The 72,089-nt window shown below is 44.3% G+C and overlaps 1 protein-coding gene across 3 annotated transcripts; it reads left to right on the top strand.

Annotated features, from left to right (window-relative positions):
• The first annotated feature begins 18,004 nt into the window (after positions 1-18,004).
• MIER2 (MIER family member 2) lies at positions 18,005-47,274 on the top strand. Of its 3 annotated transcripts, none has more exons than XM_088478440.1 (12): positions 18,005-18,109; positions 19,256-19,341; positions 19,422-19,553; positions 19,667-19,751; positions 21,002-21,042; positions 28,810-28,873; positions 31,475-31,623; positions 31,814-31,895; positions 32,098-32,192; positions 32,588-32,712; positions 32,939-33,015; positions 46,929-47,274. In XM_088478440.1, the coding sequence occupies exons 4-12, from the start codon at positions 19,694-19,696 to the stop codon at positions 47,213-47,215; spliced, it is 978 nt and encodes a 325-aa protein (XP_088334566.1). In that variant the 5' UTR covers positions 18,005-18,109; positions 19,256-19,341; positions 19,422-19,553; positions 19,667-19,693; the 3' UTR covers positions 47,216-47,274. The 3 variants fall into 3 exon arrangements, with proteins under 3 accessions (XP_088334566.1, XP_088334564.1, XP_088334565.1); XM_088478438.1 differs by lacking the exon at positions 18,005-18,109 and adding an exon at positions 18,174-18,225; XM_088478439.1 differs by lacking the exon at positions 18,005-18,109 and adding an exon at positions 18,606-18,624.
• Positions 47,275-72,089: the final 24,815 nt, after the last annotated feature.

A 72,089-nucleotide genomic window follows, 5' to 3' on the forward strand; every position in this document is an offset into this window, starting at 1 on the left:
TAACTAGCCCACAGGGGTACAGGGGAAATTCCCAGTGAGCACCACTGCCAAGCAAAACATATTGATAAAAACATGGGTGAAAGTATATGTGACACATGCCTGGTGTAATCCAGACACATACGCTATTGGTGCCGACCTGCATACATATTGTGATGCTTACGACTCAGTACATTGGCGTAAATATGCTATTTTTATGTTTTCTAATTATGCCCAACCCTTCATCAGACCCACGATGTCTAACATGCACCACAGCAATTCAGGAGAGGTGGAAATTAAGGAACATGCACAAAGCCCATTCAAGACACCATCTGCTATTTTAAAACTAACATCACCCCTATGTAAGAATCACCCTCAAATACAATATCACAACCCAAAAACACTACATCATAACTCTTACACACCAAGTTTACTTTTATTTCCAGAAATCAACCTTTTTTTTTTTTACTATAAATGTATACAGTACATTACAGCATTCAGAAGTAAATCTATAGACGTCTATATCAAAATAACAAAACCATAATCCTGTTCTGCCAATTTTGTGTCCTGTAATAGTCATTCCCAATATGGGTAACTGTGATGAGTGATTGGAGTTTACTGATGTTATTTTATAGATACCTGTTTGGAACAATTTAAAGTATAATCCCATTAATAAGCTCCACTTTAAATAAGCCCCCATACACTGATCAGCCATAACATTAAACCACCTGCGTAATAATGTGTAGATCCCCCTCGTCCTGAAAAACAGCTCTGACCCATTGAGGTATGGACTCCACAAGACGTCTGGAGGTGTCCTGTGGAATCTGGCACCAAGACTTTAGCAGCAGATCCTTTAAGTCTTGTAAGTTGTGAGGTGGGGCCTCCATGGCTCAGACTTGTGTTTCCAGCACATCCCTCAGACGCTTGATTAGTGTCACGACTGGCTCAGAAGGATCTCCTACTCTACTGAGGAGCTGAAAGCTGAGGTCCCGGGTTGTGGAAGGAATCAGAGGCGACGGGCCTGAATGTATGTCCTCCTCATCCACATGTATCTGATATTGGCGAGACCTGACCAAAGGTGCGGAGTCTAACCTGCTGGGAGGTGTTCACCAGTGACCCCTCCAAGCGGGATATGGGTTTAAGCTGCACCCAGCAAGCAGGTCGTGGCCCTTTGATCAGGTATCCAATACAGGTGGGAAATGGAGGGAGATAACACCGATGAGGCCCAGGAGAGTGTACTTCTGAAAGAAGCACTAGCGAGGATTCTGTACTTGGATATTGTACTGAGTGTGCGGGCAAGGTATCAGACGCACCGCTGGCACAGGAGTGGCACTGTAGTTGTACTCGGATGTTGTACTGAGTACGCGGGCAAAGTATCAGACGCACCGCTGGCACAGGAGAGTGGTACTGTAGTTGTTCTCGGATGTTGTACTGAGTACGTGGGCAAAGTATCAGACGCACCGCTGGCACAGGAGAGTGACACTGTAGTTGTACTCAGAGGATGTACAGAGTACGCGGGAAGGGTATCCAGAGGCACCGCTGGCATAGAAGAGTGAGACACTGTCGTAGTACTCGAAGGAAGTACAGAATACGCAGGCAAGGTATCCAGACGCACTGCTGGCACAGGAGAGTAACTAGAAATGACTCGAGAGCAAAATAGCAAGGGTACCTGGAACAAACTGACGGCAAGCAAACACTAGTAGAAACAACGTTCTACAGGCAACTTCCTGTTGTCCAGAGCCCGGTAATATACCCCAAGGTAGCAGTCCATTGGAGGACAGCGTCAGCTGACAACAACCATGCTACCATTGGATGAAGGGTCAGTCAGGTGATGAAGACTGTCATGGCTGCGCCCATGACGGCAACCTCGGTAACCAAGTATCGGAGCAGCACATGGATGTCCAAGTGCACCAAAGGCATAATCCTCAGTGCATCACTCAGTGCATCACCTGATGTCTGACCGCAGAATAACGGCAAATCCTAGGCCGAAACCTGGCAGTACCCCCCCCTATCAGGGTGGACTCCGGACACCCACAAGGCTTATCAGGAAATCTTTTGTGAAAAGCTCTAACAAGTTGACGAGCATGGACATCAGAGGCCTTAAATCATGCTTGTTCTTCAGGTCCGTATCCTTTCCAGTCAATAAGATACTGAAGGCAATTAGATCAATGTCGAGAATCAAGGATTCTATTAATCTCAAATTCGACACCCTGGTAAGTTTGCACTTGAAGCATTTTAGGTGAAGAATGTCGAAATTGATTAAGAATCAAGGGATGTAACAGAGAGATATGGAAGGTATTGGAGATCTTCAGCTGGGGTGAAAGTTCTAGTTTATACACCACAGGATTTATTACCTTGAGAATGCGGTATGGTCCAATGAAGCGTGGGACAAACTTCATGCTTGGCAATTTTAAACGAATGTTCTTAGATGATAACCATACCCTATCTCTGACTCTCAGAAGGGGAACCGCAAGATGTTTTTTACCAGCAAAGTGTCACAACTCCCGGATGGTTATGGATGCGGCCCATATTAGAGTTGGCTAGACCTAAGCCTGAGGCATGGAGCCTAATGTGCCAGCGGTATTCACCAGGGACCCTCGCAAGAAGGTATGGGCTTGGCCGCGTCCGACACACAGGTCGCGGCCCTCAGGATAGGTTTCCTTATACAGGTGCTGGTAAACTCCGGATGAAGCGGAGAAGACGTATAGCTTATTTAACAGGCCGAGTCAGAACCAAACGGACTTAGACGGTACCAGTGAGCAGGTGTAAACAGGTCACACGGAATAGCCCAAGTCAAAACCAGATATCAGATGCAGTACCAGGGGTCAAGCGAAATCAGGGTCACAAATGAAGCCAAGGTCAGGAAAAGGTAACGGAATATCACAGGAACACAGGAGTCTGCTAAATGAGCCTGATAGCAGTGGTGGTTTTCTGCACAAAGGAGCCACAGGTTAGAACTGAACTCTAGGAAGCAACACTTTGCTAAGGCACCAGTGGGATTTCTCACAGGGGATATGACTCTGCTGCAAGTCCCTGATAGGCTGCTGAGGTCAGCTGAGGCAGTAGCACTCTCACTGGAAGAATGCTATCAGCTGACATAGTGCATGATGGTGATGTCACTGCATGGTTCCCGAACAAGGTTAGGCAGATGTCCTGACCTGCAGCAAATGGTAAGGTAAGTCACACAATTTGTGCAGAGTGTGACATTACCCCCCTCCTAATGAGTGGCCTCCGGACTCCCCTATGACTTGAGAAAAAAAAACTTGAAAAGATCAACAACACTCTTCATTGGAGAAGCAGAACCCATGGTGGCAATTAATGCTTTCGACGAATCGTCTTGCCCTTTCGAGAACGTCTTGATCCACTCAGAAGAGACAAAATCTCTGGTTCAACAAAAACTTATTTTCTAAACATAGGACCTCCAGGGAAAGGTGCTTCATCCGCTACAGGATCATAATCAGAATCCAAGTCTGGAGTCAAAAAATGTTTTCCCTTGGAAACAGCACCAGAAGTGGATGATGGATCCAAAGAACCAGGATACCCAGAGGAGCCTTCATGGAGAGGGGCCAAGGAAGTGACCCCAATGCTCAATACCGCAGGCTGTGGACCTTTTGCTGATCTTGAGGCTTTTGGAGTAAACTTTTGCAGTACCGCAGGATGTGGACCTTGTGTTGATCTAGATGCTTTTGGAGCAAACTTTTGCAGTACCACTTCAGTGAAAGCTGAGAGATCTTCTAAAATGAGATCCTTGATCTCTATGAGTGGATTAGCCCAGTACAAAGCTTTGCCCCTAAAGGCCAAAAGAAAATATTTGACCACATTGGCAGGAGTAAGTGAAGGCAACCACATCGGTAAGATATTGACGTGCTACGGCATAAAACTGATCTAACTCTCCATCGAAATAAACAGATGGTCGATCATCCACCGAACTTCTTAGCAGAGAATCAGGTGAATGGCCCATTGCAGCAGGAATTAAATTGATCTGTGAGAACTCTAAGCCCTTTTTGGAACCAGGAGATGGAGGGCTCTCACTTGGCTGAATAGGCAAAACCAGATTGGGATTGGAGACACTTAAACTGGCAGGAACTGTACAGGTCAAAACTGGATTAAGACCGGACACACTGGAACTGGAAGGAACAGGAAGTTTAAATGACCCTTTCTGGGTCTGGACCGTACTAGAAGTCCACATGGTGATGTTCTCGGGAAATGGCAAACAGGAATCCATATCTAATGTTCAAAAAATTATTGAAAATTGGCGCTGCTTGTGTGTAGTACTTTTTTGGACAAATGAAAAGAATTATACTTACCCATATAAATGTAGTTATGGACATCAGTTCTAATGTTCTCTCTTTGTCTTTACCAGAGGTCTCGCAGACATGGGGAAAAAGGATTATATATATGACGTCAGTGTGAGATGTTTTTTAAAGGTAGTGATAAACATTATTTCTTCAAAACTAAGGCCCTCATTCAGAGCCGCTCGCTATTTGCGGTCGTTCGTTTTCTAAAAAGGGGTGGCTATTCAAATGAACCGTTCGCACTTTACAGTCTGTTCACGCCTCTAAGTCTGAACGAGCGAGCAAAACATGCGAACGTAAATTTTTAAAATACGCCCCCTGGCCGCTCGCACCATACGTCATGTCCGCTATTTATTAGATTAATCGAGTACATCGAACAGCGTCTGAACTGCTCGCTATTCTTGTGGTTGGTTTTTTCAACCACTATTTTGCGAGCAGTTCTGAGTTAAAAAAAACCAAGTGACGTGGTCATTGACGCTGCTGGATTAATTATGCACTCCCTTAAAACGCCCGTTTTGACCTTTAAGCACGCCTGCGATCGGATTTCCACTCCCCGTTTTCAAGCACCTTCCCCTGTTACCACCCACATACGCCTCATTCTGTCACTCAAATTAGCAGGCATTCGCTATTTTGCGAGCACATGAATTTCGGCCGCACTGACTGGTTCGCGCATGCGTATAACGATCCATACGCATGCGCAGTTGGGCAAACATCGCTCGGAGCGAACGAGCTGCCGCTTACGAGTGGCTCTGAATCAGGCCCTAAGTTCGAAGAGGAAAGAAGATGAGGTGTACCCCAACTCACTGATTATAGAGATGGGGACACTCCTATCATGGTATCTTTATTATTCCACAAGATATAAGCACACACCTAGAACTTACAGTCCTATCGAGCGGTGCACAACGTATAAAGGTATCTTTAGTGTTATATGAAATATTTGAGAGCAGAGAAGCGTACCAGTACTCACAAGACTGTAAGTTGTCTTCTACTTATAAAGGTATCTTTTCATTCCTCCATAGTCAGCAATAAGTGTTTGTGAAATTTTCACAAAATGAGGGATGTAAACCGCAGCTGAGGTACAAATAAGGGGCCTGATTCAGACCCACTCGCGAGCGGCTGTCCGCTCGCAAGTGGGTCGATGTTGTGCACTGCGCATGCGCACGACGGCGGGAGCTCCGTCGTGCGCATGCGCCAGACGCGACGAGCGAAGGACTTTCCTTCGCTCGTTGTGTCTGATCAAAGGGGGCGTGCTGTCGATTGACAGCACGCCCCCTTTGGTGGGCGTGCCTCCCTGACGGGGGCGTTCCCAAGGGAACGCCTACCGTCAGAAGCCGGCCCACTGACATCACTAGTGATGTCAGTGGGAGTGATTTTGGCTGATAGAGCCAAAATCACTCCGGGCCTTGCGGTTGAAAACCTCAACCGCAGGCTCCGGCTCGCAGTGGCGATGGTCGCGATGGTCAAGACCATCGCGGCCATCAAACTGCACGCTCGTATAGGCTGTGGGTGGTGACCCACAGCTATACGAGCGTCCAGGAGGACGCTCCATAATTATGGAGGGCGGCCTTCATTCAGAGCGTGCGCTCTGCTCAGAGCATACGGCTCAGAATGAGGGCCAAGGTGTGGAGGTGATGAGGGTCCGGATCCCCAACAAATGTCCAAATAAATAAACACCTCTCCGCACCTACCTCCAGTATGTTCGCAGTAGCAGTAGTCCAAGTGAGAATGTCCCCTTCTGGCCAACGCGTTTCGAGACTGAGTCTCTTTATCAAGGCATGAAGGTAAATGCTGAGTTCCCCGTTTTTATACCACTCCTCAAGGCATGAAGGTAAATGCTGAGTTCCCCGTTTTTATACCACTCCTCAAGGCATGAAGGTAAATGCTGAATTCCACATTTTTATACCAGTCTCAAAATGCGTTGGCCAGAAGGGGACATTCTCACTTGGACTACTGCAAACATACTGGAGGTAGGTGCGGAGAGGTGTTTATTTATTTATTTGGACATTTGTTGGGGGTCCGGACCCTCATCACCTCCACACCTTATTTCTACCTCAGCTGTTCACAGTGCAGTTTACATCCCTCTGAGAATGCTCTAAATGTTTTAATGATTTTTGTCATAATAAATTACATTTTGTGAAAATTTCACAAATACTTATTGCTGACTATGGAGGAATGAAAAGATACCTTTATAAGTAGAAGACAACTTACAGTCTTGTGAGTACTGGTACGCTTCTCTGCTCTCAAGTATTTCATATAACACTAAAGATACCTTTATACGTTGTGCACCGCTCGATAGGACTGTAAGTTCTAGGTGTGTGCATATATCTTGTGGAATAATAAAGATACCATGATAGGAGTGTCCCCATCTCTATAATCAGTGAGTTGGGGTACACCTCATCTTCTTTCCTCTTCGAACTTAGTTTTGAAGAAATAATGTTTATCACTACCTTTAAAAAACATCTCACACTGACGTCATATATATATAATCCTTTTTCCCCATGTCTGCGAGACCTCTGGTAAAGACAAAGGCCCTGATTCAGAGCCGGACGCTCTGACCAGAGCGCTCGCTTTGAATCAGGGCCCTCCTCCATTAATATGGAGCGTCCTCCTGGACGCTCGTATAGCTGTGGGTCACCACCCACAGCATATACGAGCGTGCAGGATGATGGTCACGATGGTCTTGACCATCGCGACCATCGAAACTGCGAGCAACAGCCTGCGGTTGAGTTTTTCAACCGCAAGGCCAGGAGTGATTTTGGCTCTATCAGAGCCAAAATCACTCCCACTGACATCACTAGTGATGTCAGTGGGGCCGGCTTCAGACGGTAGGCGTTCCCTTGGGAGTGCCTGTCTGGCAGGCATGCCCCCGGCACGCCCACCAAAGGGAGCGTGCTGTCAGTCAACATCGACAGCACGCCCCCTTTGATGAGACACTCCGAGCAAAGGAAAGTCCTTCGCTCGGCGCGTCTCACGCATGCGCACGACGAGCTCCCTCCGTCGTGCGCATGCGCAGTGCGGACCATCGACCCACTTGCGAGCGGACAGCCGCTCGCGAGTGGGTCTGAATGAGGGCCAAAGAGAGAACATTAGAACTGATGTCCATAACTACATTTATACGGATAAGTATAATTATTCTTTTCATTTGTCCAAAAAAGTACTACACACAAGCAGCGCCAATTTTCAATAATTTTTTGAACATTAAATACCTTGTTAGATCTTTGGGGAAAGATCTTAATTGAAAAGGCTGCAGCTTAGTATTGAAGCGCCCAAGATCTTTCCTATCCTCTTTTTGCATCTACTTAGGAATCCATATCTGTATCCATGGCACTGTGAATCCCTCCTGGGATCTTGGCACTGGAAATCTCTCCTGGGGCTGAGGCACTAGAGACCCCTCCTGGGGTCAAGGCACTGGAGACCCCTCCTGGGGCTGAGGCACTGGACACCCCTCCTGGGGCTGAGGCCCTGGACACCCCTCCTGGGGCTGAGGCCCTGGACGCCCCTCCTGGGGCTGAGGCACTGGACGCCCCTCCTGGGGCTGAGGCACTGGACGCCCCTCCTGGGGCTGAGGCACTGGACGCCCCTCCTGGGGCTGAGGCACTGGACGCCCCTCCTGGGGCTGAGGCACTGGACGCACCTCCTGGGGCTGAGGCACTGGAGACCCCTCCTGGGGCTGGCAACTCAGACACCTTCTCTGGGGTTGGCAACTCAGACACCTTCTCTGGGGTTGGCAACTCAGACACCTTCTCTGGGGTTGTAAAATCAGCCAACCCTCTTGGGGTTACAAAGTCAGATGCCCTTCCTAGGGCTACAGAATCAGATACCCCTCTGGAGCTAGAAAGTTTGATGCCCCCTCTGGGGCTGGAAAGTCTGATGTCCTCACTGGGGCTGAGAAGTCAGATACCCCTTCCGAGGCTGGCACATCGATCACTGCTTTTGAGGATGAAATATTGGCTGCCCCTACTGGGGTTAGAACAATGGCTACTCCTCCTGGTGTTGAACAGTCTAACACATCTCTTGAGAGTGAAACGTTGGATATATCTCTTGAGGCCGAAACAAAGGATTCCCTTGCTGGAACCGAACCATTGGATACCCCTGCTTGTACTGAAACATTGGATACCCTTGTTGGAGAAACATCGGATACCCCTGCTGGGGCTTGCAAATCGAATCCCTCTCTTGCAGCTGGAACATTGGATACCCCCATTGGGGTTGGAATATTTGACACCCTGCTTACAAATAGAACATCGGATACCCATGCTGGGATCTGAATATCGAATACTCCTTCTGGAGTCCGAGCATCGGATACCCTTGTTGGAATTGAATTATCGGATACCCCCACTGGAACTGAAGCATCGAATATCTCTGCTTGGACTGAAGCATCGGATACTCCTGTCGGAGTTTGAATATCGGATACTCCTCCTAAGACTTCTCACTGACTTTGGGAGATTTTAACACTCTCTTTTGATTTCCAGAGCTGGAATTGGGTGCTCTTGTCACAGGACCCCAATCTTGAACTGAAGTTCCTTTTTGGGCAACTTCCTCAGCACTCCTATTTGGAGTAGTGGAAACTGGAACTGAAGGTGACCATCTAGGTTGTTGGCATTCACGCTGTGACACTGAGACTTGTCACCCTTCCTTGATTTACAGAGAGAACAGTCTTTTATAAAATGATCAAGACCCCCACAGTAAAAACACAGTTGAAATTCCTTGCGCCGCTGACGTTCAGCTTCTGACAGCTTGGGCCATGGAAAATTCTGATATTTCTCCCCTTTTCGGTACAGAGGGGGAGGACACAGGACCTCATTCAGAGTCGGTTGTTAGCGGCCGCTCGGTCGTACGCATCCGATGTTTCCAAACCACGCATGCATACGGTTAGTTGTGCGCATGTGCGTACGAGACCATGCAATCCAAAATGCTGTCGATCGTACGGCTTACGAGCAGGAAGTGGCTTCCGAGAGTTGATTGACATGAAAGGCCATTTGTGGGTGTTGAGGTGGGTGGTGGTCTAAAAACGCAGGCGTTCCTCACCATTTTCAGGGCGTTTTAGATTAGATTTAAATTACCTGCTACGACCAACATAGAAGGCCGGAAGTAGTAAAACATCACTCTGCAAGCAGGTTAGAGTCCTGGCTGATCGTACGGCTTGAGGTTGGGTATGTGCTCTCTCAAGCCCCAGAGTACAATTGATACTATCGAATATTACTGATGTTAGGAGTGATGTTTCTATTTTGAGCCACACAATGCAAGCAGCTAATAATAGTTTGTTGTAGCTAATAACACTGCTAATTGGCATGTAATTGATTCAGATGCATTTGCATTAGCGAATAATAAATATATTTCATGGGGATGGCTTATTCTATGCGGTTTTTTGTAAATTTTTGGTGTAATTTTCACACAACACAAGCGGCCGCAACCATCAGAAGAAAATTAACATACAGCGACTGACAACGATTGACTCGATCGCTAGCTGCTATCACTCGTTAGCTAGAGGAGGTGCTTTGTTCATGTATGGGCGTCACTTTGGTTGCGATCGCCCGGCCATGCGATTGTTTTTTTTTCTGATTCTCGATCGTTAGGCGTACGACCGAGCGGCCTCTTACGACCGACTCTGAATGAGGTCCACAGTCTTTAAGGCTCCCAAATCAACAAACTCCTTGGCTTTATTATGCTGAGTTGGGGTTTTGTCAATCAGAAGAAATTAATTCTGGTAGAATCAGCATATTGTTGGTTAAAAGCTTTTGCAGCTGCTCTAGCATTTGCTGAAATATTCCAAGTTGTGCAGGATTCAATTTACTTGATGACTGGGAGGTCTGTGAGCAATTGTGATAAGTGGTCCCTTTAACTGAATTATGTAGTTGTAAGTTACCAGCAAAATCTTCAGCAGTGAGTGGAGGTATGCAGGGGTTAACTGTGTCTGAAAAAATTCTCTGAGACTGAGAACCCAAGGTAAAACAATCAGCCAAATATTGTAGTATACCTGCTTGTGTCATCTCAAATTTTATCACCACATTCATAAGACCCAAACTGGGGTCTGCCACTTGAGTCTGACCAGCAGCATCTATATTTTGTGGGCCTGAGCAATCGGTCACAACTCCCGGATGGTTATGGATGCGGCCCATATTAGGGAGTTAGCTATACCTAAGCCTGAGGCGCGGAGTCTAATGTGCCGGCGGTATTCTCCAGGGACTCTCGCAAGAAGGTATGGGCTTGGCCACGTCCGACACACAGGTTGCGGCCCTCAGAATAGGTTCCCTTATTTAGGTGCTGGTAAACTCCGGATGAAGCAGAGAAGACGTATAGCTTAGTTGACAGGCCGGGTCAGAACCAAACGGACTTAGACTGTACCAGGGAGCAGGCGTAAACAGGTCACAGGGAATAGCCGAAGTCCAGACCAGATGCAGTACCAGGGGTCAGGAGAAATCAGGGTCACAAACGAAACCAAGGCCAGGAACAGGTAACGGAATATAACAGGAACGCTGGAGTCTGGTAAATGAGCCTGATAGCAGTGGTGGTTTTCTGCACAAAGGAGCCACAGGTTAGAACTGAACTCTAGGAAGCAACACTTTGCACGGGCACCAGTGGGAGTTCTCACAGGGGATATGACCCTGCTGCAAGTCCCTGATAGGCTGCTGAGGTCAGCTGAGGCAGGAGCACTCTCACTGGAAGAATGCTATCAGCTGACATAGTGCATGATGGTATTGTCACTGCATGGTTCCTGAACAAGGTCAGACAGAAATCCTGACCTGCAGCAAATGGCAAGGTAAGTCACACAATTTGTGCAGAGTGTGACACAAAGTTTTTGTATCTACTTGAGGCTTATTTTTCCCGTAAGTCCGCAAATGAGCCTACCAAGTTAGTTACGGCTGGAACTACTATGGACGGTAATCCTTGAAAATCATCTCATGGATGCCTACCATAGACTAAATGGAGTGGAATCAGAACATTGATACCTGAAGTTATGCGAAAACTCTGCCCAAGGTAAAAGATCGAGCCAGTCATCCTATGAAGATACAAAAAGTCTGATGTTTCCAGCTCTTGATTCACCCTCTCTGTTTAACCATTTGTTTGTGGGTGATAGGCAGAAGAGAACTTTAACTTAATTCCGCAGGATGCACACAGTGCTCTCCAAAACTTGGCTACGAATTGTACCACTTGATTGATACTATCTCTTTGTGCAAACCATGTAGCCTGAAGATGTCTCGGATGAATATCTTTGCCAATTGTGGGAGCAGAAGGAAGACCGACTAGGGGAATAAAATGGGTCCTCTTTGAGAATCGATCCACAACCACCCAAATGGTGTTCTGTCCCTTGGACGGTGGTAATTCTGAAATAATATTCATAGAGAAGTGTGTCTATGGAGCAACTGGAACGGGCAAAGGACATAATGGTCCGACTTTACTGCGAGTGACTGTATGCTGAGCACACTTGACACAGGACATGATGAACTCTCGATCCGTCTTTCTTCATGGTATGCCACCAGTAAGATCGCTGCAAAATTTTAGTCTTAAGAATGCCTGAATGCCCAGAAAAAAAGGGAGGTATGGGCCCATGTCAGTAAGCTTTTACGCAGTTGTGGAGCAAGATTTTGCCTGGTTTGGGAGACAGGAGTTGAGTGGGAGCAAAGACAAGAGGGTCCAGGATTGGGCGAACTTGAGGTTGAACCTCTTCCTCTTGTGCAGATAGAAAAGACTGAGACTGGGCATCAGCTTTCTTCTTCAGGACTCCAGGGCAGAAGTGAAGCTTGAAGTCAACCTAGAGAAGAAAGTCAAACCTAGAGAAGAAGAGGGACCAACGAGCTTCTCTGGCATTTAAATCGATGAACTGTTCGGAGGTAAACCAAATTTTTATGATCTGTAATGATGGTGACAGGGAATCTTGTACCCTCCAGAAGGTGTCGCCACTCTTCCAATGACAAGCGCATAGCTAGTAATTCCTGGTCACCAATGGCATAATTTTTCTCAGTCTGAGAAAATTTTCGCAAGAGGAATGGGTGAGTCTTCCCATCCTCAGCAGTTTGAGTGAGCAGAGCTCCCACCCCCACCGAAGAGACATCAACTTCCAGAATGAAAGGCTTTCCAAGTTGTGCTTGGCGAAGGATTGGTGCCATGGAGAATACTCTTTTAGATTTTGAAACGCCATTACTGCCGAAGGGGGCCAACAGGAAGGATTGGCTCCCTTCTTAGGGAGAGCTGTGATTGGAGCAACCAGAGTGTTTAGAAATAAATCATCTATAATAATTAGAAAACCCTAAAAATTGCTGGGTAGCTTTCAGGAAGTTAGGTTGAGGCCAGTCCTGGATGGCACTCAGTTTGTCTGGATCCATCTGTAGAGAATCTCCAGAGGTGATGTGCCCCAGGAATGGCATGCAGGATTGCTCAAAGAGACATTTGGAAATCTTTCCATACAGATAGTGGTCACAAAGACGGGATAAAATCTCTCGTAGATGAAATCGGTGTAACTGCAGATCCTTGGAAAAATTTAAATGTCGTCTAGATAGACCACAACGAACTTGTAAAGGACGTCCCTGAAAATTTCATTCACATAACCTTGGAACTCTGCTGGTGCATTACATAACCCAAAAGGCATTACTAAGTATTCAAAGTGGCCATCTCGTGTGTTGAATGCGGTTTTCCACTCATCCCCCGCCTTGATGCGCATCAAGTTGTGGACCCCATGAATATCCAATTTTGTAAAAAAGTGAGCTCCACGAACCTTGTCAAAAGTTCCAAGATGAGTGGCAGCGGGTATCGGTTCTTGATAGTAATTAGATTGAGTCCGTGGTAATCTATGCAGGGTCTGAGTCCCCCGTCCTTCTTCTCAACAAAGAAGAATCCAGCCCCAGCAGAAGAGGATGGTCTGATAAACCCTTTGGATAGGTTTTCTTTAATGTAGTCGGACATGGCAGCTGTTTCCGGAACCGAAAGAGGGTAAATTCGGCCACGAGGTGGCATTTTCCCAGGAATGAAATCAATGCCACAGTCCCAAGAACGATGAGGAGGTAATTTGTCGGCAGCCTGTTCATTAAAAGTGTCAGAAAAATCCTGATATGGATCCGGCAGACGGGAATCTGTAAGGACTTTTAATTGATCAGGAGTAGGAGGCTTAAAAGCAGGTCCGGTAGAAACTTGATAGATACGTACAGGAAGCACACGAGACAGACATTGATGAAAACAGCCTGGATCCCAAGCCAGGATTTGCATATTAGACCAATTCTGTGTAGGGTTATGTCTTTTAAGCAAAGGCAGACCTAAAACTAGTTCGTAGGAGGTTCTAGGTAGGACTAAGAATTTTAAAATTTCTTGATGAAGGCATCCTACTCGGAGGGACACCGGGTGGGTAACAGAAGAAATGGAATCTCCCAGAATGACGTTGCCATCTAACCCCAATAGGGTCAGCTTTCTGGGTAGAGAGACTGGTATACCCAGGGCACGTACCAAGGATTCTGAAATTAACTTTTCGGCGGCTCTGGAATCCACCAAGGCTTTCAACTCTTAGGTCCTTGACTGGTAGGAAAGGGACACAGATAACAGACTATCCATTAAATGGGACGGCTTGATCACTACCTCCAACTGGACGCTCCCAGAACAGCTAGGGTCTCGCGTTTCCCCGCAAGAGGACAATTCTTGAGAACATGGTACGGAGCTGCACAGTAGAGGCAGAGCTTATTCTGGAACAGACAGGTTCGCTCAGCCGTGGTTAGCCTGAATTTATTAACCTGCAAAGATTCTTCCTTACTCATTGCTGGACAAGAGGAATGTGCATCCAATAACAACCGATCTCGAAAACTATCCTCTCGTCCTCTAATAGCCAATCTTTCTCTATGACGTAAGTCAATCTTAATACAGAGAGATTACTTCGGAGAAGGACTCTGGAAGATACCGAGAGGCTAACTCATCTTTCATCTTTTCTGAGAGACCATGTAAAAAGGCAGCCTTGAGGGCCTCTTCGTTCCATTTTAATTCTGAAGAAATGGTTTGAAATTAGACCACATACTGTCCCACGGTATAGGTCCCTTGTCGGACTCGAAGGAGATCAGAAGAAGCCAAGGCAGTGTGGCCCGGCTCGTCAAAGATTCCCTTGAAAGAGGAAATAAAGATCTCATAGCTCGTTCCCATAATGGGGAGACCCAATCCAAAGCACTCCAGTCAGCAGGAAATAATATAAGCCACTTTTGACCTAGACGTCGGGAAATTCTGTGGCAGGCATTCAAACTGAATCTCACATTGGTTGATGAAACCGCGGCAACGTCTTGGGTTTCCATCAAAGCATTCAGGGATGCCAACTGAAGACGAGACTTCTGTGTCACTGGAACTGGCCTGGAGGATTTGAAGGTGCAGACACGGTGGGAGGAAATAACATGGCCAAGGTTGATTGGATGGAAAGTAGTTGCCCGGAGAGCTCTAGTAAATATTGAGCCACTTGATGTTGCGCTGCCTCCTGATTATCCATGCGAGATCTTGCAATGCCCCTGCACCCTGGGATCCTGAAGCTTCCATTAAGCCTGTACAAACTGTCGCAACTGGCTCAGGAGGATCTCCTACTGAGGAGCTGAAAGCTGAGGTCCCGGGTTGTGGAAGGAATCGGAGGTGAGGAGCCTGGATGTATGTCCTCCTCATCCACAAGTATCGGATGTTGGCGAGACCTGACCAAAGGCACGGAGTCAAATCTGCTGGGAGGTGTTCACCAGTGACCCCTCCAAGCGGGATATGGGTTTAAGCTGCACCCAGCAAGCAGGTTGCGGCCCTTTGGTCAGGTATCCGATACAGGTGGGAAATGGAGGGAGATAACACTGATGAGGCCCAGGAGAGTGTACTTCTGAAAGAAGCACTAGTGAGGATTCTGAACTTGGATATTGTACTGAGTGTGCAGGCAAGGTATCAGACGCACCGCTGACACAGGAAAGTGAAACTGTAGTTGTACTCGGAGGATGTACAGAGTACACGGGCAAGGTAATAGACACACCACTGGCACCGGAGAGTGAAACTGTGGTTGTACTCGGAGGATGTACAGAGTACACGAGCAAGGCATCCAGATGCACCGCTGGCACAAAAGAGTAACTAGAAATGACTCAAGAGCAGAATAGCAAGGGAAGCTGGAACGAAGTAACGGTAAACAAACACTAGTAGAAAGTAAGTTGAGCCCAGTAATATACCCCAAGGTAGCAGTCCATTGGAGGACAGCGTCAGCTGACAACCATGCTACCATTGGACAAAGGGTCAGTCAGGTGATGAAGACTGTCATGGCTGCGCCCATGATGGCAACCTCAGTAACCAAGTCAGGGAGCAGCACATGGATGTCCAAATGCACCTAAGGCATAATTCTCAGCGCGTCACTCGCCACCGCACCTGACTTCTGACCACATGAGAAGTCAGGGGAAGTCGGCGCTGTGGTGAGTAACGGCCAATCCTAGGCCGAAGCCTGACAATTAGATTGAAATCTTGGGAATTTGGAGGCCAAACTCTTTGCATGTTCTTTAAACCATTCCTAAACAATGTTTGCAGTGTAACAGGGCTCATAATCCAACGGAAATAAGCCACTGCTTTTAGGAAATACAGTTGTCATGAAGGGGTGTACTTGGTCTGCAGCAATATTTAGGTGGTACTTTTCAAAGTAACATCCACATAAATGCCAGGACCAAAGGTTTCCCAACAGAATATTGCCCAGAGTATGACACAGCTTCTGCTGACTTGCCTTTTTTCCATAGCGCATCCTGGTGCCATCTCTTCCCCAGGTAAATAATGCACACGCACCCGGCCATCCACACGATGTAAAAGAAAATGTGAATAATCAGATCAGGCCACCTTCTTCCATTATTGTATGGTCCAGTTCTTACACTCACGTGCCCATTGAAGGCACTTTCGGTGGGGGGGGGGGGGGGACAGGGGTCAGCACGAGCACTCTGTCCATTCTGCAATGCATTGTTTTCTCTCACCTTTCTATCATAGAAAGCTTTTTTTTCAGCAATTTGTGCTATAGTAGCCCTTCTGTGGGATTGGACCAGACGGGCTAGCATTAGCTTCCCAAGCACATCAATGAGCCTCGGGCGCCCATGATCCTGTCGCCGGATCACAGGTTGTCCTTCCATGGACCACTTTTGTTAGGTACTAACCACTGCATATCAACAAGACCTGCCGTTTTGGAGATGCTCTGACATAGGCGTCTAGCCATCATAATTTGGCCCTTGTCAAAGTCGCTCAGACCCTTTTCTTTGCCTATTTTTCCTGCTTTCAATACATCAACTTCAAGAACTAAGTGTTCATTTGCTGCCTAATATATCGAACCCCTTCACAAGCGCTATTGTAGCGAGATAATCATTGTTATGGCTGATTGGTGCATATAGCAAATAAGGGACCTACACCCTACATAAGTTGAAAGCTAGTTCACACTATCTCTATAGCCACTGTTAATTTATTTCTATAGACAGGTAAAAACAGTAGAGGTTGAGTCACTATTTTCATTGGTTGATGTTTGTAGTTTAGTGCCGTGTAAATCAATGAAGATTAATTACCTACTAGGCATCCTAGGCAACAGTCTATCGTCCATTAGGTATCGGTAGTCATGTCTCAAGTTGTTTAGCGAAGCTGGTGACTTCAGTTGTGCTAAATGCATCCTCTATTTACATCCAGTCGGCTACCTCAAATGGAGATGCATCCTCTGACACAATGGACCTTATACTGAGACGTACATACGCCTGTTAACGGAGTGTATATTGCATGTTTTTGCACTGTGCCTGCCCCAGATCACAGTGTAAGCAGGTACAGGCAATTAAAAGTCAAACGCATTTCTCCACTTACGACTGAAGATGCAGGACAATGCTGTAACATACCTCCCAACATTGTCAGGATGAGAGTTGGGACTCTGTACATGCCTTTGGCACTCGCGCACAAAAAGGGAGTGTGAGCTCAAATGAGAGGAGTGTTGCCTCATTATACGCCCCCGTTTTCTTCACTCTGGGGGCGCGCACACTCCTGGAGATGCTGGGCGGCCCCCAGGCTCTCACTGGCATCTATTCAACCACTGCTCTGCTGTGGTGGTAAGGCTGGGAGTGCCCCCCCCCATGCGGGACACTGTGGCCCGCAGGTGGGACAGTCCCAGAAAAGCGGGACAGTTGGGAGGCATGCTGTGTAACAAAGCATTCTCACGTAGGTAACGTTCAGTGAGGGCATTCTGAATCAACAATGTTGACACATCTGTGGTATATGCAGAGTTGGAGGTAAACATAAGTACACATTTCATTCTTCTAGTACAAGTGACACTGATGGTAGCTAGCAAACTAAACAGTTAGGGGTCAGGCTCACTGCAAGATGCACACAATTCACAAGGAGTGAATAGACACATTTTTATCCATGCACTTTAAGTGAGATCAGTTCATTCATATTTCCCCTGAGAGCTTTATAGTCAATATGGGTTGAAAATATTCAACTCTCCATGAATTACAATAACCCCTATATCTTCTATAGGTAACAAATGTCTTCATATGCAGTGGTTTCCACCTCTGGGCAATGTTAAATGTACTGCGTTATAATTGCTTCTAATGGTTTACACTTCATTCTCTGACAGAGCACATGTATACTGCCCGCATGTCAGTGATGTTGATCTATTCTCCATCTCCCCCTCCTGTGGTGGCGGCTGCTGGTGACGGTGACCACTATCTACAGCGCGCTCACACTCAGCGTCTCAGTCAGTGTCGGTAATGGGGGTCTCACAGGCTCTGAGCCCATGCGCGTCACGTGACGCCCCTACCTGGGCCACGCCCCTCCTTCCGCCTGGTCGCCAATCGTGTTCGCCGTTCACATCCGGGCCACGCTGCTCCTCCTGCTCCGGTGCTCGGCGGCTGGAGGTAACCGGGACTAGGGTGTGGCACCACCGGGGCTGACTCCGCCCGGGGGACCCTGCGGGGAGGGGACAGAGCGATGTATGCGGCACACTGGGTCCTGGCGGAAGGTTTACCTATGTGTGAGATACATAATATAGTGCAGTCACTCACGTAGGGTCTGTGGCGGATAGGGTAACGGTCATTCGTGTCGGTATCCGTGCCCTGTGCTGTACGTGTAGCCGCGCGCCTATAGACCTGTCACAGCCCCGCGTGTGTCACTCAGTGATAATAAAGACCCGGTGAGTACCGGCTGCTGCCTGCCTGTGCTCTCCTGTACGGAGGCTGCGCTGCTGCCGGTCCTACACAGGTGTCCGTAGAGTAGCAGTCAAGTAGCAGCTGGTATCACTGCTGTATGCGAAGAGCACATTTACACTGTATCCATCCTGTGTGTAATGTGAGCATCTCCCCCCGGTAATGTACCAGCCCTGCATCGCCGGGGCACGGCTCTATACTTGGTGGAAGAATAATCTACCGTAGAAGTAATTATGTAGCACTACAGACAACTCTATATGTACATAAAATGGGAGGCAATTATATATAAGGCCAAATACCAAAGAGTCATTGTGCGGTCCTTAAGAGCCTATAGCCCAATACATCGTTTAAAATCATTTCAAAAGGTTCCTTTGTGGAGGTGAAATAATGAAAATCTAAAAATTCCTAGAGAAATGGGCTTTACCACTGTATGTATTCATTTGTTCAGTTGATTAACTTTGTTCTTTTGGAAATGCTGCAAGGGACTTGACTGTGAAAATAAGAAGTCTAGGATCCAGAGCCCCATGATGCTATAGTCAGTGAGCGATAGCTGCTATTCATGAAATCATGCCAGAACACCTCATTTTATTACAATTGATGCTTTGGTTTCTTTGACTACAGCTGCAAACAATAATTAGATTTGTAGCCATGCTGTAAATCCTGTATGTGTTTTTTTTTTTTTTAAAGACTCTGCAATTGTTAATAGATAAAAGGACTAGGCACCTATAAGAATTATTGAAGTCTCTGATGGGAATGCATGTATTTTGTGTGGTTTTAGGGACACCATCTGGTTTACATGCAGTACTACAGCCAATTTATTTCAAACTGTAACCTCTTCACCTCCTTTGTATCCTTTAGTGGTCCACTGCCAAAAAGGGTTAATATTAACTGAGACCCTGGCGCAGGAGGAGCAGCAAGCATCCTGGGCCACTCGGGACATACAGGTAAGAGGTTAATGAAGTTTAGAGAGATAGCTGTGAATGTTTTTTGATGTGTGGTCGAACTGGGCATATTCTTGTTTCAGGTGCAAGAAGAGGAGCTGGCATTCCAGGATTTATTGTCATTTTATGGCTATGAAGCATCAGACCCTTTATCAGACAGTGAAATAGAGAATACTCTATCTGAATCCACGCAACCCCTTGTTTGTCTGCACCAGGTAAGAACCACAATGCAAACTGTATCTGGATTTATGTAGTCTAAACTGTCTTATAAATACAGTTTTTTGTGTGTTTAAGATTGTACATAGTTCCCTATTATGTCCTTTCTCAGGATCAAGTTTCCACACAGTCTACACAAATGTCTCCATCCCTGGCTACTGGAGGGCCCACAGATCTCTCCCCCTGCTTTGCTGACTGTGAGTATATGGAAAATATATTTGTGAAAATAAGGTGGGATAAAAATTATTCTCCCACTTGCAGGATTAAGGGTTTGTGGCGAGTTATAGTGCTGTGCAATGCATTTTCTTTTTAAGACAGAGCAAAGATTAGGCACATTTCACTTTCTACAATATATTCAAATCTTCACTTTAATTATTTCACTTCAAATACAATGCTCCTATTTCTCAAATTGTACTTAACCACAATTTAAGAGGTGTAGGGGAGACACTCCTGTAAACTGATTAGTCATGGAAAAATGTGTTCCAGTCATACTCGCCTGAATACGTGTTGCTTTTTTTTTCTTTTAGCAATGTACATAGTTTTCTGTCAAGTCAATACATCTAATTCAGATACTCCACCTCATAGCTGCAATAGGAATTAATAGAAACTGCTGCTACCCCTGGCGGAACCACTTCACTGTTGCAACAGTAATGTATTCAGAACGCAGACCACTGGGTAAAAATAAAATTTCCTGTAGGTCAAGTGTGTCAACATTTATTCAACAATACATAAGTACAGGTCTTTTTTTCATTGTTGAATAATTTAACTTTGACACACTTGGTTTGTTGGATTGTTTTTCTTCCAGCGTTTTACCAACTAAATAAATAGGCAGATCATAGGAAAACAAACTTTTGAGATTGCCAAATGTGTGCTAAATATATTTTCATAGATCTTTCATCACGCAGAGGTTTTTTTTAAATAAAGTACTATGCAGGGCTCCAATTGTGTGCCATAGGCCTGTGAACCGTGTAAAGCTGTCTCCATCTCAGAAAAAAAGAACTCCCCCTATGTGTGCCACTGATTCTGGATGACATGCAACTGGGGTCTTAGCTAGGGGCTAAATGTTTTACTGATTAGAGCAGGGGTCTTCAAACTTGGCCCTCCAGATGCTGTGGAACTACACATCCCAGCATGCACTGCACATAGTTTTAGCATGCTGTTATATCAAAAAGGTGACAGTGCATGCTGGGATGTGTAGTTCCACAGCAGCTGGAGGGCCAAGTTTGAAGACCCCTGGATTAGAGGGTAATGCAGTTTTATAAATTTTAGATGCAAGGGTTTCTAAAACATGATATTTGCCCTTGTATATGATAGAATTGTAAACAAAGTTAAAAGTTGTTTGAGCACTGAAGCTTGGAATTCAGTCGGCACCACTAATATCTAGTTATGTAGTCCCTGGGATCTTGATGCTGTGGAATTAATTTCAGAATTGTTTCTATTTCAACAGCTCCAGATGACTGGACAGTGGAGTCTGAGATGAGGGCTGAGGTAAACCTCATATAAGGACATGTTTTAAAAAAATACTCCTTCATATATCTAAACAGTACCAATATATGTGGAGACAGTCGCTCCTAAAGACATGAAAACTAAAAGCATTTTACACTTTTGTTAATTTTTCACCTTAATCTAGTAGAAACAAAGCGCCATATTTATAAATGTTAGCGCCTGCCTATTTTGTTTGCTAGATGCACTCTGCAACTAAAAAAACTTCTGTCTTCAAAGTACAGTAGAGGCCATATGCATTCATCTGCTATAACAGTGAAGCAAGCGTAGCAACCATTTTCGCTGTGGATTTCAAACAAGAAGCACTTAAGGCTTATTGGTGCTTTAACAAGGCTAGAGTGAAATGTCAGTATAAAATTTTTCATATAACAAAATTATTAACGTTCGATAATGATCAAATCAAAATAAATCAGGTTATTATTTCACATGGTGGAAAATTGAGCTAGAAGACTACCGTTTTTGGCATGCCTCAATTGATTACATGGCTAGTAATTTATGGTTTCATTTATTTATTTTTGAGAACCCTTAATTTTTCTTTTCGTATGCACTGTGGACCCTTCAGTAGAACAACCCTAACCAACTACATTACAAATCTTACATTACAAATCTGGCACATTATTTATTTTTTACTACTACATCAATACACAGTCCATCTTTTCCACCTAAATACAATGAACCACATAACTCCAGTGCTTTATTTATTAACCCAGTACATCTAAGATCTAACTATTTAACAAAAGCTGCTTATAAAGCATGGCTCTAGAAGTCACAGTAACCACACAGACAGATTGTACTTAAGTTCATGAAAAAGTAATTAGGCTACTACATTTGGCTTTTGAAGTCTACATAATTTGGTCCACCTTCTTAAAAAAATAACCTACATTTCACATACCATAGACCTCATTTAATGTTGCACATAAAGTATCTGGAATAGCAGCTGCTTTCCGTGTTAGGAAATCAATTCAGATCTCCATCTGTATTCAGAGTTGAGTCAGACAGATCTTTGAATAGTCCGCAGTTCTGTTTATATGCCCACAACAAGTTTATCCTGTGTCTGAACACCAGTTGCTGCCAAGTTACACCCACTCATTCACAAGTGAAGATATGGCCAGATCCATAGGATCCCCCGCACTTGATCTTAAGTTGTGTATGCAGGCCCCAATGCATACTCAGTTTGCTCAAACTAGTGAGATCCATCCACAGACAAAATTTTGTGCAACTCTGAATCAGGCCCCATATGAACTGCAATGCATCCATTCCACTACATCATACATTTTCTGGGAGTGATAGGTATCTCCAATGGGGAAGCTGTTTTTGTCACTTTCTTGAAGGGAAGCCCACATTACCCTATAGAGCTAACTCACACACTAACCCACACACACATTTTCTTTACATAGATCCTAGTTTGAGATCCTGTGGATGGCATGGACAGAGCCATGCCCATCCACAGAAATCTTGAGGCTCGGTACGTATGTCAGGTTGCGGCCTAGGATAGTCCGTTTCTTAGCTCCAGCGCCGGCTTCCCCTGATCTATAGAGCGGTCAGACGCCAGGTACGGCGGCGAGGGACGTGCTGAGGATTGTACCTAGGGTCTGCTAAGACGTCCATGTTCTTGCTCCGTGATGTGATTTCTGTGGTTGCCATTATGGATACAGCCATGACAGTTTCTTTTCACCTGACTAACCCTTTACCCAATGATAGCATTGGTTGCTGTCAGCTGACAGTGTCCTCCAATGGACTGCTACCTTAGGGTATATATACCGGGCTCTAGACAACAGGAAGTTGCCTGTACAACGTATTTACTTCCAGTGTAAGCTTGCTGTTGTAGCGTTCCAGGCCCCAAGCTCTGTTCTCTCTAGTGACATGTTCCTAGTGTGTTCTACGGCGTGTGTGCTCAGAACGTCTTCTGAGTACAATCTATTCAGAGGCATCTCCTATACTAACTCCGCGTCAAAAGCCACAGCGTGTGTACTTAGTACATTCATCAAGTACCATCTCGTGATACCTTTCTTCTGTGACAGTGCTGCATCTAAAGCCACAGTGTGTGTACTTAGTACATTCATCAAGTACCATCTCGTGATACCAATCATCTGTGCCAGTTCTGCGTCTGAAGCCGCAGTGGATGTATTTAAGTTCCATCTCATCACATCATCCTCCAGTGCCAGCTCTGTGTCTGAAAACCATTTAGTGTGTATTCTATACATCACTTTATTCAAAACCTCCAATATCTATCGCCTATGTTTCCCTGTGATAGTCTTCTTTCATTTGTTCCCACTTGTGGTGGATACCTGATCAAAGGGCAGCGACCTGCTTACTGGGTGCAGCTTAAGCCCAAATCCCGCTTGGAGAGGTCACACCTCCCAGTAAGTTTAGACTCCGCGCCTTTGGTCAGGTCTCGCCAACATTTGGTAACTAGTGGATGAGGTAGACACTGATCCAGGCTCCTCACCTCCTGTTCCCTCCTAAAGCTAGATCCACGTCTCCCAACTCCATGTCAGAGAAACAGCCTAGCCTGATCGTGACAGTTTGTACAGGCCCTATGGAAGCCATTGGATTACAGGCTGCAGGGGCGTTGCAAGATCTCCCTTTGAGAATCAGGAGGCAGCACAACATCAGGTGGCTCAATACCTCCAGGAACTCTCCGGTCAACTACTCACCATTCAGTTGACTCTGGTGAATATACTTCCTACTCCTTCTGGATCTGCTCCACCAAATCCTCCAGTATCAGTAACGCAAAAATCCTGTCTACAGTTGGCTTCTCCTGAGCGTTTTGATGGAAACCCCAGACGATACCAGGGTTTCATCAATCAATGCGAGATACAGTTCGAGTGCCTACCCCAGAATTTCCCCACTCCAAGGTCAAAGGTGGCATACATTATTTCTCTATCTGGGACCGCTCTGGACTGGGTCTCCCCACTATGGGAGCGAGAAGATCCTCTCGTTTCTAATTACGGTTAACTCCGGCTGAGCATACATGCCGATTCCAGAACAAGCTCTGCCTATATTGTGCAGCCCCTGATCATATTATCAAACTCTGCCCTCTCCTCTCGGAAAACTGGAAACCCTAACTGGCTCTGGGAGCGTCTGGTTGGGGGTGTTAACCAAGTCTTCCCATGAGATGGATAGTCTTCTACCGGTGTCTATTTGTTTCAAGTCCCAAACTAAAAATATTAAAGATTTGATAGACTCTGGAGCTGCTGGAAATTACACATGAACTAGAAATCCCAGTTCTTCCTCTTTCAAAAAAGTTGTCTCTTTCTTTAGTGAATGGCAATGTTATCCCTGGAGACGTTATATCTTCTGTTACACTACCTGTTTCACTTCGAGTGGGTTGCCACCATCAAGAAGAATTAGAATTCCTGGTTCTACCTAAGACTCCCCATGCTCTTGTTTTAGGTCTGCCTTGGCTGGAAGCCCACAACCCCAAACTGGACTGGTCCACCATGCATGTTCTGGCCTGGGGATCCCATTGTTTTCACCAGTGTCTTCCTTGTGTGGTTCCAGTATGAACTCAACAAGTTTCTACTACATCCTCCTTGAAGCTTCCTACATCTGATCAATTAATTTCCAAACCAGATTCTCGTTTACCCGAACCATATCAAGATTTCACTGACTTTTTTTTTGTGAACAAGCTGCGGACAAATTGCCTCCCCATCACCATTGGGACTGTAGCATTGATCTTATCTCTGGGAAGACACCACCACGTGTCTGTATCTATCTTCTTTCAGTTTCGGAAACAGCTGCTATGTCCGATTACATGAAAAAGAAAACTTTGCCATGGGTTTTATAACACAGTCTTCCTCTCCAGCTGGGGCTGGATTTCTTTGTTGAGAAAAAGATGGAGGTCTCAGACCCTGCATAGATTACCGTGGGCTGAATCTAATCACCATAAAAAAACAGGTATCCTTTGCCACTCATCTTGGAGCTTTTTGACAAGATGTTGTGGAGCATCCATTTTCACTAAATTGGATCTCCGGGGAGCCTACAATTTAATTCGTATCAAGACCGGAGACGAGTGGAAAACTGCTTTTAATACGCAAGACGGCCATTATGAATACTTGGTGATGTCTTTTGGCTTGTGTAATGCGCCAGCAGTCTTTCAAAGTTACATCAACAAAATCTTCCGAGATGTCCTTTACAAATTTGTTGTAATTTGTCTGGACGACATTTTAATTTTTTCAGAGAACTTGCAATTTCATCGCCTTCATGTCACAGTGATTCTGTCTCGTCTTCTAAGTCTTCATCTCTACGGGAACATTTCTAAATGCCTTTTCGAACAGTCCTCCATGCCATTTTTGGGGTATATTATATCAGGGAATTCTCTTCAAATGGATTCGGACAAGCTAAGAGCTATAGAAGATTGGCCCCAACCGCACTCCTTGAAAGCCGATTTCTTGGCTTTGACAATTATTATAGGAGATTCATTTTAAACTTTTCTACAATTGTTGCTCCTATCACGGCTCTGACCAAGAAGGGTGCTAACCCGTCTCGTTGGCCTCCTGCAGCAGTGGCTTCTTTCCAAGCCCTCAAACAGCCTTTTCTACTGCTCCAATTCTTTGTCAACCACAGCTTGAAAAACCCTTCACATTGGAAGTTGATGCCTCTTCTGTAGGGGTAGGAGCTGTACTATCTCAAGTTGCTGAAGATGGAAAGAATCATCCTTGTGGTTTCTTTTCTCGTAAATTCTCTCCGGCTGAGAAGAACTATGCCATAGGGTTCAAGAATTGTTGGCTATGAGATTGGCACTAGAGGAGTGGAGACACCTTTTGGAAGGCACCAAATTTCCTATTGCAATCATTACGGATCACAAAAATCTCCTTTATCTCAAGACAGCTCATCGTTTGAATCCCACTGGTCTCTTTACCAGATTTGATTTTAAAGTACAATTTCAGACTGGCATACAAAATAAAAAGGCTGATGCACTCTTCCCGGTCCTTCCTGCCTCCACAGGAAGCAAGTTCGTCCTATTCTAGACCCTCTCATTTTTGCTCACACCCAGGTGCATCCTCCTTCTCCTCTTCCTGGCAAGATTTTTGTGGCACCTGAGTTGCGGAAGAATCTGTTAACCTGGGCTCATGCTTCCTTGCTTGTTGGTCACTCAGGCATCCTCAAGACGTTTAAGTTTTTACAGTGCTCCTACTGGTGGCCCACTATGAAAGAAGATATCCTGGACTTTGTCTTCTGTGTCAAGTGTACCCAGCATAAGTCCATTCGCAAAAAAAATGGTTGGCCCGTTGCGTCTTTTGCCTATTCCTGGTGTTCCTTGGACTTATCTGTCGATGAATTTCATCTGAGTTACCACCCTCCAAGGTATATAATACTATTTGATAATGTAGTGGACCGATTTTCAAAAATGTTTATTCGTGATATCGTCTTCATGGACTACCAAAGGAGTTAGTTTCGGACCGAGGTGTGCAATTTGTGGACAAATTCTGGAGGGCTTTATGTGCCTCTTGTAGAATTAAACAGAAATTTCCCTCCGCCTATCACCCGCAGACAAATGGCCAAACTGAGAGGGTAAATCAGGAGTTGGAGACATTTCTGAGACTCTTTGTTTCTTCTTCTTAAGATAACTGGCTTAATCTATTGCCGTGGGCAGAGTTTGCCCACAGTTTTAGGTACCACTCTTCTTCAAACGCTACTCCATTTTTTACAGTATAGAAGACATTTCCCTACCATGGAAGTGCTTGTCGTCACTAATTTCGTGAAGTCACTGTCTGATACATGGAAAAACATTAATTCCTCTTTGAAAAAAGCTTCTAGTGATTACAAGAAATGTGCAGATCGTAAATGTCTGGCCGTTCCTCTTCTGAAGATTGGAGATAGCGTGTGGCTGTCAACTAAGAACATTTGAATAAAGGTTCCAAGCATGAAATTTGCTCCAAGCTTCACTGGACCAGATCACATTCTTAAAATCATGAATCCAGTGGTGTATAAACTTGAGCTACCTCCTCAGTTGAGGATTTCCAACACATTTCATGTTTCTCTTCTACGTCCATAAATCCTTAATCAATTTAAGCATTCTCCACCCAAGACTCCTCAAGTACAGACTCAGTTGGGAGTTGAATTTGAAGTTGAAAAGATCCTCGACTCTCGACACCAATTGAATTATCTGCAGTATCTCATTAATTGGAAGGGGTACGGACCTGAAGAACGAGCATGGATCAAAGCATCTGATGTCCATGCTCCACAGCTGGTTCAAGCATTCCATAAGAAGTTTCCTGATTAGCCTTGTGGGTATCCAGAGTCCACCCTGAAAGGTACTGTTAGGATGCTGCCTAGGATCGGCCGTTACTCACATCAGCGCCGGCTTCCCCTGATCTCTAGAGCAGTCAGACGCCAGGTACGGCGGCCAGTGACGTGCTGAGGATTATACCTAGGGTCTGCTAAGATGTCCATGTTCTCCCTCCGTGATGTGGTTTCTGCGGTTGCCGTTATGGACGTAGCCATGACAGTCTATTTTCACCTGTCTAACCCTTTATCCATTGATAGCCTTGGTTGCTGTCAGCTGACAGTGTCCTCCAATGGATTGCTACCTTAGGGTATATATAAAGGGCTCTGGACAACAGGAAGTTGCCTGTACAACGTATTTACTTCCAGTGTAAGCTTGCTGTTGAAGCGTTCCAGGTTCCAAGCTCTGTTCTCTCTAGTGACGTGTTCCTAGTGTGTTCTACGGTGTGTGTACGTTTTCTGAGTACAATCTATTCAGAGTCATCTCCTATACTAATGCGGCCCATACACGGTAAGATTTTTTAGACGATGTGCACGATTTCGATCGATCGCAACGATCAATCATGCACATCGTGTGTAGTTTATCATGCTGTACGACGGCGATGCGCGTCCCCGTCGTCGTACATCGGCATCGTAGATCTTATGGAAAAACCATAAGATCTACGATCCGTCATGCTGTTAAATAGGTAACCGAAGCATCTTGTAAGATGCATCGTTTACCATTCACAGCAGCATGCGATGCATAGGGCTGAATTTGAAAATGTATTGAGGTGTTGTACGTTTACAAATCGCCCCGTGTATGGCTGGCCAAACTCTGCGTCAAAAGCCACAGCGTGTGCACTTAGTACCTTTATCAAGTACCATCTCGTGATACCATTCTTCTGTGCCAGTTCTGCGTCTGAAAACCATTTAGTGTGTATTCTATACATCACTTTATTCAAAACCTGCAATATCTATCGCCTATGTTTCCCTGTGATAGTCTTCTTTCATTTGTTCCCACTTGTGCCTGATACCTGACCAAAGGGCCACAACCTGCTTACTGGGTGCAGCTTAAGCCCAAATCCCACTTGGAGAGGTCACTGGTGAACACCTCCCAGTATGTTAGACTCCGCGACTTTGGTCAGGTCTCTCCAACATCTGGTACTAGTGGATGAAGACACTGATCCAGGCCCCTCGCCTCCTGTTCCAAAAGCTGGATCCACGTCTTCCAACACCCTAGCCTAATCGTGACCGTTTCATGTCATGGATTCCTCCTAAAGTCATACGCTGTATTCTCATTGGTTCAGGTGACAAAATGCCTGCCTCCACTATGTAATGGCAGACATTTCGTTAAACAGAACAGTTTGTAATTGACACTGCAGGATCATCTGACCGCTTTAGAATACATTTTTCTAGATAAATGCAATTATAAAACTTGATGATCATACTTTTATTATTACTTTTTTAGAACTAATTTAGAATTTTCTGCTATTGGTTGAATAAATAGTAAATTTTAATAAATGTTACCCCTTTTTCTTGCAGGAGGCCATGTTTGGGTCTGAGCCTCAGCTCCCATATATGAGATATACCCCAACAGGTGGAAGAGGTAAGGTGATGTATGGAGATAACTGTGTATTGAATCATATATACCCATTCTACAGTATAGCGATAGGTTAGTGTCCATTTAGCAAAAGGGAAAAGAGATATTTGAATCTAGCTAATAGCTATGCAGTATATTTAAAAACATACTATGGATATTACTAAAGCATATATATATTACTGCAGATTTTTTGGCCAGTCAGTCTGGTAGAGGTAATTGGCTTCAAACTGCAGAGTGTATGGTCCCAAAAAGGCTTTATTAATACCGATCAACATCATATCAGGATCTGTCAGATGTTAAACAATAGAGGACATAGAGCTGGTCGGGCAACAACTTAATGTGTATAGGGTCATTGTTTGACTGTACTAATGGTGACCTGTCAAATCTGGATGCAGAATAGGTGGGTTGTTTGCAAGTGGCCAAGATCCTACCTGCACATTGGTTGTGCATGTTCAATCAACTTTTCTTAACAATACTATTTGAATATGTGTGCCATTTGATTACATAGTAGACCTTTTATTCAATGATTTACAGGATATTTTGTTATTCAGCTAGAACTTCAATAGCTGCATAATATATAGCTGCATATTGTATAGCATAATATACTGTATGTTTATACTGTTGTAAAACTTTTTGCAGTAGGGAGTAAGGATTATTTCTTGTGGGCTGTGCTATAAACTTAATCATTTATTTATTTTTTGCACATCTGAAAGTCATTGACCAGTATAGATTGCAGTGAAGCAGAGAACTATAATACATTTTAGATGAGTTGATATTTGAGAAGCCCTGTCTTACATTGGTCTCCCACTTTATAATAATTAACATCTGTTTAAGAACATTCCCTATACATATGGTTTTAGTGTTCAGCTACTTTTCAGTTTAATATTAATGATAGCTGCCTCGTTATAAATACTGTCTGTACCTTCTTCTGTTACCATTGTGAGAGATTTTAATGTCTGTACAGGACAAGCTAAATATACAAATGTGTTCTCATACACTATTGCTGCTTCGCTCCAAACAGCCCTTCTCAGCATGCTAGGTCTTGCCTGTCGCATGGGACCTGGCAGCTCACTCGTGCCAGGTGTATCGCGTCACATGGCGTTTTGAGCCTAACTCTAACATCCTCTCCCGCAGCCTATCCTCTAACCCTCCGCTGCTGGTCCATGCAGAATGCCTGTGTTTCACAATTTGCACATGTAAGCTCTCACGAGTAGGGCCCTCTACCCTCTTGTGCTACTCCTTATATTGTCATCCACTTCTCACTTGGGCGCCTAACACCTGATTGCTCACACCCTGTTGCTTATTTGGGTGGTATGATCACTAATGAAGCAATATATATAAACCTTGTCCTTGTCCTGCATTGTATTGTACTGTAAGTCACTTGTTGCTTGTTCACTTATTTGTCTATGTACTGTGTAAGGTGCTGCGGAACACTTGTGGCGCCATATAAATAAAGGATGATGATAATAATGTTCAATGTAAACAGTTTAACAGTGTCGACATCATAACTTTTGACATTGTAATTGTCGACATTTTGTCTAGATCCCGGTTAATTCAGTTGCAATTTCAGTATAAGAATTTTAAAAGGTCATCCGCATTCCATCACATAGCAACAAGGAAACATTTGTTTTCCTGTGCATACATAGGGGGAATTCCATAAGTCACTGGGCTTACCGCAGGGTTTTAGCTCGGTTGAGTGCCTGAAGCTATTCAATTACTGCCTGCAACTAGCCATGATGGCGCATTTCTGCTCACACCCTGCTGAGGTGCAAACATTAATCTTCGTTGACTAGTTCTAGCTATGGCTTACAATAGGGGATAATTATTAGCTCTGGACACGTAACCTGGGAGCTTAAACCGTGCTGTAAGTCCCACTTCTAATTGAATTCCTCCCATAAGAGGTTCACTGTAATCGTATTTGGTACTCTAACTGCTTTCAAACAAAGCTCTAAATGTAAAGAATATAGACATTGTCTACTTCTGAAAGAACTAATCTTTTTATTTTTACAAAATGTAAGTGCCAACATCTTGATCTAACATTAGACCTTTATGAAGCCTACACAAAAATATTCTTTACTCAGACTGGATTAAATAAACTACCAAGAAGTGCCAAGTGGCATCTCCTGCTGTCAGTTTCAATTAAGCCTTAATTATTATTTTTATTATGCACAGTACGTATGAACTGCCAATTATATCATCGTACTAATTGTGAATCAGTTTATTTTAAATAAGCACCCAATATAAATGCAACACCATCTATTTTCCTGTCACACAGTTTGGTTTGAATTTTACAGCTAAATTTATTTACACCACTTTTAGTTGGGCAAAGTTTTGTGTGGGCTTGATTATTTGAAGGTTAATTGTGGTACTACATCATTGGTAACTGTGTTTTGGTGGATAGAAGCATACATTTTGTTGTTTCCCTTCTCCATATTATCATTCATATCAGTGTGTTTATGTGTAGCTAATGTACGTCACAGCAATCTTTATCACATACAACATGTTGATTATTTGTTCAAAGACAATGTACTATTGTAACCCTCAATAGAGATAGCTGGAGATGTCTTGTCATGTCGCTCCGTATTGTCACTATCTGTATGGTTTTAGATTCTCAGGAGAAAGACCAACTGCTTTGGGATCCCAATGTTCTTCCAGAGAGAGAAGTAGAGAACTATCTGAGTCAAGCAGCAGAATATCAGCAAAGATCTGGGGAAGAGTATAGCCAAGAAGATGGACTTGTGAGGGATAATGAACAGGTGACAGAGTGAATGGCTATTTTTGTTTGGCTTGATCCTTCCCTTGCTGTTCTTTACTTTTCTGATTGTGTTTTCTATTTGGCACTATAAAATTGCAACCCATTGGCTTCCTTCATCCCCATGTTCTGCTTAGCATATATCGGCTTCTAACATACACAAATACCTGATTGACTACTTTCCTTCTTATTAGGCTCTCTACGAGTTGGTAAAATGTAGATTTCACACAGAGGAGGCTCTGCGAAGGCTATGCTTTAACGTCAAGGTTGTGCAAGGTAAGGGATGGGTAACAGAATAGATGAATCTGTCATGATAAATCCAAATCAGTCAGCTGTTGTCACATATCTGATGTATGTACTACATCATGTAATTTATTCGATCCAAAATAATGGTTGCCTCAATGACCATATAATGGACCAGTTACATTATGACTGCATTTTCTTGTTAAATCTGTTTTTTGTGTTATGTCCTCCGTAGATCACCTCTGTGCTTGGAGCGAGGACGAATGTAGAAGTTTTGAGCAAGGGTTTCGTGTATATGGGAAAAACTTCCACCTTATCCAAGCTAACAAGGTATGTTTGGTGGACCACTGGGGACAGTCCAGCTGTTCTATCTTCACGTGCATTCTTTATTTATATAGTATTTTGGGATATAATTAAGCACCATTTTTATTTTTTAGCTGTCTCATGAAGTGGGTGTATTTATAGCTTAGTGGTACAGTTCTTCTTTTTCAATTGCAAAGGGTCCTATGATAGTCTGTGGTAATTTGCACATGCATAACTCATTGGGGACGTATATAAAGACTAGGTGGAGAAGCCATATCAATAAATCAGACCTTTCCTTGTTTTATATATAGTGTACTAGAATAATGACAGAATCTGATTGACTGCAATGAGTTATAGCATTTGTTTGGTAGTTATTTGTTCACCTCTTTTCATTAATGCCCCCCCCGCTGTCTTATCCAAAGGTCCGCACGCGGTCAGTAGGTGAGTGCGTACAGTACTACTACGCCTGGAAGAAGTCAGAGCGCTATGAGCATTTCACACAGAGTCGCTTGGGCAGGAGGAAACAGCTGATGAATGCATCGTCTGTGTGAGTGCTTACATGTTCTGATGATTATACTGTGGAGATAACAAGGATTCCTCATTAATAAAAGGATAGAGCTCACTTATACCTTGCACCACATAGTGTTTTATTAATCTATTATTATATATACTAACCATGTTTGCGCACACTGATAATACATAAAACCATTTTGTAACCAAAAGTAAAGCAGGTGCACACACTAAAGTGGAATTTGTTTTCTCTCCTCTGCTAGAGAGTATGAGTGTGATGTGTCAAACTTGGAGTGTCCATTTGGATTACGTGAATCTGTATTTGGCAAAGGAGCTGCTGGTAAGACTAATTCCAGTGTATTTTTATTGCCTGGAAGTTGCTTAGAAAAACCACTACCTCATTGCCCATTCATTTATATTTGACATCACCTGTGTCTCTGTTTGTACTTGTTTATCTGAGCTCCTGTATTGGATGAGGAAGGTGTTTATACAGATTGATATAGGCCTAGCTCTCATCATGGTGAAGAGCAAGTGTAAAAATGATTGCAATTTGTTTTCATTGTGTCTTTTAAAATATACTGTGTGTGCTAATAAGCTAAACGTGTATAGAAAATTACATCTCACTTTACTCTGTTATCCATATTGGGGGCCACTGCTGACTATGTGGTGTATTGAGGGTATAGGAGCTTAACTGGCTAAATTTCTCAGGTTTAAAGCTCCTCCCTCTTCAACCACCTGATGATGCAACGCACAGCATTAGGCTTAGAGAGAATGTCATCTGCATTACAGAAGTTATTGACTACTTCAGCTGTGGCAGCTTGTGAGCTAGGCTCATTTATCAGGGTTTTCTGACTGTTATTTCCTCTGATAAAGACAAACATAAAGAGGAATCAGATTGTGAAGACCTAGTTTCTTAGTAGATGAGGATGTGATTGTCCAGGGTGTAGATGACCTAGTTACAACAGTTTGGTAAGTGTTGGATTTTACAGATGTGGAGAACTAGGATATTCCTTTGGGAGATATATTCAGAACTAGAAGTTATGTCCTTTATCTTATAGGAAATTTTAAATCCATTGTAGGTCTCCTTCCATGGTTCCGTTACTACATGGTGAGATTGCTAGCAGACAGCAGTCACCTTCTCATTCCAGAAGATGCCTGCTTAAAGGGGGGCTCAAACCTAAAGTGTGAGAGTATACTAAAATCAATGTCATCTTCAGGGTCCATAGGGATCCACAGGGATACCATGGGGATAATGTTGTTGTAGTGATCCAGGCACCAAACAGTTAAGCTTTCAGCTCCCAGGATGCCCCAGGTCCTCCTCCACATATACCCCGCCCCTGGCCACAGGCATTCAGTTGTTCGTTTAGTGCGGCAGGATTCAGACGCACCTTTTTAACAGAGGGACTGCTCAGACAGTCCCAAGCTGTAATTTTATTTATGTCATAGAGTTAGCAGTGCTGAGGGTAATAAAATGCCTGCACTGCGATTCCGTCTACCTCCGCTGGGCCGCAACACCAGTAACGTCTCTGGTGATTTCGGCGGGTCACGGCAGACCTTGCTAGCGGCGACGCCGATGTCTGGACTGCAACCGGACACACACAGATGTCCGGTAAGGAGATTCCTCGGTTCCTGGTGCTGGAGACACAATGGAAGCCGCTCCCTCTCTAGACCACCGGGGCCTTATCGTCTGACGCCGGGGATCGGCAATAGATTCTTTTGCTGCCATGAGGCCAGCGTACCCGGCCAGTTGACGCAGGAGGTAGGCTCTCCCCCGGCAGCTCCAGATCCCTCAAAGATTTTCCCGCATCTGGGTCGCTCCTCCTACCCTCCTCATGCATATGAGACACTCACAGCCCACTATCTGTGCTCTGCTGAAGCGATTTGGTCTCAGGAGGTTTTGGATCAGTCTCCCTGTATACCTTTCCCCTGGGTCAGGTATATATGCTCTATATCCTACCAAGAGTTGAGTTGATTCAAGGTTCATTGCAACTGAATTACATATGCATTGTATGTGACTTTTTTGCAGCTGCTGTGTTGATACTGCCTTTTATTTCTCTTTCATCCACTAGGGGACACTGGAGGTGCTTACGCTGGGGTATAGAGGCGTGGATAGCTGGAGCTGGCACTTTAAAATTTAGAAGTGTGAAGCTCCTCCCCCTCTATGCCCCACCAGCCCTCAGTATAGAAAATTGTGCCTACGGAGCTGGTCACAACCTGCTGTGCTCCAGCAAGTCACTTATTTTATTTCTTTTATTTAACATATTTATTTATTTTTGTTTTATTATTTATCTTTTACATTGTTTTTGAGGTACCCTTCGCCACCTCTCTAAAGGTGGGGTCCGGGTACCTGGCGACCTGTTAACCTCCTGGGTTAATATGGAAGGAGTGTGCAGTGCTTAAACCTAAAGCTACTGACAGCTCCTAAAATGCCACACACACACACAGCACAGACTGCCTCCAGGAAGAAGCTGTGAGGAGAGTGCTGTTAATACAGAGGAGCCGTCCAGAGGGGAGCGCAGTGAGTATGATCACATGCACTTTCCCCGACTCCTGCCCTGCTGCCAGCGCTGGTTTTAGAGAGCGCTAGAAGCACTGCTCAATGATATGCTTCTCCCCTCTCCCCGCTGATGAGCGCGACTAGCGGCTCCTTCTCAGCGGGGCTAGCACAGGGGGGGAGGTGATAACAGCGTGGTGGCCATTTTACAGTCCCTCGGACTTGAGGAGAAAGGGGGCGGAGCCTAATAGCTTGGGCTCCCTGGTCTAATTAACGCGGCAGTGGCTGTTAGAGTAGCGTGGGTGCTGCGTTTAACCTGTTGTTTGCCTGCATATCTCCACTACAGGTAGTGTGCAGGCACATGCTGAAGGCTGATTCTCCTGTCTACATCCCTGGCACAGCTGTGAGTAACACTGGGGTGTCAGTGCAGGGAATCTTATCTGTGGGAGGGGGTATCTCTTCCTCTGTGTCCCAACCAGCCTTCTGTTTTATTTCAAATCTCTGCTGTGTCTATTGTGTCTGGGTGACTGTTGTTTATCCATGTCAAACAAAACAAAAGCGGCTCAAAAGATGTTTGTCTGTTCTAATTGTAACCACAAACTATCTAAGCCGCATGCCACTGGGTCCACGTTATGTGATGCTTGTATAACAATTGATCCACCGATGGCTATTCCTGACTCAGTTGCTCCGCCATGGGCCGCTGACATGTTAGGAGTTATGTCAGACTTAACGTCAGAGTTAGCTGAGGCACGTAAGTCTCAACCTCCCTGGGTGGCGGGGCTAACTAAGTCTCTAGACACCTTGGTACAGGTTATGGGCACAGCGACATCCGCACCCTACACTTCCTACCAGAGACCGAAGCGTACTCTGACGACTGTTCTCCAGTCAGAGGAGTTGGAGGAAGAATTCCTTACTATGGAGGATACCGAAGAAGGGGAATTGGAGGTTGCGTTACAGGCGACACCACTCAGGAGTTAGAGTCCGCCTCTCCCGGGGTGGAATCTTTAATTTTGGCGGTCAGAATGACCCTGAATTTACCTGAGGATATAATTCCTCCATCACAGGAGTTTGAATTATTTAACGGACAGCCGAAGAGCTCTGCAGTTTTTCCGTTCTCACAGCAGCTTCAGCAACAGCTCTCGGTAGCTTGGAAACAGCCGGATAAGAGGTTCCAGATTCTGCGCCGGTTTTCATCTAGTTACCCTTTTCCTTCATCTATGATGGAGAAGTGGGAAACCCCTCCTCCAGTAGATGCGTCTGTCTCCCGTCTCTCAAAGAAAACAGCACTCCCAGTACCGGGAGCTACAGTTCTAAAAGATCCGTCGGATCGTAAGTTGGAGACAACGCTAAGATCTATTTATACAGCAGCGGGTGCTCAACTCAGACCCACACTTGTTACCGCTTCTGTTAACAAGGCGGTGGTTTCCTGGGCCGATAAATTAATTATAGGATTGGACTTGGGTAATTCCAGAGCAGAGTTACGTCTACTAGCAGAACACATCCGTGAATCTGCAGTTTACATGGGAGAAGCTTCAAAGGATCTCAGTCAGATTAGTGCTTGCATATCTGCTTCGGCGATTTCAGCCCGCAGAGCCCTCTGGCTACGCGCTTGGCAAGCTGACGCAGAATCCAAGCGTGCGGTGGAAGGTCTACCATTCACTGGCGACATGCGCTTCGGCCCGAAATTAGACAGATGGATATCCCAAGCCACAGGGGGTAAGTCTTCCTTCCTCCCGTCAGCTGCACCGGCTCCCAGAAGAATTTACTCTGGACCTTCGTTTAATTCCTTTCGGACGCCACATTCCTTTCGTGGTAGGACCAGAGGTGTGCCCTCGCAAACAAGAGGAGGTAGAGGTCGTCCACACACGGTTGCTCGTAGACTAGAGCCTAAACCAGCTGAGAAACAAGTTGCATGACTGTCTTCCGTCCTATCTGGGACCATCTGCAGTGGAAGGCCGCCTGCAAAGATTTCAACAAGTTTGGAACCAGACTTCTACAGAACCATGGATCCGAAGACTAATTACCCTGGGGTACCGAATAGATTTCGAGACCTCCCCTCCACATCGGTTCTTCACTACAAGTCTGCCAATACAGGCAGAAAGAGCCAAGGTTCTACAGGAGGCTATCCAGTCTCTAGTAGTCTCTAGTAGTATCTTCTGTGATAGTTCCAGTTCCGGAACTTCAATGAGGTATGGGGTTTTACTCAAACCTGTTTGTAGTACCCAAGCCAGATGGCTCGGTCAGGCCCATCTTAAACCTAAAGTCTTTGAACCGGTATCTGAAGATGTATCGTTTCAAGATGGAGTCTCTAAGGTCAGTAATAGCGAGCTTGGAACCAGGGGAGTTCCTATTATCCCTGGATATCAAGGACGCATATCTCCATGTTCCCATTTGGGAACCACACCAGGCTTTTCTGCGTTTCGCCATTTTGAAGGATCATTATCAATTTCGGGCATTGCCGTTCGGGTTATCCTCGGCTCCCCGCATCTTCACCAAACTCATGTCAGTCATGATCGCTCTCCTTCGGTCATCAAGAGTGAACATAATACCTTATTTGGACGATCTGTTACTCAAGGCTCCATCGGTGCCTCTTCTATCAGATCATGCCTTACTGACATATCACATTCTAATCCAACATGGTTGGATAATCAACTTCAAGAAGTCGAATCTCAATCCGTCCCAGAAACTTTTATTTCTGGGCATGATATTGGATACGAAATCTCAGGATTTTTCTTCCAACAGACAAGGCCAAGGATATCCGAGTGTTAGTTCAGCTGGTCCTCAAAACAAAGACTGTGTCAATGGTTCTTTGTCTGCGTCTCTTGGGGAAAATGGTAGCTGCTTTCAAGGCACTACAGTTCGGCCGGTTCCACTCCAGGGTGTTTCAGTTGGACCTGTTAGCACAGGGGTCAGGGTCTCATCTGTTCCTACATCGACAGATCCGTCTGAGCCCGGTTAACAGAGTAGCCCTTCTTTGGTGGACACAATCCAGAAATCTGTTAGCGGGAAAACGGTTCGGAATGTGGGACTGGATCATCATAACCACGGATGCCAGCCTTCGAGGATGGGGCGCAGTGGTCCTCGATTATCACTTTCAAGGTCGATGGTCCCCCTCTAGAACAGAAGTGGCCCATAAATGTGTTGGAACTCAGAGCGATTTACAATGCTCTGATAGAGGCAACAGAGTTGCTAAAGGCTCGTCTGGTAAGAGTTCAGTTCGACAACGCAAAGGCTGTCGCTTACATCAACCGCCAAGGAGGGACTCGGAGTCGCATGGCTATGCGAGAGGTAACTCGGATCCTCTGATGGGCTGAGTATCAGTCAATAATCCTGTCAGCGGTATTCATTCCGGGTGTGGACAACTGGGAAGCAGATTACCTAAGTCGACAGGATGTCCATCCCGGGGAATGGAAGCTTCATCCAGACGTGTTCAACGCGCTGATATGTCGATGGGGATGTCCTCAGGTGGATCTCATGGCGTCACGATTGAATCGTCAGCTTCCAGTATATGTGTCAAGAACTCGAGATCCACAGGTGGAAGCAGTAGACGCTCTGACAAGTCCGTGGACCTACGACTTAGTTTACCTTTTCCCTCCGATTCCACTTCTTCCTCGTCTTCTAAAAAGAATAAAACAGGAGTCAGCCTCGGTAATTCTCGTGGCCCCGAACTGGCCTCGGAGAAGTTGGTTCTCGGACCTTCGGTCCCTATTATCAGACGATCCGTGGCCCCTTCCTCTGCGCCCGGATCTTCTACAGCAGGGCCCTTTCATACACCCCAACTTAGCGCAACTACGTTTAACGGGGTGGCTCTTGAAACCGATATCCTAAGACGTAGAGGTATCCCATACGCGGTTATTCCCACCATGCTACGTGCCAGGAAGCCAGTTTCGGCTGCGCATTATCATCGCATCTGGCGTGCTTATATCTCATGGTGTTCCAGTCGGGATCTTCTGTCTAGGACTTTTCACTTATCCCGGTTTCTGCTTTTCCTTCAGACGGGTCTGGATTCTGGCCTTCGTCTGGGAACCTTGAAAGGTACAGGTTTCTGCCCTTTCAATTTTCTTTCAAAGGAAATTGGCCCTCTTTCCTGAGGTGCAGACGTTTCTTCAAGGGGTCTTGCACGTGCAACCTCCTTTTGTACATCCAATTGATTCCTGAGATCTTAATCTAGTTCTTCTGTTCCTTCAGTCGCCCATGTTTGAACCTTTGGAGGAGGTTGATCTTAAGTACCTATCTTGGAAGACGGTAATCCTCCTGGCTCTCGCTTCGGCTCGTAGGGTTTCGGAATTGGGGGCTCTTTTCTATAAACCTCCTTACCTAGTGTTTCATGCGGATAGAGCGGAACTCCGGACGATAGCCGCCTTCCTTCCTAAGGTCGTGTCGGCTTTCCATATCAATTAGCCTATTGTGGTACCAGCGTTGGTGGAGGACTCTGGTTCTTCTACCTTGGATGTGGTTAGGGCTCTCCGCAACTATGTTGACAGGACTGCTTCCCTTCATAAGTCGGAGTCGCTTTTTGTCCTCTGTGATGCGGTTCGGAGAGGTTGGCCAGCGTCTAAGCAGACTTTAGCACTTGGATCCGGCTGACTATTCATCAAGCTTATGTTAGTGCTAACCGTCGGCCTCCTTCGTCAATTTCGGCTCATTCCACACGTTCTGTGGGTGCGTCATGGGCGGCCGGTAGAGGAGCATCTACGTCACAATTGTGTTGTGCGGCCACTTGGTCTTCAGTTCACACGTTTGTCAAGTTTTACAAATTTGATACGTTTGCTTCTTCGGCGTCCCGTTTTGGCCGCCTTGTTCTGCAGGCGCCACAGAGCACTCCCGCCCGTGGGGATAACTTTGGGACGTCCCCAGCGTAAGCACCTCCAGTGTCCCCTAGTGGATGAAAGAGAAAATGGGATTTTGGTACCTACTGGTAAATCCTTTTCTCTGATTCCACAGTGGACAAAGGACGCCCACCTCTGCGCTCTATGCCTGCCTTGTTCGGTTTTGTTCTGTATGTTGTATGATTTAGTTATTGTGTGTTCTTCTCTCCTTTCACTCCGCTTGTTCTCCACCTCCTCTCGGTCTTCATTTTCTAAACTGAGGGCTGGTGGGGCATAGAGGGGGAGGAACTTCACACTTCTAAATTTTAAAGTGCCAGCTCCAGCTATCCACTCCTCTATATCCCAGCGTAAGCACCTCCAGTGTCCCCTGTGGAATCAGAGAAAAGGATTTACCGGTAGGTACCAAAATCCCATTTTCTGACTGTCAGTTATAACCATCACTTGTTTTTTCTCCTCATCCCTGTTACAGGTGGGTGGGGGTTGTCCTTTGTACTTCACATTTACTAGTTATTTGTGAAGGTTGTCAAATTACATTGCATTGTTACCTTTATAATTGATATGTCAAAAGGTAAAGGGAAACAGGAGGTGGAGGCCCATGCTGGTTTCATGTAATTCCTGTTTGGCGGATTTGTCCCCTCAGGACTTTACAGGATGGTTTGTGTGCTGTCTGTTATAAAGAACCACCTCACCAGTCCAGTCTACCAGCCACATGTACAGGAGCCATCTTGGGTGTCCTCCTTGTCTCAGGTGATGAATCAGCTAGTGAATCGTTTGGCTACTCCCACGCTGTCTCCTTTAATGGGATACCCATAGCAGTTTCAGCACGCTATATTTGCCCCCCCCTATATATCCTTCCTGGATTGATGTTTGCTCTCCCTTTTGGTTAAAGTCCTGGAAAGCAGATACGGGGTCAAAGAAGGCTCTGGAATCCTTACCTTTTTTTTGGATATATACTTTTTGGAGCAGAGTTAGATAAGATAGTGGCTACTCTGGCAGCTTAAAAATCTGCAGGTCTGCCATCAACAGCTACATTAAAGTCTAGGCAGTCTTCTTTTCGGTGCTTTTGTCCTCAGGGACGAACAAAAGGACAGTCTTCCTCCAGGCCGTCTAGTCCTTGCAGACGTCCAGCTTCTAAGTTGGACGACAAACCCTCTGCCTGATTGGGCGGGCCTCCAGGGTGGAAGGCCGACTTATTCAATTTGCGGACTACTGGCATCAAACCACAACAGATGCCTGGGTGCGAAAAGTGGTCTCTCGGGTATGCTCTCACTTTCTGGAGGCATTCTCCCCAGAAGTTGTTTTGTACATCTCTCCCATCGGAGCCTATCAAGGCCTTGGTCCTACAGGAGGCCATTTACTCCCTACTGCAGCCAGGTGTGATAATCCCGGTTCCTGTGGTTCAACAAGGAAAGGGTTATTATTCCAATCTATTTTTGGTTCAGAAACCAAATGGGTCTCATCGCCCTATTCTAAATCTAAAAACCCTCAACAAGTTTATCCGTGTACCTAAGTTCTGTATGGAGACTCTCCGATCAATTATTTTGGCAATGGAACCTGGGATATAGCTTCCCTGGACATTCAGGAATTCTACCTGTATGTGCCTATTATGCCATCCCACCAACAATTTCTACGGTTTGCTGTTCTGCAACAACATTATCAATTTTAGGCACTACCCTTTGGTCTATCAACGGCCCCTCGGGTCTTCACCAAAATAATGGTGGTGATGATGGCCTACCCCAGGCGTCAAGGCATCAGAATACTGCCATACCTGGACGACCTTCTGATATTGGCACAATCCCCGGTTGTTATACAACACCATCTCAAAATGACCATTGCCTGCTTATAGACGCACGGCTGGATAATCAATTGGAAAAAAATCTTCTTTGTCTCCAATACAGTGGGTGGTACATCTGGGGGCACTTCTGGATTCTCAGGCACAAAGAATGTTTCTGCCAGAGGACAAGATTGTGGCCCTATCATTGAGAGTACGCAATCGAATGGTATCCATTCTATCAGCGATGCAGGTCTTTGGGTCAGTGGTATCCACCTTTGACATGGTGGAATATGCTCAGTTCCCCTCCAGGCCTCTGCAGCAATTGATTCTTTCCCATTGGATTGGATAGTATCATCTTATCATCTAATACGGTCCCTGAGAATCCTTCTCACTCCGGTGGTTCGATACTCTCTCTCGTGGTGGCTACAAAAGGATCATCTGGACAAAGGTCACCCATTCTGGAATCCAAATTGGGTGCTCCTCACCACGGATACCAGTCTTCGCAGATGGGGGATGGTGACTGGTCATCACACCTTTCAGGGAAGATGGACAAATCAGGAAAGTCATCTGCTCATACACATTCTAGAGCTTCAAGCAGTGTACAAAGCACTTATCATGGCACAGGACCTGCTCCAGGGCAGGCCGGTCCAGATCCAGTCCGACAATGTGATCACAGTAGCCTACCAATCATCAAGGAGGCACGCGAAGTCACGCAGCCATGAGGGAAGTGATAAATGTTCTGATCTGGTTAGAACGTCATCTTCAGGCTATCTCTGCAATATTCATCCCGGGAGTCCTCAACTGGAAAGCGGACTTCATAAGTCATCAGGACATATGCACCGGAGAGTGGACTCTCCACCCGGAGGTTTTTCAACTCCTGGCGAACAAATGGGGCCTACCAGACGTAGACCTCATGGCCTCATGTCACAATCACAACGTCCCCAGGTACGGGTCCTGGACCAGAGACCTCTCAGCTGTATTCATGGACGCACTGGCAGTGAGATGGGACTTCAAGCTGGCATATCTCTTTCCTCCGATTTCCCTTCTCCCAAGGGTCCTCAGGAAGGTGTAACAGTGATACTAGTAGCTCCTGCTTGGCCCAGATTCCATTGGTTCACCAACATACGTAATCTATCCATAGACACTCCGTTTCCTCTTCCTCTGTGGCCGGATCTGTTAACGCAGGGTCCCTGTCTGCATCCGGACTTACCCCGTCTGTCTTTGACGGCGTTGCTCTTGAGTCTTCTAATCTTAAGAGCCAAAGGTTTCTCCAGCTCTGTGTTTGAAACGATGCTTAGGGCACGAAAACCTTCCTCTGCCTGCATTTATTACAGAGTTTGGCATTCTTTTAGTCAGTGGTGTTCCCACAGAAAGTATGACCCTAAGGTTTTTAGGGTTTCCCGGGTACTTGCTTTTCTCCAGGCTGGCTTAGACCTTAGGCTCCGCCTGGCCACCCTAAGAGTACAGGTTTCTGCGTTGTCAGTTTGGTTCCACCGAAGGATTGCTTCTTTGCTGGAGGTTAGAACTTTTTTACAGGGTGTTCTCAGAGTTCAGCCACCCTTTGTGGCACCGTGGGACTTGTCCTTGGTTCTCAAGGGGCTGCAAGTTTCCCCATTTGAACCTCTGGACTCAGTAGATTTCATATGGTTGACAGCGAAGACACTTTCTCCTCGCTATCTCTTCTGCACGTAGTCTTTCTGATTTGGCAGTGCTCTCTTGTCGCTTCCCCTTTATGATTTTTCACCAGGATAGAGCTGTTCTCCGTACACGGGCGGGTTACCTTCCAAAGGTAGTGTCCCGTTTTCATGTGAAGCTGGTTCCAGCCTTTCAGTCTTCATACCTTTTTGTAGGTGAGGCCTCCCTGGATGTGGTTTGCGCTCTCCGTATCTATGTGGATCGTACAGACTCTTAGAAAATGAGACGTTCTTTTTGTGTTATATGGTTTTCACAAACGAGGATGGCCAGTTAACAAACAAACTCTGGCTCGATGGTTACGTATGACTATCACTCAGGCTTTCACATAGGCTGATCTCCCTGTCCCAAGCACGGCGACAGCACACTCTACCCATTGTGGGCGTTCTGTCGTGGTGCCTCTGCTGAACAATTGTGCAAGGCAGCCACGTGATCTGTCCACACTTTCCTTAGGTTCTACACCTTTGACACTATTGCTTCTCAGGATGCTTACTGTGGGCGGCAGGTTCTCCTTTCTGCTCAGGAGCGTCCCCACCGTTAGGGGAACTGCTTTATTACATCCCCATGGTATCCCTGTGGATCCCTATGGACACTGAAGAAGAAATTAGAGTTATGGTAGACTTACCTTTTGTTAAATTTTCTTCGAGGTCCATAGTGTCCACAGGGCACCCACCCTGACGCACCAGGCTGCATTGGGTAATTTTTCTTTCGGTCACAGATTCCCTCTTTTACTATGAGTGTTTCTGGTGTATGATTGTTCTTCCTTCTCCTTTTTCCTTCTCCTGCCTTGGGCTTGTTTACAAAAGCGAATGCCTGTGGCCAGGGGCGGGGGTGTTGTGGAGGAGGAACTGGGGCATCCTGGGAGCCGAAAGCTTAACTGTTTGGTGCCTGGATCACTCCAACCACATTATCCCCATGGTATCCCTGTGGACCCTATGGACCTCGAAGAAAGAGTTAACAAAGGTAAGTCTACCATAACTTATTTTATGTAGCCACAAGAACAGCACTAAGGCCTAACATTTCTTCAGCATGGGTTTGCAAGGCCATAGAAAAGTGGTCTGACCTTTTGGTGGAAGGTATTCAACAGATCTATCTAATTTTCAGATCCAGATTAAGGTAGGAGCTGATTATTTAGGTGAGGCTGCATTGCATGCATCCTTACTGAATTCAAAGATTTCATGGTTAGCAGTTGTGGCATAGCTTGTATTATGGCTGAAATCTTGATGTGTCAATTCAGAAACAAAGAATTTTTTGAAAGCCTGCCTTTCGAAGGAAAGACTTTATTTGGTCGTGAGTTAGATAAAATAATTTCTGAGGCCACAGATATGAAAAGTTCTTGTTTTATCTGCGGGTAGTAGTTCTGCAAAGAATTCCAGGTTTTGTTCCTTTTGGCCTCCCTTTCGAAAGGGGAACCTGTCACCATCTTATAAGGCTAAAAGACAGGGTTATTTGTTCCGAGGTGGTTCGTGAAGAGGTAAATTGACGAGGACAGGTTGGAAGGAGCCAGGAAAATGTGAGGCACCTAACCTTCAGGATAAGACCACATGATGGGAAGGGCATACACCCAGATATCTCTGTGGTGGTTGATACTTTGCTATAATTCAGGGTTCAGTAGAGAAAGTCCTCTTCAAACCACTGGATGACTGGTATCATGGAGAGAGTTTATATCCTCCGTTTCTCGATTCCATCACCACCAAGATTGCCAAGAAACAGAGTAGTCAATAGCTTTTACTCTAGCTTCAGGAGTAATTATTCCTGTATCAGGAGACCCCAGTGGTTTTACTCCAATCTATTTTTACTGCCTCGGAGACTAGTTCCTGCACTGTTGGCTCCTCCTTTGTGACAGGAGTCGAGTGCTGCAAGAGAATGGCACGCTGAAGCACCTGGCCCCTGTCACTGAGGAGGAGCCGGCATTTTGGTGTCGCCCCCTCCGAGGGTAACACCCGGTTCAGCCCGCACCCCTATAGCGATGCCACTGACTAAGAAACAAAATCAAGAAAAATATGGTACGCTACTCATCTCCAAACGTCTGTTTTCTTGCGCTGTATGGCGTCAAGACGCTCAGTGTATGAGGACAGATCTGTATTCAGCAACTTGATGGACAGGTGGGGACAGTTAGAAGTAGATATTATGACTTTCCAATTCAACAACAAGACTCCCAGGTTTTGTTGCAGATCCAGGGACCCTTTGGCACTTAGATGAATGTTAGTACCATGGAGATTCCAGAGAGCTTACATATTTTAACCAATTCCGATGATCCCTCTCAAGAAAATCAGGAGGGAAGAAATTCCAGTTATCTTTTTGCCCAGAACTGGACAAAAAGGGTTTGTTACTCTGATGTACTAAATAAATAAAAATGGCTTCTCTGATTAAGGTTATTTACACCTGATTAGGGTTTAGGAAGCAGGTATCCTCAAACAGTTTAGAAAAATCTACAGAGGTTGGTGCGGAAAGTCAAGTTTTCCTTAATGTTCTTTTTCTTTGGCCCCATGTGTTTTTGGTCTAAAATTAGGACTTCACCTTTCTTCATTCAAGATGCAGGTGTTGGCTCTGTAAATATGCTTTCAGAGAAGATTGGCTCTGAACCAGGGGGTTAAGACATTTTAACAGAGTTTTAAACATTTAGCCTCCATATGTTCATCCCATAGAGCTTTAGGATCTTAACCTTGTTTTAGCTCTCCAGTTCCCACAATTTGAACCCTTGTAAATGGTGGAGTTCAGGTTTTTGACTTAGAAACTATATTTTCTTATAGTGATTTAATCAGATTGAAGAGTTTCTGAATTGGGAGCACTGTCTTGCGAATCTCCATTTCTAGTGAAACACGAAGATAGGGCAGTATTACACATGCAAGGGTGGTGTCTGCTTTTCACTTTAATCAGGAAATTGCTATTCCTACTTTGGGGAAATCTAGTACAACAACCAATCGGGGATAATATTGTAGGAGCATGGACTCATAGAAAGGGATTTAACGGTAGTACCAAAAATCCTATTTTTAGATTTTTTAAATTTCCACATCTTTAGTATCATATGAGGAGAAAGTGTAATAAAGTAATACCTGGATGCAACTTAATAGTGCAATCTTCCTTTTTCGACTTAGAAAAACAGACTGCAAAAAATTGTATATCTTTGCACAGTCACTGCTGAATAGTCTATCTCAGTGTATCTTACTATAATTAACCTCCCATGATTTTAATATTTTTTGAGAAGAGTGTGTGTTAGAGGCTATGCTAGTTTCTTGGGAAGCAGGAGCCACTTGAAAGTAAGAGAACCATTATTTATGTCCTATATGCTTGTATGACTCAGCAGTATGTAATTATTACCTCTCAAACACTTACAATTGACCTAGAAAAGTTTTACTGTTTCTCTTAAGTTCATAGCTCTACCCAATACAGCTTGTTCCTGTGTTACCTTTCTCAGTGCTATATAACATCTGCTCATGTTGATTTTCTCTAATTGAGCACAGCTGCCTCCAAGAAGAATTCCTCTCAGGACAGTTCCTGCTCCTGTGCTAAAGGTCAGTTTACTTGCGAACTTCACTCCCTACCTTGTGCCAACCAAGGGAATCATCAAGAATCTCCTCCGGTGAACAGTGATCAGATCATTTGTGACCTCCGTCATCCAGAACTGCCCTTATTGCCTGACGTGAGGAAACAAGACCGTCCTCTGGAACCTTTTAGCAGGGCTGACTTGTCTCTACCTGGCTTCCTGTCAAGACCATCTCTTCTCTGTACCAATACTCTCTCCCCCTGACCTGTTTAGTGTTTTACATCTTCTAAGTTAACTGAAGGACAGGCTGCTTTGGACTGGGTTTTTTTTCTGTCCACTGTAGCAGATGATCACCAGCTCCTTGTGTTCCTATCAGCCATTGGGATATTGATGCTTAGTTTTATCAACTCAGGAAGATATACCTAACAGTACCAGAAATTGTGGCGGCTTTTTTATTCCAAGTAGGTGCTGGAATTAGTTGAGCAAATTGTGCTCTTTTTATGATTTTATTTTATTTTATTTTCTGTAAGGTTCCACAATTCACATTTGGAGTAAGGCAGAATAAATTATTTACAAGAAATGCCACTCATACTGTACCTAAGTTTTTGATTTGTTTTGTTATTAATTTCACTGGATTATTTTGATATCAAGTAAAATCATGCGGCAAGAGCTTCTTGGTTGTCATTTCTGTTTGCTTACCTTACCAATTTGATTTTGGGAAACAAACATAATGAAATTGACTCATCACATCAATGTTGCTGATTTAACAGTATGTATTCCTAAGCTTCTAGTCAGGTTTCCACCTGTCTATGGATTGGTCCGTTATTAAGTCATTATTTTATTAATTTCCTTTTTTTAGATGAATTGTAATACTGAATGTAGAGGAGCATTTGTATCAAAACCTTCCTATAAAATTTCCTGTTGGATGTACCTCCCTTGTTGTTATGTACTCTGCATCTGTGTATTTTGCACCATCTCTGTTTAATGGTGAACTGGAGACAATTTTTATTTTGGTTTTGTAAACATAAAATCAATAAAGTGACACATTACAAAAATCTGGCCTTTAACATAGTCACACATAAATTAAATAGTCTATTGTTATATAAATTCTTTGTGGTTACTCATTCAAATTATGTCTGCCGGAAATTTGTTCCAGGTTTATTTTAAACAACCAGGTGTATTGCAAAAGCAAATAACAAGGCGGCACTCCACGGACTTGTTGAGAAAGCTTTTATTGGGAATAACAAAATATAGAAAATAGGCCTATTTTATTCACAATATACCTGGTTGTGTGTATATGTGTGTATATATAATATAGTACTGTGCAAAAGTTTTAGGCAATTGTGGAAAAAATGCTGCAAAGTAAGAATGCTTTCAAAAATAAAAGTGTTAATAGTTTATTTTTATCAGTTAACAAAATGCAAAGTGAATGAACAGAAGAGAAATCTAAATCAAATCAATATTTGGTGTGACCACCCTTTGTCCATAAAACAGCGTCAATTCTTCTAGGTACACTTGCACACAGTTTTTGAAGGAACTCAACAGGAGGTTGTTCCAAACATCTTGGAGAACTAACCACAGATCTTCTGTGGATATAGGCTTTCTCAAATCCTTCTGTCTCTTCATGTGATCCCAGACAGACTCGATTATGTTGAGATCTGGGCTCTGTGGGGGCCATATCATCACTTCCAGGACTCCTTGTTTTTCTTTACGCTGAAGATAGTTCTTAAAAACATTGGCTGTATATTTGGGGTCGTTGTTCTGCTGCAGAATACATTTGGAGCCAATGTGGATGATGGATGATCCTCGGAAGGGGGGACCCCATTTTAATTTTGGGGTCCCCACTTTCTGGGGATTGCCAGCCTTGGTCTGACCAGTTTGGGACTGAATTACATTATTGCATGGGAACCTCACACTGTGTGTCTCCCTGCTTTAGCGTAAGCCCCCAACTGGTTCAGCCCGTGCTGGTTACTGATGATATGGGGGAACCCCATGCCATTTTTCCCAGAATTTCCAGCACCAGAACGGGATCAGATGTCCAGGACTGGTTATGCCGTTGGGAAGAGACCCCACACCTATTGTTTTCTAATTTTTAACTTTTTATTTAACTAGCAAAACACAAAAGCATTGCACAGATCACACTGATCTGTGCAGTGCTTTAGCAGAATTCACAGCTCCCATGCACTTCTATGTGTTTGTTCTATTCTGCCCTGTGTTCTATTGTGTTTTGAAACACTATTCTTAGTAAAACACTGAGTTGTATTCCTGTATATGGAAAGTACTTATTGGTTTGATGGTCGATTGTCTTATTTTTCTGTATTTTGGCATCTATTGCTGTGTGGTATTGTGTTTTTGAACTCGTGTTTGCCTTTAATAGATCTCGCACAGTAATGCAATCTCAGCAAGACATGATTCTTGGTAAATTTACCCCTAGGAATCTGTGTCTCAGGGGTATAGATGTCCTATTTGTATGTAGTAAGATCTTCCAAGGTACGCCCAAAATGTGCTGGAGATGTGGTCTAATGCTAGGAACCCCTTTCTTATCTTTGTTGCACGGTCTATGAATCCTGACCTATTGGCAAGGAATATCTTAGCCACGACTGAGTTTGTCCCCTATACTGAAAAAGACAAAGTCCAGCATGCTCAGGGCCAGTCACAGAATGGGGGAGGGAACTTGGAGAATAACTGTGGAACAGGTGGTGGGGCATGACTAACAACCCTTACCAGGGACACGGAACCCCACAGATGGGGATAGGGGTAGGATCCAAGGCCCCTACTGCTGGGAAATTCCTGTACTGTCTCCTAAAGCTGCTGGCACATATCGTATAGCAGGGGGAGCCAGGCAGCCACCATCAGCTGAAGGGGGTTGCCTGAGAGGGGCCAGCACTGATCGCATTAGGGGGGGTGATGACCTACAGGAGTGCCATGGCATGGAGCACACAAAGCAGTATTCTGGGTGCAATGAGAACACGTTCCATGGAGGATGGACACCAAGCCCACCATACCTAGGCCTGGGAGAACTGAGAGGAGGAGACAATATTACAATCCCCCATCTGGTCCCTGGTACTAAACACCATCAGCCACAGTGCATGAGCTGCATTTTGGCTGAGCATGAAAGCGTTAAGTAATACCGTGCAAACTTGACATATGTACAAGTCATGTGCCAAATCCATGTTTGTAAGTAGATTCCAATGCTTAGTGCACTGTTCCCCTAAGTAGCAATCTGTACACACCAGCATGTCACCAAGCCAGTTATAACAGCGCAGATCCTTTACTGATGATCTGGCCGCCTCTATAGCCTTTTTATCATCCTCAGTGATATGAACATGTCAGCTAAATTCCCTTTTCTAATCTGTTTACATTTCCGAGCCTCCATGTAACTGCTGTATTCACACAGTGCCCTATGTCAATTCCAGAAACCATTTCCCCTGTCCCAGGAGACCCCGTATTTATCCTCCACATGCGCAAGGAGGCGCATCGGCTTGTGAGAGTGATACAGGAGCTCCGACTAGTTGCTCTTAGTGCTAAAAAGTAAAAGCAATGCAGGGTCATACTCCCCATAATCATACTGGTCGACAGGTAGATCGGTTTCTGTCTTTGTAACTAAATGAGACAAAGAAAAGATACTGGATCAGTGCTGATAATACTTTTTTTACATTACATTTTACATACAGTAATAGTTAATATAAAACGTATAATAAAGTCATATATTGTACTAGATTAATTTTTCTTGTTTGAACCGAGAGGAGGACTCTGAACTGCATCTGAAAGACAAACAGCGTTACCATATAAAACAAGGGAACCAAGGGCAGCGACATGCTGGGGTGAATCACTGTTAGGGCAGATGTGAGGCCCTGTACAAGTAAAAATATGCAGGGCCCTCCCACACCATATCCCCCGCTATTATTACTAGCTTCCTTGTCCCCACCCACATTATAGGGGATATATGGATAGCATGGTCAGTCCTCACCCACAGCAGAGGGCATATGAGCAACATGAATGGCAGGGGGAGCCAGACAGCCATCATTTGGAGATGGGAGTTGCCTGAGGGGGGCCAGCACTGACAGCATTGGGGGGGATGACCTGCAGGAGTGCCTTGGCATGGAGCACAGAAAGCAGTATTATGGGTGCAATGAGAACACCTTCAAGGGAGGACGGACACCAAGCCCACCACACCTGGCCCTGGGAGAATTGAGAGGAGGAGACAATTCTGCAATCCCCCGTCTGGCCCCCTGTACTAAACACCATCAGCCAAAGTACATGACCTGCCTATTTGGCTGAGCATTTGAACACTGCTTCAATGGGTGGAATTCCTGAGTTTTCAGAATCTTCCTTGGCAATTCCCTTCTGATCCATCCCCATTGAAAAATTGCTACTCCTTAAAAGAATATGAAAAAACTATGTTGCAACTAGTCCTTTCAGCGGCAGTCACCGACTTCTCCAGGAGGCGTGTTAGCAGATCATAGTGGATTCATATGAGCTGTTAAGGCCCCCATACACGGTGAGATTCAAAGTTGGTAAGATCAGTAGTACGATTTCCCTTGAAATTCTTCATAAGATGTGGTCGAATGGTGTACGATTGATCATTAAGGTCATAGGATAAGATGCATAGAAGTGTATCACATCGTACACGATCAGTTGAGATCTCTGCAAAACCATCTGATCTGCGATCCAACTAGACGGCGGGGACGCACATTGGGGTCGCAGAAGACTCAAAATGCAACTATTTGCAAATGATTGGTCTGACCAACCTGTAGAAAATTCCAAAATCGTGTTAAAAATCATCCCGTGTATGGCCAGCATTAGAGACTCTGCAATAAAGTAGGTCAGTGGTTCTCAAACTCGGTCCTCAGGACCCCACACGGGTCACATTTTTCAGGTCACCAAGCAAGTGCACAGGTGTATTCATTACTCACTGACACATTTTAAAAGATCCACATATGGGTGGCGTGGCCTGAGTGTGGACTGGTGTGGATGTGCACTCCTCGAGCTCCTGCTATTGTGGGGCATTTCCACTCCTTATATTACCCATCCGGGCCTCCAAATATGCTCTGAGAGCTCCTGCTGCCCCCCTCCTAAACCTGGCACTGCATCGGTGAAGTGCGCTGCAGGGGGAACGGTGCTCTTCTGTTCCCCTGCTGCCGCTTTCTCTAACTCCAGCTGTCTGCTGTGGCTCCTGTCTCCCTTGGCGGTGCTGTATCGGCTGTGCAGCCGCCATCTTGAGACCTCCAGCCCTGCTGTGTCCCGATTCCCAGCTGTGAGTCTCCGACTTGCTGAGTCAGGCGGCGGAGTGCTGAGACCGGCGGCTATCACCACACCCGGTGCCTCGGCCTGCCGGGTAAGCTCTCTCATACCCCTGCTGTGAGCTGGCTGTGTGCCCGTTGGATTAGCTGAGTCTGCCCGGCTGATGGATCCCTCCCTCATACTGCTTGCCTGTGCACTGGGTGAGTTCTTTAACCCCTTGATTACAACTGTGTTCCTTAAGACCTCCTGGTCACTATGCTGAGCTTTCCCAGCTACCAGCACCTGCATGCAGCCTTTGCTCCTTCTTGTAGTGGATGTGTGGCCTCCCTGAAAAACCCCATACATTAAAGGAACTGTGTATCTAGCGTTATTATATTCACTCTCCCTGCGGTGTTGAGGGATGTTCCTACACCTGCCATCTTGGAGCCTCCTTTGACATATTGGAAATATTTGAAATACTTATTTTAATTTTTTAGATTCACAACAGTTTGCCCAGCAGCACTAAGTGGAATCCCTGCCTGTGACTGGCTCACTTTATTGTGTTTCTCATTTCAAAGCCTTCAATACTATCTAGTGGAGAATTTCTGAATTACATGTCAATGCCTGCTTATTTTTTCACACATGTACCTGAGACTTGCCTTATCTGTACATATGGTTTGAATATTGTTGCCCAGTAAAGTCATGACCACCCGCACACTATGGGGAACGGTGGCTAGTGGCTGTGATCCAGGAACCCTAAACAAAAGGCCCTTTTGATGCTGTGAATATGCTCTTTTTATTTGCTGTTTTCTTTTGTAACACTTTATCAATGGGAAAAATTACAAAAGGGTCTCAGACGCCTAGTGCTAAGAAAACGAGTGACAATCCTTCTCAACCTAGTCTGCTTCGTTATCTCACTCCAGACGGGGATGCTTCTTCTGAGGACGCCCCCTCTCCATCTGGCTCATCCCATTCGCCTAATAACACAAGACGCATGGATTCTCCAGCCCATCTCAGCTCTGATTCTAGTGCTGAAATCACCATGGCAGACGTCCTGGCCCATCTTCGTACCTTTCCCAAAAAAAAAAACCTTCCTTCCAAACAGGACTTTTTGGATCTTGAGAAGAATCTTCGTGAAACGGTTAAAACAGAAATCTCTGCACTTCAAGTGGACATCTCTCAAGTGACTCAGTGAGTATCCGACTTGGAGGATCATGTTGGGAATATTGACACTTTCCATTCTCAGTTGCATACTACCATCTCTATGCATGCTAATGAGATGAAGCTCATGCAGCGACGCCTGGACGATCTAGATAATAGAGGCCGTCGCAATAATCTCCACATCCAGGGGATCACGGAAGATATACAAGGCCATGGTATTGTAGACGCGCTTACCAAAGTCTTCAACGATATTACTGGTGCTGAGCCTGACAATATTATCCTTTTTGACAGCACACTTCGAGCCCTCCGTCCTCATGGTCTTCAATCTGAGGCCCCTAGGGTTAAATTTACTAGGAATCGAGATAGGTCGAGATGACCATCTCCGGTGATTTATTAATTTTTTTTCCTGCTTGCAAATTTACTAAAGGTAAAGTCGGGTGAGTTAGAGAGAGATTTCTCTCACTCCTAAAACTCGGGTGAGATAGCAATCTCGAATCACATCACCATCGGGCCAAATCGGAAGTACTTTTCACCTAAAACATACATCTCTCAAATTTACCAAGAAACGGGATGACAAGCTTGGGAGAGATAGGAGCAAACTCTTTGTCAAAATCACTTTTCAAACTCTCAACCCCCCTGAGCTGCGAAATGGTCAGAAACATACACAAATCATTGTGATTTGTGTATGTTTCTTTGTGTAAATGGTTAAAATAGGGTTCATTTTTAAAAAAAAATATGAGGTCACCCCCCAAAACACTAACCAGCCCCGAACCTGGCAGCTAGTCCTGGTCCTTAACATTACAGGGAAAGAAATGTGTAGGGTTCCACTGTAATTTAAGAACCAGCACCAGGGACAGAGCTGGTTTTAAATATACGGGGCTATCCCCGCCACCCCCGCCATTGTCTTTACAGTGGAACTACAGGTCCCAGCAAGCCTCCCCAGCATGCTGGTACTTGGAGAACCACAAGTACCAGCATGAGGGGCATTAAGGGCCCATTGGTACCTGTAGTTCACCTGTAAAGAAATGGTTAATAAAACACAACACACCGTGAAAATATATCTTTATTGCATCCATAAACACACTTACACATACTCACCTGTTTCCAGATGTTCCCGTCTCCTTGTCAACGTAAAGTATCCCAACGAATTGCCTGTTAAAAAAGATCCAATACTCACCTTTTATTTCCCTCGATGTTCTGCGCAGAAATCCAATACGGGCTCCGGATAAAGTGTAACAACATGTTTCTGCATGCTGTTACAGTGCGCTATTGACAGCTCGTGGGAAAGAGTTGTCTTTAGTCCCGGAAGGCCAGCCAATCAGCGGCGGCTAACAGTAGCGGATGCTCATTGGCCGGGACCCACGTGGGCTTAGCCAATGAGCGGCTCCTCGACGTGGGTGCCAGCCAATGAGCCAATGTTAGCCGCCGCTGATTCCCACGAGCTGACATTAGCGCACTGTAACAGCATGCAGAAGCATGTTGTTACACTGTATCCGGGGCACGTATTGGATTTCAGCGGAGAACATCGTGGGACAGAAAGGTGAGCATTGGATCTTTTTTAACAGGTACTTCATTGGGATACTTTACGTTGACAAGGGGACATGAACATCTGGAAATAGGTGAGTATGTGTAAGTGTGTTTATGGATGCAATAAAGCTTTATTATCACGGTGTGTTGTGTGTTTTATTAACCATTTCTTTACAGGTACCAGTGGGCTCTTAATGCCCCGCATGCTGGTACTTGTAGTTCTCCAAGTAGCATGCGGGGGAGGCTTGCTGGGACCTGTAGTTCCACTGTAAAGACAATGATAAAATATTGAATTATTATACTACACCTAACACTATCAACCCGCCACCCACCGCCCAGGGGTGGTGGGGATAGCCCGGGCTATCAGCCCAGGCCAGGGGTGCCCTAGAGAGGGGGACCCCTTTATTGGAGGGGTCCCCAACTCCCCAGGGATCCCTGGCCTGATCTGACTAGCAGTCAGGGCTGATGCTGCGGCTGGGGGGCCCGGTGAAAAGGCACCCCTGGCTTTGGCATCAGTCCCCCATTAGAAAGGGTCCAGGGCTGGTTTTAAATATACGGGGTACCTCACGTCAATTTTTTGCTCCGTATATTTAAAACCAGCTCTGTCCCTGGTGCTGGTTCTTAAATTACAGTGGAACCCTACACATTTTTTTCCCTGTAATTTTAAGAACAAGGACTGGCTGGCAAGTCTGGGGCTGGTTAGTGTTTGGGAGGGGACCTCACATAATTTTTTTGGTACAATTAACCCGTTTATTACAGGCACAACACAAGCAGCTTACACATATCTCACTGATATGTGCAGGCTGCTTGCTAGGGATATAACTCACTCGAGCTTGCTTTAAAATCAACCGAGGAATCTCGATCTACATCACTATCGGCAAACTCGTTTTTCAACAAATCGCCTGTTGGTAAATCTGGTAAAAAAAAAGTGAAAAAATCACCAGAGTTCAGGCGAGTTATGCCGAGATGAATCACTTTGAAAATTGGGTCAATCCCGATTCTTAGTAAATTTACCCCCCAGAGACATTATTTGCCATTTACACTATCATACTGTAAAAGAAGAGGTCCTCAGCAAAGCCCGTAAATTCGAGGACATTGAATTTAATGGTGTCAAGATTCAAATCTTCCCTGATCTTGCATGGAATACCCTTCAACAGAGACGCCATCTTAAACCACTTGCTGATATTTTGAAACAGAAAGGCATTAGGTTTCCTTGGGGCTTTCCGCTCAGCGTCCAGGTCTCTCATGATGGACGTCAGGTTAAATTTTGTACTGTCCTTGATATTGTCAAGCCGTCCCTTACTGATTGGACTCAAATGTCTTCTCGCCTTGATTCTCCTTGTCTACCTGCACAACATGCACCTTGGCAATGGTACGTGGCTACAAACGTGGGATACCTTCTCCTCGCCCTGATCGCTCGGAGACTGTCACCTTTTATGTCTGTATACGAGACTTCCATGGGACTGCCATGTTAAATGTTCGGCATCTATTTACTATGATCATAGTCTTCATGGTTCTCTGCCGACCACACAGGCCCCGCTTCATACCCCCGTATACATATATATATATTGTGCTTCCAAGTGTATAATTATTCTATTTTCCTATTCATAAGTTTTTCCCCTCACATATTTCACATATTTTACAGCAAACTTATATGCCTTTTACAAATTTATTTGTGATGCTACTGTTGTTTAACTTCCAGACAGGTTACGTGTAACCCTTTTTTTTTTTCTCACAGTTTATCACATTTCTTGGTTATACACCATGTCGACAGTAGCTGTTACTTGTATAATTGCTCCTTAGTTCCCGGATGGTGTCTATGGCTGCCCTACCCCAGTTATGTTTTACCGCATCACATTTTTTGGATCATGTCAGCCCAATAGGTCCACTAGCGTTTTTTGTGTCACGTCAATGTTTATTGATATCTGTTTTTGTTATTTTCTGCTTATTATTGTATTTTTGTTTTCTTTCTTTTTTGTTTTCTCCTTTCCAAACCCCAATCCTTGCTTTTGTCACCATGCCTACTTTGCTTAGAGATCAACAGGCGATTTATGCCTCTGACGACCATATCCTACCACAGTTTTCTGTATCCTCCCCACCATGGTTTCTATGGCACACGTAGATCGAAATGATATAAAATTATTCACTTTAAATGTAAAGGGGCTTAATATCCATGAAAAACTCTCTACTCTACTTAAAGAGCTTAGATCAGAAAGGGTAGATGTAGCGTTTTTACAGGAAACGCATTTTCAATTACACGCTTCCCCCAAATTAGGTAAATACTACTATCCCCAAACTTTTCGTGGCTATAATGCTCTGGGAAAATCTGTAAGTGTAGCTATCCTTCTCTCCTGTAGATTACCACTCTCTGATGTGTAAATATATGCTCCCCCAATCGTAACCCGTACCAGTTTTTTGCTAAAGTTCTTCTTCTGGAGCCTTTAAGGGAGGGTAACCTTGTTCTGGGTGGCGATCTCAATTGGTCTCTAGATCCTACCCTTGACTGTTCAGCTGCATCTTCTTGTTTTCGGATGCGAGACTGCAGCAGAATGCGTCAACTTCTTCATGACCGTCAATAGATTTGTGGAGGATACGACACCTTTCTGTTAAGGATTATACTTATTATTCTGCTCCCCATTTGGTATATTCCCAAATTGATTATTTTCTTGTTGACCACAGATACTTACAATTCTATCCAAGCACTGAGATTGGACAAATCACATGGTCAGACCACGCCCCAGTGTATGCTTCTGTGAGATTCCACTTGGCTCCTTCCCGACCGTGGACCTGGTGTCTCAACAAGGTTTTTCTATTTGATCCCCGTCTTAAGGAAGAACTTGGCTCTGTCATATCTGATTATGAGGGGAATTCAATATGAAACGTAAACTTCGCTGTCGAAGTTTACGTTTCATATCGGAGCTTTTACCTGGGATAAAGTATCGGGCGCGCGCCCGCCCGCTTATCCCCGTATTCAATATGAAACTAACGAAAACGGGAGCCTGCGAAGTGGGTTTTTCGTAAAGTTACTAAATTTTCCTTAAAAAAATTGTAGGACCCCCCTAAAGTTGTAAAAACATGGGGGATCACTATGGGTACCCCCGTTTTAGCCTGTAATTGAAAGTCGGGGATTTAAATAGCCGCAGCAGGTGTTTTTTTCCGACATTGAAGAAGTGTTGCAGAAGAGCACTTAGGTTATTTTTTTCGTTTTTTTAAGTGGTCCCGTCAAATTTGGGGTACATGAAAATGGGTACTAGCATATTTTGATGTCCCTAAAATAAGTTTTTAAAAATTCTGCAATTGTGCACCTGCCGCTATAAATCTATTCTAGAAAACACCTGCCGCATACTTGCAGAATAGCCCTGAACCTATTTCCCTATTGTTAAACAATTTTTTCCCATTTTTTTTTCACCCCAATTTTTAAATTTATTTTTTGGGGTGTCCCTATTTTTTTTTTAAACTTTTTTTGACACAGTTCTTTTTTAAATGTCATTCCCAGGGGTGCAGGCTATTTTTTTTTTAAGCCTGCACCCCTAAACCCCAATTCTGCACTTTTTTTCGACACCTATTCAATGGTGAAAAGTTATCCCCGTTTTTTAGCAAAGACTTTTCGAACCTGCGAAAAGTCTTTGAAATTGAATACGGTGTAAAACTAAAACCTGTGATAATGACGTCATAGGTGCGATATTAACGCAAAAATTGAGTTTTCGCTCCCATATTGAATACCCCTATATATATCTCTTAATGATGATCAAGGGACGTCTCCGGTTGCGGCCTGGGAGGCACACAAGTGTGTTATTAAAGGTAAGAGCATACAGCTGGGCTCACAGTTTAAAAAAAAAAAAAAAAGACGGCCCAGAGATTACAGCTCCTAGTTCGTATTAAAGCTCTTGAAACATCCCACAAGTCCACACTTTCGGCTGATGTTCTGCGAGAACTCACAGAAGCTAGGTTGGCACTTAATGATCTCAAAGATAAGACTAAGCTAGATATACGAAAATGTAGGCATAAATATTATTTATGGGGTAACAAACCCAGTTTGATACTGGCTAGAGCATTGGGGCACAGAGGTTACAGTCCTATGTTCACCCTGTTCGAGACTCTGGGGGTGAAAGGTTCATACTTTCCCTGAGATTGCTGAAGCCTTTCAGGCTTATTATACAAGGCTTTATAACTTGAGGTGATCACTCCCCTTCTGAACGACCTTCATTAAAGGAAGCAATTAGTTTGTATCTTTGTTTTGTTAACATCCCACGTATTGCTGAAGAAGATATAGCTTCCTTGGAGCCACCATTTACAATTGAATAATTGAGGGCAGCATTCTCGACAACTCCAAATGGGAAAAGTCCAGGCCCAGGTGGCTTCCCAATTAGTTACTATAAAACGTACAATGTCACTCTCATGCCTTTTTTTAAAGGCGCGTAACGCTGTTTTGGGCGACACAGTTTTTTCCCGTCAGTCTTGAGGCTCATATTTCCATAATTCCTAACGATGGGAAGGACCCTGCCCAGTGCTTGAGTTACAGGCCGATATCCCTCCTGAACACAGACTTAAAATTGTTTGCCAAGCTTCTCGCCAACAGATTGGGACCTCTCCTGCTGGGTCTGGTCCATGGGGACCAGGTGGGATTTATTGCTGGTAGAGAAGCTAAGGATAACACAACCAAAATTATTGACTTAATTCATTTCGCCAGACGGGGTGGGTCCCACGTGGTCCTTTTGTCCACCGATGCGGAGAAAGCAATTGACCGACTAGACTGGCGTTTTATGGAGGGCCTTCTTGGACACTTGGGATTGGGTCCGCATTATCTCCATCGTATACTTGCTTTATATTGTTCCCCCTCAGCTAGGGTGCGAATTAATGGGGCTCTTTCACACTGTTTCCCAATTCGAAATGGCACCCGAACAGGGCTGTCCCTTATCCCCCTTGATCTTTGTGCTCTGTATGGAGGCCTTGGCAAGGGCGATCCGGGTGAATGATGACATTAGAGGGGTCGAGGTAGGGGCCACTGAACATAAATTGTCATTGTTTGCCAATGATCTTGCTTCCATCTCTAGCCCAGTGACCTCTTTCCCTGCTATTATGCACGAGTTTCAGAAGTTTTCACTCTTATCTAATTTTAAAATCAACTAATCAAAATCGATGGCTGTTAATATTTTGACACCTGATTCGGTAGTGATTGGTCTGAGGGAGGCGTTTTCGTTTAATTGGAACCCATATCAATTTAAATATTTGGGTGTCATCCTTACTAAGGACAATTCAAACCGCTTTCAACTTAATTTTTCCCCTTTGCTAACCAAATTTAAAACTGACATTTTTTAAATGGTCGTCATTACGGCTTTCTTTGTTAGGTAAGATCAATACTGTAAAAATGAATGTCTTGCCAAAAATTATTTACCGTATATACTCGAGTATAAGCCGAGTTTTTCAGCACAAAAAATGTGCTGAAAAAGTACCCCCTCGGCTTATACTCGAGTCAAGTGTAGCGCTGACCGGACGGAGTTCGGTCAGCGCTACACACTGCCAAACACACAGCCGCCGGAGCCGGCAGCTGCGTGTTTGGTGCAATCTTCAGCCGCTGAGAGTCTGTCAGACTCTCAGCGGCTGCTGCTGCTCCCACTGCGGGAGCCATCTTCCGGCTCCCGCAGTGGGTGATGGGAGACACGTCGTCATAACGACGTCTCTCCCATGCAAAGCGGCCGGAGGAGCGGACGGCGGCGGGACCAGGAGCGGGAGTTTAAGGTAAGTGTTTATTTTTTTTTTATGCTTTTCACGTCTCTCTCTACTAGGGTGGGGGACTACAGGGGGCGATGACTACAGGGGGCACTACCAGGGGGCACTACCAAGGGGCATTATCAGGGGGCGATTACTACAGGGGGCACTAAAAGGGGGGATTACCACTGGGGAACTACAAGGGGGGAATTACTACAGGGGGCACTACCAGGGGGGGATTACTACAGGGGGCACTAAAAGGGGGGATTACCACTGGGGGAACTACCAGGGGAGGATTACTACAGGGGGCACTACCAGTGGGGGATTAGTACAGGGGGCACTAAAAGGGGGGATTACTACTGGGGGTACTACCAGGGGGGGATTACTACTGGAGGCACTGAAAGGGGGGAATTCCACTGGGGGCACTACCAGGAGGGATTATTACTGGGGGCACAACCAGGGGGAATTACTACTGGGGGCACTACCAGCTGCTGCCATTTCCCACACTAGGCTTATACTCGAGTCAGTAAGTTTTCCCAGTTTTTTGGGGTAAAAGTAGGTACCTCGGCTTATATTCGGGTCGACTTATACTCGAGTATATACGGTACTTGTTTCAAACACTCCCCATTAAAGTCCCACTTTCTTATTTTAAGGAACTTCAAGGTATAGTAGGGAAATTTACATTACCTCCTGGATAAAGGCTTAGGCTGAGACGCGTTGGAGAAACACCCACCACCCACTACCAGCTTACCTTCCTCACCCAAACACCAGCGCTCTTGACCCCTGAAGTCAGAGCAGACTGTGCCGTGACCCGCTCCCCTACCCAGCACCACACCGATACTCACCATCAAGGAAGGTTGCCAACCAAGGGACCTGTCAGGGTTACCGGCAGCACCTTCAGCCACCGATGCAACCACCCTAGGCAGGCACCAGAGCACACCACAGACAACCATCCTCTACACCAGCGATTCGATGTCCGCCACACGCTACAAAGACAGCACACACCCCCAGAGGAGGGTCGCCCCACACCTGACTCCAGACGCTCACCACCAGCGAGCTACCTCACTATCGGGTCCAGGTGCAGTGCAGACACCGCACCCACCTTCACTTCCAGCCTCACTGACACATGATCTGCTCTTGTGTTCCCGTCATCGAACCAGCAGACCGAGCCAGGACAAAGCAGAAGGGTACGTACCCACAACAATCCCGGCCGAAACGTTCAACATATAAACAACCTACCGGTAGGTATTTCAAAGAATTTGAGATTATTTCCTAATCCACCGTGCGGGACGCCGCCGGCACGAACTGCCACCCCACACCCACACATCCCAGATTGTACACTTTCAGCTGGCTCCCCAAGACTGTAGACCATAGGTCCAGCAGGGATAATGTGCTTGTCAAGAACTGAAAGGGTCCACCTACCTTCCCACCAGAGTTCATCTCACCACACCCCTCCACCCTATTCCACCATCCCCAGGAGCACATCGGAGTAGCATTATGTCTCTCGATAAACAATTTGGCCCCACCTCTTGGTTGTCTGTTATCATTTACGGCACTACGCACCACACTCTTCGTCACTCACATCTAACACAATACTACCCTTATTTCATCACACCTCAACTCTCAGCAAACTCACTACCCATAAGAAGAGCGCCCCCGACCTATAACTAACGATAGTAGGGAAATTTGTTTGGCATAACAGTAAGCCCAGGTTATCACAAAAGATACTCGTTCAAAGCCGAACTAAGGGGGGTCTTCAACTCCCTCATTTTCTTAGTAACTATCACTCAACACACTTGGCTAGAATTGTGGAGATGTCTAGAAGTCCAGCCACTAAGCAATGGCCACTTATTGAATGTCATTCTGCTAATATCCCCACCCCAGTCATTCTGTGGCTCAAAAAAAATCCTTGTTTCCGTCACCCCACAATGGACCCTACTATTAACTGCTGGACAAAACTTAGGCGCCTCCCCTCTTTTAACCCTGGTGTTCCGCTACTAACTCCTTTGTTTTATAATCCTGATTGTCCACCTGGGCTGTTACCTCCTTCACTTTCTGCTTGGTCTTCTACAGGTATTTCATATTTGGGGCACTTGGTGGATGCTGGTGGGCTGCGATCTTTTACAGACCTTCAGTATGCATTTGGCCTTCCATCTAGCTCATTTTGGGTCTATCTCCAATTTAGGCATTTTGTCTCCTCGATTCCGGCTCGTAAGGATGGGTGGGAGGGATCCAACTCTTTTTGAGTCATTGCGTCTCTCCTAAACACCACCTAGACATTTAATATCTATTTTGTATCAATTCTGTTTAGAGGGCCTCACCGATACTCTGCCTGCTTATGTTGCTGCATGGCATTGGGACCAGAACAGGGAATTGACAGACGACCAGTGGTCCCAGATATTTAGTTATACCTTTGCCAGCTCTCCCTCAATACAGGTACTTGAGATGCAATACAAGATTCTGTCTCGATGGTATAGATGTCGCACTATTCGCCAAATGTTTCCAGATCTCTCTGGTCTCTGCTGGAGGTGCGGTCAGGAGTGGTGCACTTCGTTACATAAATCTCCTGTGCGCCCTCCTATTTCCAGGTGGTTCCAGAGAATTGACCATTACATGACTATGGAAGACCTTACGTCTTTCTTGCAGCTGACTTCCTCTGCCTTTACGGTCACCTGGTTTGATTGGTTGGAGTTTAAGGGGTCCTCAGAATGTAATAACCACCTCATCTCTCCCCCTCCTAGTTAATTTTCATCATTTCAGATATTTTAATAATTCCATTTTCCCCTCGCCCCCATCTCCCTCCTTTTCGTTTTCTTATCCTTTCTTTTATTTATTTTGTATTGTTGTATTATGTGGATTTGACTCAGACTGAATAATGGTTACTGCTTCATTTATTTCATGTTTATTATTCTTTTTGTAAACATTTTATTTTGTTGATTATGTCTACTGTGTCGGTATATTGTATATGCCTTTCTCAGTCTCTGTTACTGATTGTGTTTTCAATAAAACTAGATTGCATAAAAAAGAAAAGATCCACAGGTGGTTATAATTATTTCACTTTTGATTCTGTGAAGAGAACTGGAAAACATGCACTGTGTGGTGTCCTGAGGTCCGAGTTTGAGAACCTGTGAAGTAGGTAATGTTGGTGGAGATAGAGAGTGAATGGGACTCATAGAGAAACCATGGATGGTGCAATCTGCTTACTTCTCACTAGATGGAAGTGTAGTCCTTAACTAATAATGTTATGTTTCTTGTTTTTTTTAGCTAAAACACAGTAGCTTGTGGTTTACATTTCGCAAAAATTACCAGGAGAGAGTTCCTCTGGAACCCTCTCCAGCAATGGCTGGCGCACATGCGTGGTCAGTTGACGACACATGCGCAAGAGTCTCTATAAAGAAGTGAAGAGACTGCTTATGCAGTCACTTCACTCTGAATAAATTACAGGTATGGAATCTTTTCTGTATATTGATACATTCAGGCAGTAATTCATTTCTTATTGACAAAAAGAGGGTCAATAGAAAATTACAATTATCGTGTTTAAAACCGATTGATCCTGCTGACATGATTATGTCATGTGACTGCTGCAGTCACACTGCACACAAGGCTGCTGGTGTTCCAGCCAGATTCAACTTCTGACAGGGCTCCAAATAAAATAAGGTAATTAAAAATGTATTGTGGGGACTAATCTGATGTGCAGTGAAGGGGAGGGGGGCATGTGTGGTATGCAGGGGGGGGAAAGTGTTTGTCATGGGGTCATGTTGCTTTGCAGGGGCTGGTCAGACTTATGTTGTGCAGTGGTTTTTAATGTTATGCAGAGTAGAATATGTGAAGGTGACATGTTGGTGTGCAGGGTGGGCATGCTGAAAAATGTTTGAGCAAAGCTGGTACCACTAAGGGTCACTACTATCATCCGTCCTAAAATGGAAGGGGGGACACTGTAGCATACACTTAGTTCGGGCACCATAGGTCCACTCTCACTGGCACACACAGGGGGGGTTTCTTCGTACAGAGCCCCGCAAAGGGCTGATTTTCTTTTATACACTGGCCTTTGGCGCACAGTCTGCAGTCAAAGCCCCTCCATTAGCAGCATAAAGCCATGACTAGCGGGTCTGTGGGGATGGGCTGATATGTTTCAATGAGAATTGCATAATTTTAGTCCCATCCCATCGATCCACAAACATTTTACAGCAAGGGCTAGGGCCTAATGATGCAAAGTGCCCAGTCACACCCACATCAGCAACTTGTGCTGCAGCAAAAGTAAGCGTGTGTGTTTGTGTCATATATAATATACAGTACTGTGCAAAAGTTTTAGACAGGTATGGAGAAAACTTTATTTTTCCCCCCTCACTAATCCACTCTTCCTACATATCGAGTCCATTACATTTCATCAGCCCCTACAACAGGATAGTGACACTATCTTAGACACTCATATAAAATATTGTGATATTATGCTTTTTTCACTTTATTTGACACACTCATACTTTATTAGTCATATGTTTTATGAAATGTGCTATCGCGACATAGTACGATCTTTCATCTCTTAAACATAACGGTTAACACTACGACTCATTTAATATTCTATTTAGATTGGAGCCTTATCATTTTTATTTGTATTTTTGTTTTCAATTTTTTTCATTCTTTTTCATTTTTTTCAGTATTTAGACCTAATTATATTATTAATACTAGCTGGAGTACCTGGCGTTGCCCAGGATTTTAAGAATGTTTACACATCATCCTCCAACAAACCTGTCCTTAGGCAGGCCTCACGAAAAGTGTGACAAACTTCCCCATCAACAGTCCTAAGGTCATCGAAGGAAGTAGGACCTGTAACGGTGTAAAGCAAACTTCTGAGATAGAAGCATTCAAAATGTGTCGGATGTACAGTGTAAACACGGCCAAGAGCTTCTGTTGCTCTAATACCAGGATGACTATATACTGCCACTCCCTGTGTTCTGCGCATAAAAACTTTTCACAGAAGCATTCAATGTGTAATATTTTGGCAGCTCAAAGTACAGCAGGGTCCTTTCACAGTCATAATTTTGACACAATTCGAAGAAATAAGTCAATGTTGTTGCGTAATTTGGTATAGTCAGAGAGCTGGGAATGCTGGGAAAGCCTGATAAAGCTCTCTTCGATAATAAACATTACGATCATGAAAATACGAAACGCTTGCTCCGAGGCCCTCCCCATATGCCGTGAGGCCCAAAAAATTGTGGTTTTAAATTAATTAAAAATTAACAGTAATTAATTTAGATTGAAAAATTTTCTAGTTGCTTCCGCCGTGTTTTTATACGCTCGTTTGTAAAGTGTCACGATCTTCGCTTGTAAACTGGATTTGTACAGAAGGACACAAGTACAGAAGGACAAATTTTCGCTTTGATATAGTAGAGAAGATAGAAAGGAAAAAATAGTAGATAAGCTAAATCCTTTTGTAATTCCATACCTGACCTGTAGAGGACGAATGCTATGCAAAAATTGTGGTTTTTCATTCATTAAAAATTAACAGTGATTAATTTCTATTTCACATTTTTTTAGTTGCCTCCGCCGTGTTTTAATACGCTCGTAATAAAATTTCACGATTGTGGCTTGTAAACTGTGGATTTGTATAGAAAGACAGAAGGACAAATTTTCACTTTTATATAGGAGATTTTTATTAATTTTGATTTTGGCATATTCTTATTTTTATTCTTATTTTTTTCTTGTTTCAGTACTCTTATTTATTTCTTATTCGTTTCATTTTTTATCTTAATGTTCTCATTCACGACGTATCTATTTTCATTATTGTTTTGATTAATTTACTAATCTTGTTTCTAGTTCTTTTTAACTATTTCCATTGCGATTTATATAATTTTTATCCCTCTTTTGTTCTTTAAGCTATTCCTTTGCCTATTTCTTATTTTTCCCTAAGTAACCACAGAACAACTACTCTCTTACCTATAATTTCTATTTGCTGTATTTATTACAACACTAGTATGATAGATGACCTGTGGTTCCTAATGCTACCAGAGTGATAATAATTACTAATTATCCCTAAATGTGCTCACAGATTGAACTAATGACCATTTGAATTAAATGGGTATATGAGTGCTGGTGTTAAAAATTTATGTAAATATACCTGATATATGTGAATCTAAATATATAGGTAAATGAATAAAAATATCTAAATAATAAATGCTAAACAATGAGAGTTAGGATGGTGAAGGAAGAGAAGGGAACAAAAGAGAGAGTGTGAGGAAAAGAGTAAAGAAAAACAACAATTAACCAATAACTTTTTCGGAAACGAGAACACAAAAGAAAGAACAAACAAAGCGTCAAAAGGTTTCCATTTTTGCAAAAACTGCATTGGATGCAGAAACCAAATCAAGAACATGAATAAAATAACAGAATTCACCTCAAATCAAACAGGACATGAGTACCAAATAAAAAATGTAATTTCATGCGAGCCGGAAGGATCAATATATCTATTAGAGTGCCCATGTGGTATCCAGTACATTGGCCAAACTAAGCGCAAAATCAAAGTAAGAATATAAGAACACATATATAACATCAGGAAAGGCCTTACCAATCATAGCATATCAGCCCATTTTCTACATAGTCACAACAAGGACCCAAAAGGTCTGAGATTCATGGGCATTGAGAAAATAGTACAAAATTGGCGAGGGGAAGATCTAATCAAAACATTGAAGAGAAAGAAACTGAGTGGATCTACAATCTTAAGACATTGGAACCATACGGACTAAAAATCGATAGAGAATTAAAAGCATTTCTATGAATATCTTATCATTGGTGTTATATGGAATTTTTAATTTTTAAAAAATCCAGTTTAAATCATAGTATTGTATACAGTCCCACCAGTTTTAATAATTTTTATTTTCTGAATTGTCACTAGTACTCATGTAGACTAAAAACATTCACTATTATCAACCTCTAATTGTATTTTTGTATATTTTTATTAATTTTATATTTAATAATTTTTTCTTATATATTATTTATTATTTTTAATCTATATTTATTCCTTTCTACTGTCCCTCCATCTAAACTCCATTCTATTTTAACCCCCTATTCACTATTCTTATATCTTTATCTTTCTTACTGGCATAAAAACAAACATGGAGTCCAAACATGTGTTTGCCTCCTTTTTCCTGCAACTTCCGGGACAGGATATCTGGTTTTTACCCATTTTTCAATAAAGAATTCCCTATAAATAGTCAATAGAGACAACATCCCCCATCCTTGATAAAGGACCTGTGGAGGTCCGAAACGCGTTGGAGAGTCTGAGGGAGTGCCCAGAGAACAACACTACAACCACCGCTAACAGCCCACCGAACTTCCCCCGGCATCCTACGTCATCAAGTGGTGCCAAACCCGGCATGTCACGTGGTCGCGGCTCGGACTGGAGTCCGCAACAGAAGCCTACAGCAACACGAAAGCAGTTAGGATGAGTTAGGTGGCACGAGTATTGCAATTACAGCGGACTCAATTGGGCTACTTACAGAAACTGGCACACCTCCAATTAGTCTATTAAGTCTATTAACATTATCTCCATTATTCTTTATGCCAATTTATTTTCTCTTTTTCTCAAACTCTCTCTTTTGTTCCCTTCTCTTACTTCACCATCCTAACGCTCATTGTTTATCATTTATTATTTATATATTTTTATTCATTTACCTATATATTTAGATTCACATATATCAGGTAGTATTTACATAAATTTTTAACACCAGCGCTCATATACCCATTTAATTAAATTTTTATTATTATTGAGCTGCGGAAACCTAAGCGCAAATTGAAACCACTATATTCCAATTCTAATAACCATTTGAGTTACAATTGTATGAGACTGTCTATTGGCCATTTACACATGCCCATCATTGAGGATTATACTATGATTGGTTATTTTTTACATTTAAGCCATGATCAGCATGCTAGCAGGTCAGGCTGATATTGGTGAACAAGCCCGTTGACACAGGATGAAACACGTATCCACAGCACAGCAGTTCCCATCGGCACTGACCTGCAATACTAGTATTTGTGTCCATACCACTGTGAATTAAAAGATCTATCGCCTTAATAAATATACTGAAAGGTGAAATTGAGTCCAGTATTACAGAATACATGTTGAAGTTAAAAACTTTTCTGTTATTTGGGGACACCATATACTGAGTGCTACATTTTATTTGAGAGCAACCTATCATTTCCAAAGGATACATACAAAATTTTTCAAATTATATTCAGTGCACTATATCTATTTAATTGGTAATGTAATAATAATATATTACAAGCTTTCATCACAGTGTAACAACGATGAATTCAAAATGAGATTCCTGGTCGCTTGTGACTGCGGTGCCTCATGTTCTTCCTCTGTTGCCGTTGCCCTCCTGATTGCTGCAGTGTCGCGTCTCCCTCCTCAAGCACCTTACTGTGGGCTGCTGATCTGGACAGATTGGGCTGGAATTGTTGGCAGCTGACTCCCGGAGCACCAAGATGTAATTTCCAAGCGTCAGCCATCAGGTCAGAGGGGGAGTCACAGAGGACAGTGGGAAAGCTGGCTGTGAAGATCCATCTGCTGTGAGCGGAGTATCTAGTAAGTACTCAGCCCACCAGGTTTGGGTGTGGTTGGGACCCCTCTAGGGTGAAAAAGGGGTGTCTACACCCTAAATATATCTTTCTCAACCACTTTTATATATTGCTATCATCACTATAAGCTCCAATTGCTAAGATATCTTAAACACAAGAGCTCCCTCCTGTGGTCTGATTCACTAATTACATCCTAATGAGTTCTTACGAACTATCATTATTAGAACTATCATTATTATTATCTAGCATTATTTAGACACGATATGCACCTTACAGTTCACTGACAGCTCCCTGCTTTCTTTGATGTCTGGAGAACTGCACAGCCCGCTTATGAGAATTTTTGTGCCTTCAGCTTTTGGGATTCCCTTTACAATCTAAATATGCTGTTGGGGTTTCGGCTCTCCTGATGGCCTCCTAGAGCCTCTATGGGGATTGACTGCTAAACACAACTGATTAATTTACCTATGTTGCTGCAGCGGTATGTAGTTATGAGACCGGAGGCCACCAGGTCTCAATACCGGCACTGAAATCCCAGCAATGGATTTAAGATAGGCATTGAAATACCCACCCCTATCTTAATCCCAATGCTGGAACACAGATGGATGGCTGCCTGAATGAAGGTAACCCAGGATGCCCGTCCTTTTAGCCATGGGGGAGAGGGTTAGGTTTAGGGCAGTTAGCGGGGTTAGTTTTTTTTGGGGGGGGGTTAGGCTCCCCTAGGGGGAAGGGTTAGGGTCAGGCACCACTGTGGGGGGGGTTAGGTTTAGGAACTAACAGGGAGGGTTAGGCTACCAGAAGGGAGGGTTAGAAGGGGGGAGGGTAAGTATACTTAACCGACTCCTGTTTTGATTCCAACCATTGGGATGCCACTGTCGGTATTGTGACAGTAGGCATCCCGACAGCTGGCATTACATACAAATTCCACTGCAACTACTTGTAAACCCAAGTGATGTTATCATGGATCCTGCGAACTTCTGTAGAAATATCTGTTCTTTGATTGATATAATTGCCCTCTATCAACCCTTGCCACTGTCTACAGGTGTCCTACCGCCTAGCATCTCCTGGACTCAAGGCTATCCTCCAGAGTGTGCTCTCCAAAGGAATTTGCCTCTAGGTCATACAAAATCGACTAGCAACAGTACAAATTTATTTTTTCTTTCATGAGTCGAAGGAAGCAAAAGGATCAAAAGGGTGTCTTTAAAACTTTGGAGGACTCGTCTTGAACAGACCTTCGATGTTTTCTTCACTCTCAAAGAGACTCGGACATGTGTGCATCTCTGGGTCCTAACTCACCTGCTCAATCTGCGAGCTCTGAGGCTCATGCTGAGATGGACGGACTCTCTGAAGTCTTGGCTCAAGGTGAGCGACAAGATATCCAAAAGGTTCTTCACCTTCTTAAGTTCCTACCCACTAAAGCAGATATACTTAATTTTGCATCCTTAGAAGACAGAATACTTGACATAGTACATTCAGAGGTCGCCACACTTAAAACAATTGATGCATATGGGGTCTCACATTGTCTCCCTGGACGAGCACAGGGAGGTAACGGACAATTTCCAACATGCTTTAGCGAACACTCTGGAGTTACAAGCCGCAGAGATCCACTTGGAGGATCTCAACAACGGGATGCAGGAACAATCTGAGAATTTGAGGCATCACTAAAGATGTCCCTTATCAAGGTCTACAAGATGTTCTCACTAAATTGTTCTTTTCCAATGAATCCATAATTTTTGATAGGCTTTAAGGCGCTGCGTCCCAGGAGCCTACACTCTTATCGCCCACAAGATGTAATCTGTCATTTGCATTACTTCACACAAAAAGAAAAGAGACTATGCAACTTTGGGGCACAGATGAATGGAAGTTGGATGACCAGACCATTCAAGTTTTTCCAGATCTTTCTTGGCTTACTCTGCAAACAAGGCATCACCTGAAACTATTGTCTGACGCTTTAAGCTCTTACAGAATTAAATACAGACAGGGTTACCCATTTAGCCTCACAGCTATTAATGGGGGGGGGGGGGAAAGGTTCACCCTACGTTTCCTTACTCCTTACCACAATGCTGCTCAGGAGCGGTGTTTTCTTGACTATATTTCTGTTTCTTATAATTTTGTTTATGTTTCTCTGTTTGGTTTTTTTCTTTCTTTTTTTTCCCTCCTTTTCCCTTTTTCTTTATGTGCCACTCATGCCAGGTTTTTGATGGCCAATTTTGGTTCAATTTACAATACTACTTTATTACTCCTCTACGCCAGATTTGGGGCTGTTATGAATTACTGCTTTAATGTACTCTGCCTTTTGACCAATTTATATATATATATACCTAATGGCTACTCTAAATATTGTCTCTGTTAATGTGAAGGCCCTCAATATTCCTGTGAGACGGTCACGTGTGTTGCGGGTATTAAAGGTGGAAAAGGCGGACACTGTTGTTTTACAAGAAATGCATTTTAAGGATGGCGCTGCTCCGTCTCTCTGGAATAGAGACTTCCCTTGTGGGTATTTCTCTTACAACTATGTTGGAAAAACCCTGGGGGGTAGCAATTTTGTTAGCTAGACATATCTCTGTTACTGACGCTGTTTGTCACCAACTGATTCCCGGTCGGGCCCTCTTACTAAATTGTAAAATATCTAACCAGGCATTTACTTTTGTTAATAACTATGCCCCAAATACAGCTCAAACAGCTTTTTTTGACAGGGTACTTCATTTAGTCCAGACACACGCCGAAGGTATAAAAAAAAGAAGGTATCACACCCTAGCGCCTGTTATATGCAAAATTAATTGATACTTATCTTAGATTTATCAGTATTATCTTTTCCTTGATTTAGTTCGTCCTCAAGGAGTGGTGAAGTGTAATTAATATAAGGATCGCAACATGCAAAAGAGAAATCAAAAAAATCGAGTGCAGATCATCCTATCAACAAAGTATAATAAAGATAGCCTTT

The sequence above is a fragment of the Taudactylus pleione genome, unplaced genomic scaffold (genome assembly GCF_031769625.1).
Source record: "Taudactylus pleione unplaced genomic scaffold, aTauple2 ptg000214l, whole genome shotgun sequence".
In the NCBI taxonomy this organism is placed as follows: domain Eukaryota; kingdom Metazoa; phylum Chordata; class Amphibia; order Anura; family Myobatrachidae; genus Taudactylus; species Taudactylus pleione.

What these genes read in the sequence shown, in the direction of transcription:
- MIER2 (XM_088478438.1), top strand. Translation starts at nt 18,183, where the DNA reads ATGTATGCGGCACACTGGGTCCTGGCGGAAGGTTTACCTATGT. An exon ending in GGCGGAAGGTTTACCTATGT is followed by an intron (nt 18,226 to 19,255) that starts GTGAGATACATA and finishes TGTATCCTTTAG; the next exon opens with TGGTCCACTGCCAAAAAGGG. An exon ending in AGTCTGAGATGAGGGCTGAG is followed by an intron (nt 21,043 to 28,809) that starts GTAAACCTCATA and finishes TTTTTCTTGCAG; the next exon opens with GAGGCCATGTTTGGGTCTGA.